The sequence below is a fragment of the Anoplophora glabripennis genome, unplaced genomic scaffold (assembly GCF_000390285.2).
Source record: "Anoplophora glabripennis isolate ALB-LARVAE unplaced genomic scaffold, Agla_2.0 scaffold476, whole genome shotgun sequence".
Classification (NCBI taxonomy): domain Eukaryota; kingdom Metazoa; phylum Arthropoda; class Insecta; order Coleoptera; family Cerambycidae; genus Anoplophora; species Anoplophora glabripennis.
The window spans coordinates 320,352-392,440 of record NW_019416653.1 but is presented as its reverse complement, the minus strand read 5'-3'; the positions used below and the strand labels follow the sequence as shown (position 1 = coordinate 392,440).

Sequence of the window (72,089 nt, the reverse complement as noted above, 5' to 3'; positions counted from 1 at the left end):
CACTCAGCCGGAAACATTGCAAGTGCTACGTCAGAGAATTGTAGAAGAATGCCGATTAATAACTGCGGATGTCTTTAATAATGTTCGAACAGAATTTGAAAACAGACTGTATTATTGTTTGGAAGTTAACGGGGGTCATTTTGAGCAATTCATCAAATAAATCTGATTTATTATTTGCTTCAGCTTTTTTATTTCATTTCTGACTTTTTTGTAAACTGATAGACACATCAATAACAATTAGGTAATGCGGTCATGTGTAGTAGATGAAAAACTTATTAGTGGTGGGCATTTGTGTAGAAATTACTACGCGTAAGTTGGTTTGTCATCTTTTCGTTTGTAACCAATAATTCTGTCAAATCTCAACCGATTTCTAAAAACGGTACGTCACTGTATTCGCAATGAAAAGGGCTTTAAAATGATGTGCCACTTGTGGAGTAGTTGCATTTGAAATTTTTAAGTTGGGGTTGCTAGGCATTAGGGGGATGAACATATCGAGTTGGCTTGACTGTCAAAAAAGCTATATTATTCGGTTTTCCAATCATAGGGGGGTCAAATTTTCGTTGGGATACCCTGTAGATATACCATCCGAAATAAATGGCACATAACAATTTTCATAAGAATTTGTGGAAATTGTGGTTTGATTTATTTATAAAACTTACTGTCTACTATTTTCGAACTCTTGTATAGTCGTAATACACACTACACTGGAATAACAGATGCACGCATATGACAAGAAAAGAAACGCCTAAGTTGATAGCTAGCACATCGTATTGCATATACTCTTAGCTAAATGATTAATAAAATTAATATAACGATATTTTTTTCTGAGAACGTAAATAAAATGTAACATTAATGTTAAAATTGGTGGTGTTTTAGAATTACGTAAATAAGTATCTATGTTAATTTATTATAATCTAAGTATTATTATTATTATTATGTATTTGTAAAATTTACTTTATTAAATTCATTACAAAGAAGAACGTTAGGCATCTTTAAATCTAGCTTCTTATTAATCGCCCTGAGAAATCCATCGATATCAGCAGACCTAAATTTCCTGTAAGTTTCGAAATGGTTTAGGTTAAAGGTCCTCTCTTTCTTTATCGCTTGTGACGGAGCATGACAGAAATGCTTGCGGTAATATTCCACCATGTCATTCCTTTTATTGTTCAACCGACTACCTCACCCGAAGCTGCTCCTCGACATGGAATTTCTATACTCCACCAATATTGCACTACATCCTCTGTTCTCTAGCGGAAACTTTTCTTCCGCGTCTAGTCTTTCTCTTGGAATACTTACCGTTAGATTTGATAAAATGAATCGAATACAAAAGTTTTTCAAAGTATCTACCATTCATTAGACAGAGAACTCAAAATGGTTTCAATTATTGACAATTTTATTATAAAGTAGCGAACTACAGAAATTAGAGAGAGATGACATGACTTCATAATTGGTTTTTAGTTATCTACTATATTTATGTTCTTAATGTTTATCATTCATCAACTTTCTAATTATAAGTCTGATCAGTTTGATAGGTGCATATTTATTATTATTTTATTTTTTTATTAAGAACATTATTATACTTTCAACAAAAAAATATAATAAAGCAAGTATTAGTTTTAAATAAAAGCAATATCTCAAATATTTACAAATCTAGATTCAAAGTGTAATAATATTAATATAAAAGCTACAAATGTTATTGGAAGAAGAACAGAGCTTTTGCAGTATCTGTTTTAAATTTTATGAAAATTAATTCGTTGCAAAAACAAGGTTCGTAGTGATTTAAATATATCATTCTCTTCATCTGTATGAATAACAAGAAAGAGGCACTAATGTGATAACCTGAATTAAATTTTCATAAACTCTTATTATTCTGATATGTCTTTAGAATCTGACGATATGCTTAAATGATAACAACATAGCATGTGTTGTTAATATTTGGTGTCCCAAATAGACCGTCAGTGTGTTAAGGTATCTGTTGGTGTTTTATTGAATTATTATTTAAAATAGCTACCAAGTGAATAAAAACCCACTAACAGCCTGTGCAATTATAGGTACTGTACCTCAGAATTATATAATTAGTGTATCAGATGGACAAAATCGAAATCTGAACTACATATTTGGTTTTCTAAAAAATATCAACGAGGATTTCTTATTTCTTCAATTCTTCTCCTCAATTTTCTGTTATATTGTATTGTAATTGCTTTCTCATTCTTACATAAAATCTTTATATTGTACCTAGTTGATGATAAAATGTTTTGAGAAAACCTTTGCAACTTATTTGGTACATTTTTATGAATGCAGTTGACACTTTTTGAATATGTATCTACAATAACATACGTAGGATTTTTTAAATAACATTTAAATACATTTATAACAAGGTTAGTCCATTTAGTATGTAACATCATAATCTCCTAAGCAGACAATTTGTACCAATTTCCTGATCTTCAATAGCATTAATTATATCTAACGTTTGCCGTTATTTAGAAAAATGAAGGTGATGGTTCATTTGCAGAACTGATTCTCAGTTTTATCTTAGATTTCTCTTTGGACAACTACATTCATTGATTTCATAAGCTGCGCTACATATCTACTAGTTTACGTAAATAATGCCAACTATTTTCAGTAGCAAAATATTTCTGGGTATTTGCTGGGTATTTGTAATAGATCTCTTTTGGCTTGTACACATGACGTTAAGCAAAAGTTGTGTAAACTATGAGATTAAAATGATTTGGGAACTGTAAAGTGTTAAGTGCACAAAAGCTTGAAATTAAGAAAAAATTACACTTACACATTGAAAGTTCCATGAAGATATGGGATATATTGACGGACAGGAAAAGCTTGCTTAAGCTTTCGCACACCATAAGAGTCCACAAAAACTAACCAACGACTTAATAGAACCTCATCCAAGACTCGAGTTATTTTGTTTAAGAAGAATGAAATCACACCGTGAAGAAGATCGACCAGTTGTTTGTATGGATAAGACGTACATTCATTCTTCGCACAAGCATAAAAATGTTTTGATGAAAGCAGCAAAAGGCTCGGAAGACCTGTATAAAAAGGATAACGTTGGTTATAGCTCATGCTGGATCGGAAAATGGTTTTATATCAAACGCGAAGTTTTATGCTAGAAACTAAGTCAGGGGACTAGTTTAATGACATGAACCATCAAAATTACAAAAAATGGTTACAAACGAAACCCAATTTGCGGTCATGTTCTTAAATACACCATATCATAGTGTGCCATCTGAAAAATGCCTTACCTTCGCGAAAGGATGAAATGGAGTTACGAGACCAAGGAACTCAATTTGTAGATAATAGATTAAAATTAGAGTTGTATATTATAAAAATACATAAGCCGAGATTTGAAATATATGAAGTCGATCATATTTTACAGAAAGAAGGTCATACTATTCTGAAACCCACTATACCACCCTGACCTAAACCCCAGCCAACGTGTTTTGGGCATCACATGTCACTTTCACTTTGACAAATATAGAAAAACTGTTCAAAGAATTTCTCGACAGATTTATACTATACCTACTACAATAATGGAATACTCGCTACCAACAAGCGAAAATAGTTTAAACAGATTTTTTATAAATCTTCAAGGTGATGATTCGGATGGTGACAATAACGTTTTTAGCTCTGATACTAATGACAATAAAGGTGAAGAAAAAGTTTTATTCTGATTTACTTACAATAAAAACTAATATACAAATATTAATACAAATTATATTATTTTCAAATTTACTACTAGGGCTATCCATTATCGGTATTTTGTAGAAATTTGTAATTTTAGATTGTAAATAAATAAATTTTATTGTCCATGGTCATGTGCTTGACCCTAGCACAGGTAATTCGCCTCATATATTAAAATATATAATATAAAACCCTAAATAACCTTATATTTACAAGACCTAAGTAAAATTTTTGCATAGAAGATCCTGTCCTTCTACTAAGACCTGCTGCTTTGTCACTTCTATTGCGGACTCTCTTCTTGATCTGCGCATGTTACACTTCTCAGCATTCATAGCAAGTCTATTCAATTTGCACCAGTTGTCAATTTGAATCAAATTATTTTGAAGACATATACAATCGTCGATGGTTTCAGTGGTTGAGTATATTTTCAAGTCATCAACCTAGAGAAAGTAATTAATATCTAAATTATTATAACGATTGCAAAATAAAACAAGAGTAAATGAAAAATGGAAAAACATGATTCCATGAAAAAAATAAGAAAGATACGAACATCTTAGACTTGAATAATATTCCTCACCTGCAACGGAATTAAGGAAAGCGTGACTATCAGTGACTATTGACAATAATATCTGATCTGTCATTAACGATATCAGAAAATATAATGTGAAAATATTTTAATAGAAATATTTCGTAACCCTAACTTGAACTTGGGTTATGTTAAATGGAGACCAAAGCAAAGTGTTAGTTCTCTCTCTTATAAACGTTGTAAATCAAAAGTGATTAATGATATTAAATGTCAAAATTGTGCTAAGTACAAAGTGTAAGTTGTACAAAACTGTATAACAATATAAAAATTGTGGAGGACAAATCAGTAATTATTTGCTGTGAAAGGGATAAAGAAGGCGCTGTTGACACCGATGCTACTTATTTTGATGTAATAGATGGACAGAATAATGATACCAAGGTAGATAATGTTATATTTTCATATATCATTAAACAAAAGGACATTATCATAAATGAACTACGAGACAAAATTAACCTTTTAAATAAGCATAGGTTTCATAATCGACAAAGATTATGTAGATATTTAGAGATCCAAATTGTTGACAGGCACTGTCAACTTTCGAGTTCTGATAAGGTAAAATTTTTAGGAGTTATAATGGACGAGTGCCTCACCTGGAATTCCTGGAAACCACACTGTGTATAATTAATACCAAAACTAAATTCAGTCTATTACTTAATGAGAAGTCTAAAACTAGTTATATCTAATTCTCAACTTCTGCAAATATATCATGCGCAAGTAGGGGCCAGGCTACAATATGAGAGGCCTGTTGGATATTAAGGGTACTTCGTCATATAGATGTGTTTTTAAAGATTTAAAAATTTTGACTGTTGTTTCTGTGTTGATTTATGAATTGTGTGTGTATGTTTTTAAAAATAAGACTAAGTTCTCTACAAATTTTGATAAGCATGGTAAAAATACGCGACAAAATAGTAGATATCACGTACAATATTGCAAATATATGATTTCAATAAATTCACCTAATTCTCTAGGACTTAAGGTATATAATTATTTAGCAGATAGGATTAAGAATTTCATTAACTTTGTAAAATTTAAATATGAACTGAAGTCTTATTTGACCGAAAAATGTTTTTATACGTTGGATGATTTTTTTGTATCCTAAATTTATTTTGTGACTATTCCTATACAGTATGTTACTGTCTCTGATGAAAATAAATGTATTATTATTATTATTAAATGAGCCATATGATCTAAGTGCCCATACGTTCAGATCCCTATTAACGACAAGAGTTTTAATAGAATGTAAATAAAGTCTCGCTCAATAACTGGATAGATCTTCCTACAGCTCTTTTCTCGACCATCCCGCTTTTCATTAGGCAAATCACTAAAATATTGTGAAGAGTCGGTATTTTTAAGTGTAACGGCATTTTATTGGAACGGCGTTTCGCGTTACTTTACTACTACAAGAAGAAACCGGTTACTCTGAAACGAGAAGGAGAATTCGCTGGAACTAGGAAATGTTCATTCCTCGGAGGAAAAATTACCTCAACTGGGTATTAGGAATGAGTGACTCAATAATTTAATTATACTACAATTTTCTAACAAGTATCGTGGGGTGAGAAACATAAAGAGACGAAACTGTATACAAGTATGCAATGCTTGGGCCGAAAACTGTGAGCCGCTGTGATCGTTTTTGGGGCGAGATTCTCGGCCCACGTAAAACCATTAAGCTTCAGTCTTGCTTGAACCGTTGTGGTGTATGTTTGGTTCATTTCCACTTAAGTGTTTAGAGAATTAACTTTGAGTGTGCGTTATTATTTGGTATTATTTATTGTTGTGCGTGTTTGTGTGAAAAAATGGATATTGTGCGTCATAAATGTGTATATAGGGGTTGTGAAAATGATGATACACATAGAAACAATATCAGTTTTTTTACATTTCCTGTGTCAGATGAAATTCGTACTAAACAGTGGCAGCAAAATTGTGGAAATATAAATATTGTGTCGATATGTGACACAAATAAACTAAAAAGAAACGTTATTTGTGAAATACACTTTTCGCCGAGTGTAATTAGAAAAAACAATATGAGGAAATTATTAGCAAAAACTGCAGTTCCAATTCCATATAGTAAAAAAGGTATGTATGTATGTACCTACTAACAATAAGTAATTGACAGATTTCTGATAAATTGATCCTAGAAATGTTTTCAATAAATTGGAGAAAATTTTTAAAAAAATATCGGAATTTTCACGGTGTTGACCACTCGCAATTTTGGTGTACAAGATAATATAAAACATATTGCCGTCACGACGATGGTATCTACTTGTGTAAATATAAAAGGCCCGTCATGGCGACGGACGACCATGTTTTTGTAAATAGTGGAGTGAAATACGGACTCTCAAATTGTTCCGTTCTTAAGAAAAAATGTTTTGATGTACGTACATCGTATACCCGTAAACGACCTCATAGTTTTTATAAGATATAAGTACCTTTCTCCATATGAGAGTATTGTGGTACAGACCTTTTTTATTTTAAAAAAACTTACACTTACAGATGCGTTGTTGAAAATAAGTATGACTACGCTGATAGTAAAGTAATGAGTTTGTGATTATTTAAATAAATAACTAAATATTGGGCAGAGATAATTATACGGTTAGAATTGCTTATGCATATCCTTTAATTAGAAAAAAATTAGGTCAATAGCACAATTAGGTTTTGAAATATGTAAATGTCAAACATAATTTTTATTAATTATACAAATATTGTTTAGTTATTTAATTAAATAATCACAAGCTCAGTGTATTGTATTATCAAAAAAGACGTATAAAAACATACTATAGCCTATATACTATATACTGCTTCGTTTTAGGACTGATAAACGCAGGGCATCAAAATATCATTTGTCGCGAATTTCTATTGGTCTCGTTTTCTTCCAGGATTAAGGCCCCCAGTTAGTTGCTTGGTTGTGCTAGGAGATAAATGAGTTGCTACGGTGGCGGTCTCACATTGGGCGCCGCTAGGGGGCTGGAGAGTTCCCTGACATTTCGTTCCTTTCCCTCTGGACGTACAGCCCTGCGACCATCAACGAGGGAATACGCTTTCGTTCTGATTTCGAAGAGATTCCACGATCTATTTGTTTGGGGATGTATTGCGACCTACACGGCCGTTGGAGCACTTCATTGACTTTTGTTTTCCAAGTTAGGATACTTGGAAATGTTTGGTTTGGGTTTCTGTGTCACCCTGTATAGCACTTGGTTCGGGTCTGAAACCCTTGTGTCTGAAGAACTGCAAAACTCTCACCAGGTACTAGGCCTTGGCTGAAGAAGTGCAAATGTCGCGGGTGCACGTTCGATCGCCGGCATTGTGGATTCCGGTAGAACGGCTACTGCAATGTTCAGTGACATCTCATTCTGATTCGCGACGTTGGCATCTTCGCCTAGTCTGGCTGTTTGATGGTAGTTTGTTATCTGAAACTAGACAGAGTTAATACAGACCCGGAGGTCTTGCAGGAAATGGCTTTTGTCATCGATCCATCTTCTTGAAAATTTCAAAAGTTGAGCAAAATTTATATTTTTCTCGTCTCTCGTCGGCGGTCTCAGGAAGGCTTTGGCATAGAACGTTGTCATCGTCCGATCACGCGGGGGCAGGCTACACCTGCTCGATTTTGTCCTGGTGGCACGACAGTAGAAATTTGGAAAGGTCGGTGATTTCTTTGGAAATATCGGTAATATCTTAATTTCGTCTCTGGATCCCGTTGATGGTTTCAACGCTCCTCCGTGGACTCATCGACATCGCTGTGGAGGTCCTCGGGGCGACTGTACGCTGATCGTACCTTTTGCGGAGCTTTATGCGGATATTTCAAAACATCCGTCTAGTGACATGACGCCTGGAAGGTGCAGCGCTCGTTTGCGTGTCTTCTTACGTTGTGTTGATCGTCTCTTGACATGCTAAAAGGCGATAGAAGACTGATCGTTTGGGGAGCTTCGAGTAGAAATTTAGAAACATCCGTGATTTTTTTAACTCTTTTACGGCTTCTAGTACTGCTTAGGAGTGTTGTAGTAGTCTGCCTTAGATACATTCATATAAAAAAAGATCGGTTTCGAGCGTTTTGGTTGGTGGCTTCGAAATATAGGCAAATTTTGAAGTAAAAATTTATAAGATACTTATTTGAAATTTGGATCATAGCATTCTTATTAAAAGGCTGGCTCATACGTTCCTGCTCATATCTTTTAAAGACCTTGTATAATTTTATTTTTCATTTTGCTCTTTCTGAATCGCTAATTCAGTCACTAAAAATTATTTCTGTTGTACAAATCTCCTATCTTACTACCGTTTTTGATATAATTTATGTGAGGGCACGAGTACAAATTTGTGAATTTTATAAAGGTGAAAAAAATAATACGAAACATTTTTACTCCAATTTTGGCTCCATTAACATGTAAAAAATTCTTATCGCATGGAATAAATGTGAACAGCTTTAGAAATATGTACCTACATTCTTTTTACATGAAAGCAAATTAATTCAAGATCAAAATAAATAAATTATTTCTCACTCAACGCTAGTATGAACATATGCGTTTTAGTTACTATTACCTGTATTCCCTGTTTCTGTTATTATTTGTGAATAAAATAATTTAGTGCCTTTAATTACAAAGCCTCACAAAAAAAAATTCTGCGCATCGGACTAGACCACTATATCCTTATGTTTTCGAGATCGCTGAGTCCGAATCCGAGGTCCGTTTGACCTTGTCAGGTCAGGTTAAAGGTCATTTCAAGGTCCAAACGGTAAAAATCCCCTATGGTGGAGGCAACCACAGTTATTACGTTTTTGGGGTCGGTGAGTCCAAATACGAGGTCCGTTTGATCTTGTCAGACCAGATTCAAAGTCATTTTAAGGTCAAATCGAGGAAAGTTCACTATAATTCTACTAATTAATCATTCTACACATCTCTTTTCGGAGCAGCTGTCATTGTTTCCAGTATCCTTCATGACAGCAGGATTGTAAAGGTTATATTAGAACCATCATAGAAATGAGGCTTTTACTTAGATGATATTCGGGCAGTCTACATTTAAAAATTTCATTACGTACGAGTTATAGACATATTTATCATTAATGGAATGTGGATATTCATCATTCACCATAGAATACGAAATAAATATTACTATATTGTTGATGTGTACCATATAACACACTCAACTGTCTACCAAAATTCTCCCTCAACTTCAAGCACGGCAGCTATCCAGAACCTTTTTTACCGCGAAGGATGAAAGTGTTAGTAACCAATAATTCTGTATAAAATTATAGTGTCGGATTTTCAAATGTGACTGAACAGGATCATGCTAATGTGATGACTCGTGAATGTTGAGTGTCTTTCGGTCCATTATAGATAAACGAGTCGAAAATTGCTTTGTAAGACAAGCCAACTAATAGGTATTAGAATTAAGTAGCTTTCAAATATCATTGACCCTGATGCAACAAAATCAAATGCAGTCCTAATAAAGCGACCACTAAACCCTACTTAGAAGTTATTAAGTTTAACCTCAAAATGGCATTGATCTTGATCGGAATAATGTAGTGAAAATGTGCAGAGACAATCAAATTAATGCGAAGCTATAAATATATGTATCAACATGATATAGGTAGCTCAGTTCTGTTAAATTTTTCATGTCTCCAACTCGCATGTTGTAAATCTTTCGGAAATAAAGTTTTTAAAAAAACAAGTTTTTGAAACGATTTTCAACATTCCCGGTAGAGACAAAAAGAATCCTAATTTGGACTCAGCCACCCGAAAAAACATTTAATTACTTTGGTTGCACCCGCTATAGTGGATTTCTCTCAGTTTGACCTTGGAATAGCCTTAAAATGACCTTGAACCTGACCTAACAAGGCCAAACAGACTCAGTGACCCCAAAAACATATAATTACCATGGTTGCCTCCGCCATAGGGGATTTTTCTGGGTTTGACCTTTAAGTGACCTTTAATCTGACTTGACAAGGTCAAACGGACCTCTAATTCAACCTCGAAAAGATAAGAATATAGTGATCTAGTCCGATGCACAGAATTTTTTTTTTATGAGGCTGTGTTATTTTATATAAAATTCTTTATAATAAATTTTAAGCAAGTACCTATATAAAAAAAGCAAGATTCAAGCTTTCTGATATAATTATGTATCATTCTAGAGGTACCTATTTAGCAATATCCAGACTAATTCAACGATGTGGTTACAAAGTTACGGTATTTTTCTGGAGCGGTATTACTTTCAACTTTCAACGTTACAAGTGTTTTGCTCATCATCATGTTCCTAGTGTAGTTGAAAAGAATTTCCAACAGTCAAACTCATGAGCATTCCGATATAGTTTCACTTTCCAAAGTTTGTCGCCGAGAAATTGTTGTAATTCGGTGCTTTCAATAAACAGTCGGTATCATTTATACTCACAATACTATTTATATGCACTACATAATTTTTTTATAGAACCTGGATATCTTTTTTGTTTTTCAAAATATCGGAACCGGAAATTTTAAATAAACCATACTCAAAGCTGTATTAACCTATGGTGGAGTCTGAGGGTCTGGGGGCCTGGGGCTGTAAGCTATATGGGGGCCGTTTTTCTTAAAAAACTTTTTCGTTTTGATTCTAAAAAAAAGTCACGCAATCAGCGACTTATAAGATTTAAAAAACTAGCCCCCCCCCACTAGACCCGGGCCTGACCATACTTAGGGCAGCGACACATTGTTCTGAGACTATGCCACGCTCATGCCATCGAATACTACGTTACGTTTTTTCTTTACATTATATTATTACAGTTAGAAAGCATGGCGAAAAGTAGTTCTGATAAGTTACATGAAAAAATTTAATGTGCAGTGAATCGACTCATAATCGGTTCATAATGAATTCTACTCTCATATTATGGTCTTTGTGATGATCAGTTTTTACGTTGCAGAGACACTCGTGGACCCTGACTTTTACAATTTCAGCAATTTTTAATGCCATATGCAATAGTGGAGATTCATAACTAAAGCTCGACACATTGGTGCGTAAATAAGGCGGAGAAGTAGAACCTTCATAGGACACGTATGGTCATTCGGTGGCTAGAATTTCGATAATGTATTTCACACATCGATACGAGGTGCTACGTCAAAAAGAATTGAAAATATCTCATTGTAGCTATGCCTATCAAATTAATTTATAAGTAATTAATAGAAGTAGTCAACAAAGCTTACGCTGTGATGGAACAGGAGTAATGTGTCGTCGTAAATTCTATCAGTCCAAAAGATAAAGCATAGAAGAAATCGATTCTTGCAGGTGCCATACAATTGTTGGACTTTCAGGTCATTATTGTCGATAATGCAGATGAAACTACAGGTAGATAGGGAAAAATAATAAAATAGGTCAAGTTTCGTCAAAAGTAAAAGTATATTTTTAAATAGTTGATATGGTAAAACTGGCATTACAAAATTTAAATGAGATGTCTCCGAAACTGAGGCTGTAGAGAAATTTAATAAAGAAAAATTCCAAGATATATCCATGGATATATAACATATTGAAAATATTTGTATTTGTTGAATTTTGTTATCTTCACTTAACTGAATATTAACAAATTGCAGTATGACTGTCTAAATCAGATGGGAATTTTGATAAAATTTTTAAACCCGATCTGAATTAGCTTTGAAGTAAAGTAAAACTACAGTAAATTAAAAAATGGGATTAGGAATGGTTTAGAACATGTGTATTTTTAGTACCTATATTAAGCACAATAATTCTAGACAACAACTCCATGTTACATATAAACAATAACCTCACTCCCTGTTCTTCTGCTACTGAAAATTGCTAGGCAACTACTATTCCCCCACTCCTTTTTTCCATCTAGCATAAAATCTGCAGTGACTTAAGAATATAACCGTTGGCAAGCGCTTTGTTAATTTGCCGCACTATAAAAAAATCCTTGTACAACTACATAATACACTGCAAAGGATATACGTCGATATTTTAAATATGAGCTTAGACAAATTCCTGAAGAAAAATAAAACATTTTTCAACCATAGTTAAACTGTTTGGTAACTATAAATTATGTAAATTTTGTCATGTTAACCCAATAAAATGCTTACTTGATTTTGCTGTTTTCAATTTCATCTAACTAGTGATGATATCTCTCAAAAGATGGTAGGGAGTAAAAAAATTCCACGATAAAATCAAATCCGGAGGAAAACTTGTTTCCAGATAGTATGCTATGTCAAGTCTAGATTAAACTACGCAGATTTATCATCGTGAGTAAATTACAGTACATTAACCTCTACTATTTCCAAGATAAAATAGAAAATAAAGATCGAACGTTCTGACGAGAGGGCTTACTAAATGATTTATAAAATAATGACTGATTACGAATACAAAATGGTTAACGTCCTTGTCATTTCCGGAATAAAGAAAAAAGTTTAAGGTTACATTGCCATAATATAGCTGCAACCAGTAAAACAGTTGTGTTCAATTAATTTATACGATTCTAATCGGGTCACGACTAAATTGTAGAGAAATTTTTTCCAGTTTACACAATAATTCGTCTATGTTTCAGATTTAGAGTTGCATGGTGCATGTAACGATGCAAGAGTATCATCTTACGCAACCCTACGATTTCGGTAAAATATTACTAACAATTCTCATGAAACAAAGAAAAGTTCAGAATGGGGATGAACTTTTCCGCGACGTCATAACCACGTAACCATGAAAATTAATTATTATTTTTTTTTATTTTAGCGTAACCATTACATACCTATTATTTTCCTATTTTTAGAGTAGTAATTTATTTAAACTTAGGAAATAATAGAACAACCATACTAGTTCCAGTTCAATTTCTTAATGGTACGCCACTGATGCTTTAATAAATATTAAGAAACTAAAGGTTTCGTATGTATCTCATCTTCAGATACAATACCTCTATTACACGCAGTCACAAAGTTTGAGGTTGAAAGCGCACGCGCGCAACCGTAAATATTGCCACTTGCTCAGGCCACGGTTCCCAAATAAGTAAAAGTAGAATACAGAGGTGTATCGTGCGGTCTATATTCTGAGCTGCCAAGAATATTTTGAAGAGAAAACGTAGCACTGGTTCCCTGTTGATGACCTGGTACGTAAACAATTTTCTAATCATAGATAATTAACACATATGTGGCAACTCCTCACTGCTACTGTTGGCTGTGTTGTCAAACTGCGTGCCGCAAAATGGCGTCGTTCTGTTGTTTGTATTACAAATTCATTGGATTTCTTATACATGATACTGCTGCTACGTTAATATTATTTTTACTAATTAATTAGCTGCTAAATAATTTGTGTTATGTATACCTACGTATTTATAAATGTATATGATTTTGTGACTGCCAGAAATTGATGTAGGTAGTCAGGTAGGTACTCCCCTGGTTTTCTGAAATGTATAAATTTTATCTTTGCCAGATATCCACCTACATCTCAGCTTTATAAAAACTGTCTAGTCAAGTCTAGTCAAATACAAATATTCGGATTTAGATCCGTTTGATTTTATTTTTAATATTTATAATTATTGTAAAATACAAAGCAAATAGAATATTTTCTGCAACGGTTAAAGTCCTTGGATCCATCTTATTGCGTTGATAATAAAAAGGAATGAAATAGAATTATTTTTTTTTAATGGTTTCTAGATCAATAAATTGTATGAGACGCCTATGGAATAAACATTTATGTAAACGGAAGGGTTTTCTTATCATTATTTTAAAAACTTCGTCATTCTGAAGATGGTTTACGAGTGCGAAACGTAGCAATAAACCCTCAGGTACCGCGGCGACACAGCTTACGTTTTTCCCCCTTTGAATCCGACGTTAACTTATCAAAATCTTATCAGCATATCACAATTTTGATAAAAATGGGAACATTGTCAGTTATTGTCCCAATTCAATGAACCATTGTCGTTCTCTTTCTCTCTTTCTTCAAGGTTAAATAAAGGTCAATTATAAATATCTCGGAAACGCGCAGCTGTTACAGCCTGGCAACGTCGCGGCACATAGAAGGTCGGGCCAATGCGGAGAATCGGGGGAGCGGATTCCATTGTACCGGCTACGCGGTAATCCTGGTTTGCTCCGCCAAACCGTTTCATAGCCCCCGGTGCAAAATGTAGGTATGGACATGCGCTGAATGGATATTTTGTGGGTTCTCTTGGTTTGGATCAATTCTATCCCATACTCATAATTCCAACTTCCCCAACTCTTCCACTCTTTTGATTATTACCTCACCATTAGTTTTTATAGAGTTTTCCTTTGTAGTAAATACTTTTTCTGAACCAAAACAAATTTTTTGGTGAAAATGGAAATGGCGAAGGGTCCGGTCATTAATCTTTGTGGGCAAAAAGACGTTTCGGGTTTCTTTGGAATGAAAATGCATTGTAATTTTAGTTGGCCCCATCCCAAAGTCACCGTTAAAAGTAGAAGTCTCGTGAATTTTAACCAGTATCTAACGCGATGTAAACACTATTAGATACATAAATTAAAATGTTTTATAGAAAATCCGTACATAATATAACATGATAGATATGTTGTGCAGCATATTGGACCGTCAATTCATAAAATTTTTATCACCACCAGTCCGCCATCATCTGTCAAAATATTCTACAACGTGTTTTATGCAAAATATAATGCTTTATTTAAATTATTCTGCAATCGTAGTCACCCATATCCAGGTTAAATGAGTAGGTAGCACATGCTCATACTATTTCTAAGCCGTAGGTTGTGTTTCATATACGTGGAAGGAAACAAACACATTTTTGTGTAGCTACATAAAGAACAATATTTTTTTCTACAATCACCCAGTAACTATATGTAAAAAATAATTGAATCCCAGGTAACAGTCTATAAGTGAGATCTATAGCATGTATTTAATATGCAATACTGTTGCTTGGAGTAAAAAACCAGGTTAAATAAATATGGTGGATGGAAAAGTATTAGTCTGGAATATAAAAAATAGCGAACAAAATTTTAAGCTAAAAGTCTGTGTACAATTGATATGGGATTGGCTACAACTTCCTGGATTGAAAAAGTGCGGTATTTGGTTAAAAAAAATATACTCACATTGTAGAATATTTTAACGGATAATGAAGGCAAGGTAATGATTCAGATAATGTAAATTGTGCATTGCATTTGCTTTGACTCGATATTGATTGAAAAAAAAGTTATTATGATTGATCTTCACGTAAAGTTATATCATGTTAATATAAACGCAAAAATATTTTCATATCTATGTAGACTCATGCTCTCATGCTACATATATCTACACTACGTAATAAACTGGAAAAATCGAGTTTTTGTATCGATTTAAGTGTCCAGTAAGTGTCCTGGTTCAAGAATAAACACCTAAATGTAATACACAAAAACAAGTTTTAAACTTAACTAAAATAATCAGATAATATCTAAATACACTTTTTAGAAATACCTAGTTTTGTTTTGATACTTCCAAAACCTACGTAAGTTGGTTTGTAAGATGATATTTAAAGACAACGCAGTATAAAAATTTCTTTAAAACTTAATTATTATTTGATTTAGAAAATGCACCACACCTATGGTAAATTTAAATAGTTATATCAAATCAGAATATGGAATTAGTTTGCTAAAATAATTCAAATATTATACTCTTTTACTGTGACGTCATATACTTAGGCAACCCTCAACAAATTGTCATAGTTGAAATTGTACAGACCGAATCTGGCCCTTGTGTACTATTTACATAGAGACTATAAAAATTAATAACTTCAAGTTAATTTATTTTTACAAGGATTTGGTAGTATTTAAGTACAACCAACACGTGTTTCATAAAATAGATACAGTAATGTGCTTAAAACGATATAAAAGAATATTCCTAAATTTAAATAAAGTAAAAATTTAACATTAGCCGTGTTATTCCTAATGCTCATGCCCGGAAAGAATAGCCTCATACGCAGGTGAGATCTTGTTGATATGTTATCGCTGTCATCATTAGCGTATTTTCTCTTGTTTTGTTTAATCTTGGCATTTTCTAGTTCTACTAAGTATTTTTATTGTTTTTCTTGGTGTTGTAGGTACTGTGTCAGCGTGTTTATCGAGTGTTTTTTTCTTCAAGTGGTTTATTATAGACGTAGATACTCTTAACCACAACCAAACATTTCTTGAAAGATATCCTGTTGCGAGGCTACTTCGTTTCAGTAACACTGACATAATTTTAATTTAGTAATTACTATAAAAGTCAATATTCTTCTATAAATTTAAATATGTACATTCTATAATTCTATTGGTTTATCACTGGGGTTTGAAACTTCTTAAATATTTCTAATATTGCCAGAATATCGCGATATTTAAGGTCATGACAAAGAAGCCATTTCTTTGGCACTTAGGTCCAAAGTATATAAGGTCGAAAATCGATCTAGTAAAAATATTGAGTAATTATGACAATGTGCACTCTATTTGGCGTATGTGAGGTCACTACTAAAAAGGTATATTAGGTACATATTAACAAGACCAACAAGATTAAAATTTTGGACGAAGATAGGAACAATAAACTATAGCTTTAGAGATTTGTGATAGAATGTATCCAGTTATTTTCAGTATAATGTTCATCTGAAAAACGTAATATCATCTAAAATCATTATATGATCATGGAAACGATTTAATTTTGTTTAAAGCTTTTCTAACTTAATTAGTTCTGGAAAATTTTGTGTCGGTTTTATCTACGTATCGTCCTATAAAGAGTTTTTCAATTTTCAACTGCGTTACTTTATTTTCTTTCTATTATTGGTAATTTTTAAGATCTGATTTGAAAAAATTGAATAGAAAAATGAAATTATATAATTACACATTTTCATTTTTCTTCATGATTTGAAAAAATAAGATATCTGCAGGTACATATTTAACGTACTGCTTTCGTCTAATGCAGATATGGAATATGTACGCGTGATAGACGTTGAACCATAAAGATAGAACCACTTATCTCATGCAATAGGCAGCTACAATAAGGGGATAAACTGTAATGAAACTTATCCTGTTCTTACACCACATATTTGTTCTTTTTTTACATTTGGTATTTGCTTTGGTAATTTATTTGTCCTAAAATATTTCTGTATCTACTTATTATTTCCGCAGTCACATTTTCCATTTTTGCACCACAAACGATTGTTAGTTTTTGGGCATATCATATAATCATTATTTACACATACATATATTTAATTATTAATACCTAGTAACAAAATAAATAAAAAATTGCTTCTCGAGAAAAATTCGCAGATTGTTACTACAGACATCATCATTTTTTCAATTAGTATTTTTTACCAAAACAATTTTTAACGCCAATTTTTGTTCATTGATCTAGAATTAATTTGAAGACCATTTGGTTATTAATTATTCAGTTTTAAAATAAGGAAATGAAGCTTTCTATAACTCGGTCATTATTTTCCATATCTTCCAAAAGTTTTGCCGGCTACTTTTTTCTTTTTGGCATGCATATTGTATGCTTATTCTATGTCGGTAGTATTCAAAATGCAATATCATGAAAATCGGATAAGATCTGACATGACCCATGCTACACTACGTAATATGGTGTCGTGTATACATTTTTTTGGATAACTTATAATCCTTATAATGATTTTATCTGATTGTTTGAGAATACACTAAAACCTTGACCAAACGTGTTGATGTAGCAATTGTAGGAGAGTTCCCTAAATTGTTAAATATTTTCATTAAAACATGTGTGTATATTCATACAAAAGTATTTTTATGTTTATATTTTGGTATTTTTATTAATACGTACAAAAATACATTAAGCTTTTCCCAGAATAAACCTTTTTAAACTTTCAAAATTTGAAGATTTACAAAACCCGAAGTGGTTGTATGGCATGTATGAAAAGTAAGTAATTTAAACTGCTATGATTACTTAACTATCTTCCTCGATATTCTAAACCTGTTGTAGATTCTGTTTCTTTTTCCTTATTTACTTTTATTATCTGTCAAACCAAATATTACTCAATAGGTACATTATCTCTTTGAAAGTAAACAAAAAATTATTCAAAACTAGCATGGCAACTTCAAATGGGTCGTGTTATTGTGGCACTATTGCCCTCAACGAGAAAAGAAAAATGAATTTTCGCAAATTGCACTGCTGTAGGTAACTACACCTTGTAGGTATTTTAAAAAATATGAAAATGATCATTTAATTTTTTAAGGTGACAATTCTTCTTTCTCGCGAACTTTGGTAAAGTAGTAATTAAATATTTGTGCAAAAAAAAACGTTTATCTAATTTCGAAAATAATTTGATCCGAGTTGGTCATGGTTAACAACCTGGTGCTCCATTCCGTTGTCAAACAGCTTGCAGTCGTCAACAACGCATTGTCAAATCAAAAATTAACATACGATACTGACGATGTTAAATGTGCTGACAAAAACGGGTACTGGGAAAGTCTGATTGTGCGCGGCAAACACTGAGCGACCTGGCAACACCGCTGGACTAGGTTGAACTCACGCTCTCTCGGCTGTTTTCCATGCACGTTCAACAACACAACAGTGGCGGTCCGTAATTTCTCTAAAAAAATCTGCATCAAACAACAATAGTGCCCCGAAAAAGTGCCCATCAATGAGAAAATAGATCTGTAATAGTGTTTCGCTTGGTTTAAGGTAAGCCACTCCTTTTTATCTTTACCGTCAGTTCAGATAACGCATCATAACCTAATTTTAAGTGGCAACCTTGTACGTTTTAATAGAAATAATTACACAAATTTAATTGTTGGAATATTATAGATGTGACGTTTGTAAAACGGGGTTTGACAGCTTCGAATGTGTCAAACGAAACCATATTTTAAATTGTGGTTTATGTGGTAGAGGGGGATCTATGTGGTGGGGGCATTAATGGTTGTTAATTGGTTTATGATAGTACTGCAGGAAGTAGATTATGCAATTAACTACACGCAATATGGAGCGTGATTTTCATGTTCATTCCATCGGATAAATAATAAATAGGTACCTGGGTGATCTGAAACTTATAACTTATTTAAAAACATATACCTAGGTTACTAAACTTAACACAATAGTGAGTACAACAGTACAACAGTACATACATACAAGTAGATTTCTATACAGGGTGTTAAAAATAAAATATATATAGTTATGTTAAATATACCAGGGGACTAAAAATATATGTTCTGCCAAGAATAATCGTAATCCACCAGTAGGTGTATCTGTATTTTATATTGATATGTTGTAAGTATATGTTTTACAATTTGTTTACGTATGTGGTAAAGATTTTTATCTACAAAATATTATACCTATCTAACTACTTTGCAAATTGATTTTTTGAAGATGTATCTCAAAATGTGCAGTTCTTATATTATGTTTTTCTTTAATATTCATTGTATTGTTTCTGTAGTTACACGATTTTGTCAAATCAAAATTGAAATAGGTTCTCTTAGAAAAATATTAAAAAGCGCTGAATTTTAGAACAAATAAAACATTATACATACATATTTAAAGTTTTTAAGGAAATTAGATACATGTGAGAACATTTTAACCTTGGTTTTGATTAATTGTTTTATATATACTTTTTATATACCTATTTTTATCATGGTTATGCAAACAAAACAAAAACTAGGTATTTCGATTTTGAAAATTATAATTAAAAGTCTACAAGTTTTATTTTTCCAATCATCCTTTGTTTTTTTAATCTGCAACTTTCTTATCTTTGTGACTGATTTCGAACAATCGATTTTTATATCGTTCTGGTTACGCATTAAAATTTCTACCAATCCACCTATTCGTTATTGGTGTCCAGAAGCAGCGGGGAACAGGTATAAGGTACGATATGATAATAATTTTCGGGCAGCTACCGAAGACCAAGAGGTAGAGAGAGGCCTCTTCTTATTCGAGTTTTTATCGCTTGGAAAAGTACGCTGGGAGAGTCCAAACTGTAACGTGGCAGGGGAGTAAGCGAAATGTAAGAGACGGAAATAGCGTAGTGTCGTAAGCCTGGAGTAGCCGTAGAAGCGCCGAATAAAACGAAAACAACGTTGAAAACTCCAAGAGTAGGAAAAAGATGATCAAGTTTACATCGAAAAATTATCTTGTCGGGAGAACCAAGATAATCTTTAATTTTATACATTAGTTGAAGTTATTTTTTCACAGTTACTCCATTGCAAGTTGAAATATGGATGAAAAAGAACATGAATGGAAAAAATTATTGTTTTTTGTCCCCACCACATCAGAATTATCAAGCAAAAAATTTAGTTTTCGTTGTTTCTACCTTAAATTATTAATCTATGGACTTCAAAATTGTAGAATGCTTTGATTTTCTCGTAAGTTGCAGTCTACAATTTTTTTTTGTTTAGATTTGAAAAAACTTTTTTCTTTCGGACGATATAGACCTTACGTCTAAGGCTTATTTGACACTAAAATTCCTTGCAGATGATATACGAAAAGTTACTTACATCTTACATATATTATTGTTCAACCTGGTATATTTATTCCTAATTAATTCATTTTCTGGTTTTGCAAACAAATAACACAAATAAATAAACAGAAACGTGAGGGATTATTGAAGCATTTTCTTTTTTTTGTTTTATTTTTCTTAAATCATCGGGTCAGTCACCGCAGTAAGAGAAGGAAGTCCTCAACTAATTACATGCATCTGGAATTCCACTGGGTTTCAGTTAATTATTTTGCTAGCGTTGGTTGTTTATGAGCTTTCCAAAACGGAAGCAACCACGATTGCTTACCCAAATGATGAATTGGCTTTGCAACATTTGAAAAGTAAATACCCAAAATGGAAAAATCCATACAGAAGAGCGAAGGTCAAAGAAATATCCGAGTCTGGCACATGCGCATTCACGTGACCTCTTTAGCTGTGGGCGAGCGGGCTGCAATGTGGTTGGGAGCTCACAGCGGCAACACTGCGAAGCGGTTCCGTGATCATTTCCCGTTGCCCTGCTCCCCGCCTGCTTCTAACTCGTCTAACCGTTCTGGCTGCAACTTGGCTGGTGTGGAACGAAGTCCAAATACTGTCGGGGCCATTAGCAAGTTTTTCAATGGCCTTTTTAAGGAAAACCTCCGGGAAAACGCTTGTAGAGAATATGGCTCCTCTCGCTCAAATCTATTTTAAGATGCGGTATCATCGTTGATGATGATATTAATTTCACTGCACAAGTATAATGGCAGCGTATGGCCTTGAAGAGACTTTAGTAGTGATTATAATAAATATTTATATACTGGGTGTTAATCGAAATAAAAAATATCTAATGATGCACGCAACCAACAATTGGAATATCCGATTAAGCCGGATGTTGATAACTACGCATTTCCTGTTTCAAATAGAACGCCCTGTATATTGTATTTTTAATTCTAACTTCATTATAAATCTGAATTAAAAAATATTTTATATTCTCTAATATTATAGCCGGCCGATTATTAGCCAAAATTTATACATTCAGTCAGTTCAAAAGCAGTCAGTTATGTACAGTTACAAACTTTGTTTCTGCAGAAAATTTGTGATAGGTTGTAAATTATTTTATTACGCATGTGCTGTGGTGAACTAAGTATTTGCTAACAGTTGTAGATTTTGCGCTGCCAAAATGATTATTTAGTTTGACGTTTTAACATTGAAATAAGGATAATAAACCTACAACAGAAATAAAATAGAGATCTGTTAATCTTAAATCTGTCACATATTACTTGGAGCAAATTGTATTTGTTTTTGTTTCCTGTGATTACAGCATTATACAATTTTAATAGGCTTATTCAACAATTTTTTTTATTTGCTTAACGGAAAGATATTGCAATATTAAGGTCCTCTGCAAAAAATTACTTTTATATCGCCTACAAGTCATCCAAAAAAAAAAAATAATAAACTGGCGCGCTGAGTATCCGCTAAACCGGAGAGTGACGTCACTGCATGTGAAACTGACGCCGCATGCTTGCGTGTGTTGTCAGTCATTCGGGTAGTCGCGTTTTAGTTGCCTGCTAAGTTTAAATTGAGTATATTAAGATACCGAATGTTGTAGCAGTATGGAAGACACAGAACAGAAAAAAATTACAAATATTGTACCTACTGTTCCCGAGTGTGAAAGCACTAGTGTGAAGACACCTAAGAAAATAATAATGTCTCCGTAATTCTGTCGTGCGGATCTAAAATCAATAGTCTCTACTTTGATTTGTTTTTTTAATATCTTTTATTTGACAAATACCTTATTTTGAAAGCAACAAAACTATCCTGCGAAATTTAGGTATGTAATAAACACGTTTGTATCCTCTAGAAACACTACAGTTGTGTTCGTGTTTTTCTATTGTTGATTTTTTTGTGACTATTATACAAATACCTATAGGTACTAAGTATTTAAATAAAAATACATAATAAATATTAATATATTTATAAGATATTAGGTAGATTTTATGTAGTTTCCATGGGAATAAAAATAATAATAAGAATTTTGTATTTGATTAGGTAAATCTTTGAAACCTGTGACAGAAACGGTTTCGTCCAATTAAACACAAAATCCTTATTCTTATTGTACAAAAACATCAAAACTTTCGAACTAACGTACTTTATAGAAGCTTTACACGTTATTGAAACGATCTTTTGCATTTTCGCTCCTCTCATCTCAGCACTGATATAGTCGTGGTTTTTATTAAAAAATTTCATACCTCATTCTTTTTTAAATTTCATATGCACAAACGCTAAAACATTCTGCAGATGCACTCTTATCTAGAAGTAGCGTACGCGCGCCTAGCTGCTAGGCAACACGTCAAGCCGACTGACCGTCCCATGCGGTGACGTCATTGCATTGCCACGGCTGAGACTAATATTCGCATTTTAAAAATCATATAGTTTGAAAACCTCTCAAGGGATTGAGTTCAAATTTTCAAGATCGCCTAATCATGAACAATACTTTGTGTATACAAAATAAGAATGTTTTTGAAAATTTGCTGAATGACCTCATTTACAATAGCAGCAACGATAATCCTAATAATCATTGTTTTTTTACTTAATTTTGTACATAATATCGCTTCCAAATGCTTTCCCTAATAAATATGCCGAATTAGTCATGATTAAAAAAAACGCGAGTAACGTAAATACTAAGGAAAAATATTCAGAATTAACTTAAATGTTACAAAAAATAATTAAGGGACCAGTATTAGGTAACTTGATTTATCGAAATTAACGCGCATGTTTTGGATTGGCAGTCCACATACAAATCTATAAACAGTATTACCCCAGTAAAAGGGTTATGACTGTTTGAAAATTCTGCACGAACACCAGTCAGACTTTAAGGTTCTGCAGAATTGGTAATTTATTAATACGCATGCTCTAAACCATTGGAAACCGTTGTAGATTCCTGCAAAATAAGGAGCCACTGACTTAATACTCTCATACTGGTTGCCTAGAAACTACTAATCTCTCTAACGCATCGATCTTCTGACGCAGATGTCATTTTTTACTATATCTTTCTCAATATTAGAGATAAATCCCATGAGCGTTCACACCCAATGCGCAATGGTGTCATCAAATTTTATTGCTTTTGATTATAATTACACACAATTACAATACACCTGCAATCGTGACCTATTTTGTTATTAATTAAAGAAAGAAAAAACGTATTTTACTAGTTGTACCAAATACGTCAATCTTTATATACTTGTGATTTAAAAAAAATAACATGTCGAAATGTGAAAAATTTTCAAGGTGGACCTTTTTCTAATTTCCCGCCATTGGCATTTTTATAAATCATAAGCTGTAGTCGGTTAAAAGAGAAAAAGTAGGATTATTTGAAAATCGCGTGAAAATAAAATAAACAGATCTCAAATGAAAATTTCTATTAAACAAATATTACGCAAGAGAAATTTAAAATTTGGTACCGCGGAATAAAAAAGCATGCTGAATTCAAATTCAAATACCTATAGTAAAAAAAGTTCCTATAAACAATAAACATTGGTCCTCTGGAGCATCATTTGGATATTTTTAAAATAACTTTCTTTCTAATTAACCTTTTCATTTCATTCGATTTTTTTTACAACCAAGAACCATCATGCTTTTACTGACCGTGAATATGCCGATATGCATTTTATTTATGGTTTCTGTAATGGAAATAGTCTGGCAGCTCAAAAAGTATCCACAACGTTTCCCTGATAGAGGGCAACCTTCTGCAAGATTATTTGGGAAAATTCATGCAAGAACGATGGAATCAGGAGCCCTAACTCCAAGATATCGTGAATTTGGCCGTCCAAGGAGGCGTAGACATGATTTAGACGAAGTAATTTTAGGATTTTTTAACGTAATCCTACTGCGAGTGTAAGAAAAGCGTCTGCTCATGATGGTTCATGATTGTAAACATTTTTCTTCAAAAAAGTCTAATTCATTAAATATATTTGTTTGATAATTCGAAGGATTAAAAAAAATCGAAAAATTTCTGTTAATGGTAGTTAGAAAACTATCCTTATTTATAACCGGTTTTGATGAAACTTATGATAGTTAAAGACCCTTATGGTATGATTATTACCTGCAATATTTTATATATTTTTTCAGTCAGCACATAATATCCAATCAAATAAAGAGTAATAGGTTATTTGTTTCTACACAGAGAAACACAATATGTAGAAATTATTTTTGCTGGCAAGAATATACCCATTTTTTTTCTTAATTTAATCTTGGTCAATTTGGACAGAATGCATCTACTCAGCAATCATACCGTTTGTGGCGCACAAGTCCCAATTTTGCAAATCCCCAATTTGTTTTCCTTTGTCCTTTTACCCTACCGGCGCGAACTCCAAAGCTCATAACCGCGACGAGACCATTAAGGCGCCTTCCGAAGGGCATGGAATAGATGAATATATTCGTTCGTAAATCAAATTACAAGCTGTCTTTATTCTACACGCGAAGGAGAATTAGGGCAGCTCCAGCGCCGGGAAAATTGATTTATGAACGATTATACTTGCCGAACCTCGCGTCGTGGTAAGACGGCTTTATTCTCACGACGTGTTTCATGGCAAGTCAAGCACGAAGCTCGTCAAGCCACACGCCGTTGGAACACGCTTTTAAACAGGTCTCTGCATAGACCTCAGTCACGACATTCGTACCCGTCTTCTATCTGCACCGTGCCCAAGGGTATTAGAGATGCCAATGGGCCTGCCTGTGGAGGGTGTTCTGTTGAAAAAAAAGAGTTTCCTGCAACTTTTATTCGTAGACTTTTTGTTGTAGAGGCGTCCCCATTCCGTACACATTTTGAAGGTGGTTGTCACAAATATAGGGTAAACTACATTCTGTGGTTTGATGTAATTGTCATATTTAAGCTATAACCACTTTTGAAGGTCACCTTCTTATTTTTAATCTTCTTTCGCAAGAATATATTGAAATATAGTGATGGTGAATGATGAGTATAGGCAACCGTAGCAAAAATTGTTAACGCCTCGTGTTGTATCCAAGTAATAATGATTTATTAATTGTGTAAGAGTGATGTTTAAAAAGGCACGCAAGAACGATTTTGCATTGGAGCGATTTGTTGGTCGTTGAATCTAACCACGATTGCAAACTATGACATGGTCCCGCGCATGTGTGGTCCTAATTAGGTCATCGTGAAACATGTTTTGAATCGACCGATTGTTCAAATACATCTTCGCAGAGATGTAGTTGACATTTCTTCCCCTAGGATACAAGTATTACAACATGCTTTCTGTGTCGCCCTAGGCAATTTGGAATTTGGAGCCTTACATACAAAATAAAAACGATTTCTTTATCGATTAGTCTCATTAAAATTGTGTAGTCTTCATTCTGGAGAACTTTTGGCCCACTTTTAAAAGGTGATTGGCATGCGTCCTCAACGAGGAAAGGTCACATTTCACACAGTCCCCCACAAGCTTTTCATTAACATATTTTTGTGAGGGGGAGAATTTTTAGGTAATAGTTTCAAACACGGATAAAAAGTATTGCTCTTGATAGATTAAAATATTTTAGTTTTCACAGTTTGCTCCTAACACAGATTATTTTTAAATTTGGGGCACTTATTAAGTAATGGCAACAAATTTCACCTAGGAAAAAATCATCAAAATTCTGAATCGATTAATTTTGGTGTCGAATTGTAGGAGAAAATTGGAAAGAAAACAATTGGGTGCAGTGTTCCAGAAATACGTATACCAACTCTTTATTTTTATCAAATAACTTACGGGAGAAGTGGTCAAAATAATATACTGTAGTGTGAACTTTCAGACGTAGACTACTGTTGACCAAAGTAGGCGGTCAAATCAAAACGCCTAGCAATAAAATTTAATGAGTTTCATAGTCGTCCCTAAAAAAGTTTTCTGCTAAAGGTAAAACAAAAATAAATATGGGAACAAGTTTTTCAAATATTTCAATGCCGAGCGACCGAACCTAGTACATACTGTCTAGCTCTTTGGTCTTCAATTGAGATCGGAAAGACTGTACACAATGTGAGGTATTAGCACATGACTAATATCTCCCCAAATATTTACAAAAATAGCTTTGGCAAATGCTTAGCAGTGGCTTTTGAATGTGTCGATATGCACCATCCACACGATACTGCGTTTGTTTACATTCGGCAAATGACCACCTCGTTTACAACCAGATTTACAAATGTATTGGAAATTTTCTTTCAGTTAAGATCGTGTCATTTTAAGATGACCATGCTAAAATGTTTGGAGATTTTACAGTACCTAATATATAATGACGAACGACTTAACATACAATAGAACACACACAAAAAACAGTGTCTTTTAATAACATCTTTTCCAAGAAGGAATCTCGGAAGGAATATAACCACATATCGCTATTAAAAGATTTGGTGGATAATTGTCCTGATGATTTAATCTTTAAACTCATATTTAAGTGTAAATTGACTTTTATGATAGTCTTTTGCATAATTTAAAGTAATTTTGAATATATCGGAGTCTTGATTTACTGACGATTAAATACTGAATATTTGGTAACGAATACGAATTTTTCATCCACACATGCTTCAAGTTATCCAAATATAAAATGTGAACAACTCATATCGGGAACCTAGGGTTAAACATTTGCTCACCATACCACTGTCATCCTTATAAAGGGTTTTAACAGTTGTAAGAATATTCAGGGTGTTTGGTAAGAATAGACAGGGTTGGTATCTATATTTATGTCTGGAATGAATGCTCAACTTTTTGACATTGAACATTGTCGTCAAAATTCTCACAAGTGTTCCAGAATTCGTGACGGGGGCAAATTGGCTCAAACTTTCATAGAATGTTGTTCTTAAATTTGAGAAAATCTACAATTTGTTAGTAATAATTTTACAATTTGTAAAAATAATCAGTGTAAACGTCGAAATTTCACACAATTTTTTCCGTATGCTAATCGAATAAATAGATATACCTTTTCTGGAGAACTGACCCACATGAGGGGAAAAATATTTTCTGATCTCCAAAGACAAGGAACTTGCGATGTTTATATGGAAAAAAAAATTAAAAGCATCTAAATCTAAAATTAAATGGTGTAGACGTAAATTTATTGAATTTAAGACTGAAACTATTCTGCCATTCATCAAAGTAGTTATTTTATCCAGTAGGCCATGTCTTAACTTTTTCATCGGTTTCATTTATTTACTATTGCATATAGGTGTTGATGTTCTAATAGAAAAAAAAATAAAAGTAAAACGAAAATATCCGGTCTATAAAGAAATATCTGGTCTATATACTAATAAAATACAAAATCAAATACCAAATAGTAGACACAATATTTAAGTTCTAATTATTTTTAGTCGCAATATCACTGAAAACAAACTAAATGCAACATTTTGATATAGATGCTGCCTAGGTATATTATATAACCAATCACCATACGAATCCTTGGATTGAAATCCACTATACCAAGATATTAAAGTCAAAACAGGTTCTTTATTGTCAAGGTGTGTATACATAGGTACCTACAGTTGTCCACTGGATATTTTTGTAAATTGATTAACTTCATTTTGAATAAGTATGATTTTTAAGAAATTAAGATGCCCATTTATTGTTCATGGTATTTGTTATACCTATATTTACTTAATAATTTTGCAATACACCAATTAAGACCTAAAAACGTTTAACCTAACTAAAAGATCATGACGATACCATTTGGTAAGACGTCTTGTAATTTTGATGTACGTAGGTGCAATAGCGCCAATTCAGGTAATTTACTTTCTGTGTTGGGACAACGTTTGACGCCTGTTTGGAGCGGACTCCCCTACGTTCAGGAGTAATGGACTGATCCGCTTAGCAATCGTAAAATATTTGCGGGTCATAGCAGTTTGCGTTTCGAAACATTCCGTTCCGTTACGTAAATCCATTCGACTTGGTGGCTTGGAGGTGTCATATTTTCCATATTTGTATCTAATTGAGGGACGTAATCTTAACGTTGGGACAATGGGTGCATATCTACGGCCTTGACCAAATTAATTTTGGTTTTATCCATGAAGGTTTTAATGGAAAACTGGCGTTAGTAGAAGCGCAATAAAATATTTTGTTGTTTTCTTGCATTTAGTCTATTAAAATTATATTTAAGTTCCTTATTTTAATGGGTAAAGTCACAGTTAGTCCCCAATTATTTTTGAATCCTTCTAAATGCAAACTAATGCAACATGGTTGCCAAGCTAGTTTGGCAGCTGTAAGAGTGTATTAAGATGGTATTTAGATTTGATGTTTCTGACGGGTGTCAAAGCAATATATATAATAATTTAACTAATTATTAACACTATAGTGTCTTGGTAATGCCTAAATGTATCGTTATTTAATTGACCATATATGACAAGTTCAAACAAAGTTGTGAATTTTGTCAATTATTGCGAAATATACACAAAGTTTTATCCGCGAATGTGTTGAACTGTAGAAAAACCTTCGGTTTTGACCCGTCAGTATCCAGACCTATTTTTTCTCTTCACACTAACACACCTTGCTAATAGAAACTCAAGTGTGGAGTTACTAAAACTGAAGACAAAAATACCTACTCGTATAAAATAGAATAGTTATGCAAAATAACAACACGAAAAAGACATGCCTTGTGCATGCCAGCAATATTAACGCCAATTGTCGTTAACTGGAAGAAATCTGAATGGATTAAAAATAGATTATCATCGCTTTCAGATCAGACGGTCAATTGCCAAATGTTTGTCAAATGTAAACAAATGTCATATTGTGTGCATGTTGCATATTGATACATTCGAAAACACGTCTTCACTTGCCAAATATTTACCACAATTATATTTGTATTTGAGGAGATATTTGCCATGTGTGCGATACAGCCTGGCATTATGGATTTTGACTTGATAATCTGCAACTATTTGACAAATGTTTGACGAGTGATCGCATCGAGTGGAGTCGGTATTAGAAGGAATATAAACGCATGTCACTGTTAAAAGAATTAGTGGATATATCCAGATGATTTCATGTTAGGATTAATAAACTTTTTTGATATACGGGTAAGGTTGAAAATGTACTATTTTAAAATTTAAAATGTTTACTTAAATCGATTCTTATGATAATAATTTTTAAACCAGTTTTGAATTTCATTACGAAATTATCCTTTGGAGATGTAGATTATATATGAGTAAACTCTTTCAATTTAAAGTTTATTATAACGTTTATACTGGCAAAGAAATTCTGTCGATGTTAATAATACCTAATTTTTGTACTTGGTCGGTGAGAAAAAAAAACTTTCATTCTTGGCACTAGGTCAAAGGTAATGGTTTAGAGAAAGACAAATAGGATGTTAAATCTTAACTTTCTCGTTTGTAAGGATTTGGCGATCAAATTTTCACTTTACTTCAACCACATAATTATTTACATATGTAACTTAGAAAGAAAGACCATTTCTATAATTTTATATAAAATAGGTGCACAGTATACAAACCCTTTATCAGGTCCTTAAAAGGAGAGGGAACCAGAAAGTTGAAAATACCCGAGTTTCAGAAGAAAATGAAAGAAGGAAACGAAAAAGATAAGCCCGTTGAGAATAAAACGAGTTCCTCTGCCCATTCCGTTTAGCTGATGGAAGTATGGAAGAGAAATGTTGCGCTTGCGCGTATTCGTCATTCGCCTCGAACAGAACAGAACAGTACCCTCCTAGTTATCTGATCAGCACTGTTGTTGCGGATTCGTGTTTCTTATAATATTAGCATGTCTAGTAGTTATTTTTTCCGTATAATTTCATTTCTTTGTAATTTGTAAACTCACAGCTCGTATTCATTTCTTTAACTAACATGTTTAATTGGTTAAAGATTAAACTAATCCATTACTGTTGTCCGTGGTCAGGCCCGGGTGATCGGGTACTGAACTGTGAAAAGATTAGGTGAGTGTTTTTTTATTATCTGATCTGTCAATCCATTATATCGGCGTTCAGTGCACCATAGTGAAGTAGCGGCACATCTTTCTCGTGTAAGGTGTGGGTATATATTTATTTTAAAGTCAAAATATGCAACGAAAAAACTAAAACTAACGAAATAATGAAAAAAATAGTTATTAGTTCAAACAAAATTATTAATGTGAATGAAAGAAGGAATTTGCGTATGATCATTCTTTATTCTCTTACGTCAAGAAAATTATTTATTTTAGAAATTTTACCCAGTTCAAGATTGTATTATACTATATATACATACAAGGTGTTTTTTTAATGGCGCACCCCATATGTCTTTCTTACGAGTTGATTATAGGCCAGGAACCTGAAAAAGTAGCCAAAATACTAAAAGTGCTCAAGTTGCTATGAAATGTAGTACCCCAAGATTTTTGGCGTACTCGAATTTAAGAAATTCAAAATGGCGGATTCAATATGGCGTACGAAAGTGCTGAAGATGCTCTGATTGTGCTGGAATTTGGTATTGTCAAGTTTTCGGGGTCGCTGATTTCGAATCCGTAGTCAAAACTTAGAAATTCAAAATGGCGGATACAATATGGCGGACAAAAAATGCTAAAGATGCTCCGATTTGGCTGAAATTTGGTACTGAAAGGTTTTTTGAATTCAGAAATTCAAAATGGCGGATCCAATACAGTGATAGACAATTACAAAATGAGTTTTTGAACTTAATTGCGTGTACAGTTTCGCATTACTGTACTGCCACTATAATGGCATAAAAAACAAACTCTCTTTGATTGAAGTGGACTGTATATTTACCAATTAAAAATGTTACTTTTAACAAAATATGCGAGACATATTGCCTCAACAGGCCTTCGTACACATCTGCCTTTTACATGACCGTGCAGGGTGCAGAGGGTATAGAAAATAGACATTTTATTTATGTTGCAGGCCCCTTAAAAAAGGTATGATGATGAAGTGCAAGATGTGCACGCCAGGACCGTCTTATGCTCTAACATTGCGTTTACATATGGAAAATTACATTATTTGTAAAATATCGTTGAATGAGTTCAAAGTAGACATTATCTTGACACCTTAATTTATTTATTAGAATATGCAGTTGCGGGGAACTGGGAAACTGTAATTTGTACAAAACCGGAAAAAAATAAAAATGGTTTTGCAAGAAAGCACAATACTCAAGTCAGGTTAATCTGCGCATATCGTATTACCTTTTTCGAATTCAAATATCAGTAATACTGATATTACATAGAACATTAACTTCAGAATTCATATGCTCAATTTTTCAAATGTTCAAAATCTGTGCTCTTTATGAGAGACATACAATTTCCACTAAAGTATTGTCAATATCGGAACGCCGATTTAGACACTTATTTAGGACACCCTAAAGTATTTTTTAGAATTTTTTCTGATTTTTTCGCAGCGTTGTTTTTTATTATAAATTGATAGATATTACTTCAAATCATTAGAAAAAATAAATTAAAAAAAAAAAAACGTTTTTCAGCTGTAAATCCAAATAAGTAGTTGAAATATTTCTTATAATAGTGTCATCAGGGTTTTTTATTCGTAATCAGCGACCCGAAAACCCCCTGATTACTGATTTTCATGAAAACTAAAAATTTTTCTGAAGTATTAGTCGCCATATTGGATCAGCCAATTTGAATTTTACAATTTTGACTTCTGATTCGTAATCAGCGACTCGAAAAAACCCCGGGAACTGATTATCATGAAAATTAAAAACTTTTTTTGAATTATTAGTCGACCATATTGGATCGACCATTTTGAATTTTACAATTCTGACTTCTAATTCGTAATCAGCGACCCCGAAAATACATGGATGCCACATTAAAAAAATGTTCCATTAAGAAATAAAATGTATGGCTCAATGAAAGAGTTAACCTCTTTCACGCGCGCTGTCACGGTTTATTATAAAATTATTCTTCGAATTATGTGAATATTCGCAAAAGTCCGCCGGTTTTTCTTAAAAAAACACGCTCTAAGGAATCCAATCATACATCGCTCCTTTTGGTAAGTAGTGGAGTTTAGGGGAGTTCTGTTTCCAAAGTATGGTCAAAGCATCGAAGTTCACTAATACATGAGTATAACGTTCCTCCATTTTCTCTGTTTTCCATTTTTGTACTTTGCACCCTATTACAATGATTTATCGAAGTAAAATGATGGATGAGATGCTATAGCAGACTTTTGATTTGTTGAAATACAACAGCACCAATGAAATATTTGAAAAGTAAAATCGCTGGTTTCATACATGATTTTAAAAGTTTAAGTCGTTGCCACATTGAGAGTAGCCGGTGACATTCAATGAAACTTTAAAAATAACTAGTTTAGCTAATCTAGATAACGATAAGACATTTGTTTGAACTTGCTGATGCCAAATATGACAACTAGGAATGAAAATTTAACATCTAGGACTAAGAGAACATAGTATTTTTGCAAGATCGCTAAAGAAGTAGGTTGCCTACAAAGTTTGACCTTGAATCGTCCAATGACATTGCAGCATTTCTTGCGTCATCGGTATGGTAATTTGATCCCCATAATCTCACCCAATATTATTTGACTAATTTTTGGATAAGTAATTCCTAAACATTACGACTACAACATTTTTAAAAGAACTATAAAAATACAATTTAGTCTGGACTTTGTGATTAAGTAAGTGATAAACCAAGTGTTTTATGCTGCTACAAAACAATGAGATAAAATTTCGGTTCAAATGTATTCACTTTAGTAACTTCATGATTAAGCTACTTCCAGTATGAGCAGGAACCTGCTATTGTTTAACGTACAAAGTGGTACATATTTAATATGTGTAAAATTTAATTTGAAAATCATCAAGTGCATGCATAAGCACAATTAGCAATATACCCATACCCATATATTTTCGTCAACTTAGCTACAAAACGCTCATCAAAATTCTTGATCTTTTTTCAAATTATAGGACCATTCCTCAATTTTGTTTTTATTTAGGTTGAACTTTACGATTCAGCATATCTTGTTATAAGAAAATGTCTAAAAAGCTTAATGGTTATATAAGCTACCTTGGTTATATAAATTAAGTATGCTCAAAGATCATGGTGCTTGGTTTTGAAAAATTCCAAGACTTTTGGGGGTTTGAATGTAGATACACCGTTGTACGAATTCTCGTACATCTGTGCACATTCATATCGAATCAGTAACGGAAAGGAAGATGCACCAAATTGGAACAAATTTTTTTTTCTGGTACTCGTAATTATTATTTATATACTTTAGGAATATTATGCAATACGAAAATACAGAACACACTAATTATTACAAATAGTAACTAGTACAACGCAGAGCCAGTGTTTTTCATTTTGACATAATTCAACATTTTCTTTTTAATTATCAAACACTCTAATTGTGACTTAATTTAAAAGTACCTGTTCCAGGATTTTTTTATAATCATATGTGTAGCTCTCTCATTGGGTTTTTCGACTCAAATTTTACTAATTGTAAGAGCGTTTTATTCGTGTGGCTCTTTCTGTGTATATAAAACATGACATGATAAAAATTTAGGTATACCTGTTGATTTTAATTGCTTTGCAGCTAGTTCATATCCTCGAAATTTTTTATTAAAATGTGTATTGCAAATTCTTTTGTTGGTAGGATTAAAAACATACTTTCGGTAGCATCTTCCAATCTACTCTTTTAAATGAGGATCTTTTGAAAACTTGTGGAAATTAATGGATTCGCCAGTTTCTTTTTTCTACTTTACGTTACTTCACAAGCATTCACACTTCAATTTGTGCCCCCAAAATTATAACCCGACATAGATAGAATAGAAGAAGATAGATGTTTGTGAGTTCAATAATACTTAAATAACAATCTAACAATAAACAAAAAACTATGAATAACAATTTCTATGAAACAGGACAAAAATTCGCTGTTCGTTTCGTAATACCAATGACGTCACTGATTAGTCGAACAACCTCTCACTTTAGGAGTCTCGGTCTATTTAGTGGCACATTGCCACTTTTCAGGCATAATATGAAAGTGATTTATTTATTTGTGTTTAATGAAATATCCTGTATTTTTACTTATTTTGGTAAAATACTACCATATGGTTACAGTAATATACTTCCATATCTATGTAGTTGATACCGCGGCTGATGCACAGTGGGCAGCAAATAAAGTATATTCATAGATTGAAGAGACTGATTACCTGCGCGAATTCAGTTTCTCCGCATCATAAAATTGAATTGTCAAGAGATTATATAGGGAATAAGTGGTATCGATGCGACTTGGAATAATCTCTTTCTGAGAACCAATTTATTTTAATTCATTTCTGCAGTTCCTGTGAACCAGGGACATAGTTTTGATTACATAAATTCGTGGTTTCTAGTGGTGAACTAAGTGAAGAAAGGCTAGAAATTGAGCGCGAAAAGTTCAGTAAAACAGAATGTGTTGAAGAAATGGCCAAATTAAGAAAAGTTCCACTGAAAGCTGATGAAAAATAATGAATTGTTAAAACAGTTGACCATTAATATTGCACGTACCATAGAGATATATATTATTAACATGGTCATAGTGATGGTGATAATGAAAAAGGAATTAAGTGAATAAACTTACATATTTATTATATCTACTAATTAAGATTATTTTATTAAAAAATTATTGTAATGTGTAAGAATGTACTATGTATTTTTATTTCATTAATAGTGTATTATTTTTTAAATAAACTTGGGTTTATAATTATTTGTACATATAGATATGATGCACATAATATAAGTATAGTTTCCTGTGTCAGTTGCAAATGTCATCTCGATATAATAAGCTTTTGAAATACAGATCGGTGTGAGCTTTTTAGACCTTTTTCATGACCTGTAGGTAACTCGACGCAGTGATTCTCTTAAATCCATGAATGTTCTTTAAATACGCGTGGTGGCAGACGTGGGCTTTCCCACTGTCTAATGCAGTCTGGGTTCGATCCCAGTTTCGGCTGTACGGCACAGGCAATATCAACGGGTAAGAAGAAAGACGTGTTGGTCTGCGTTTTTGTCAAATGTACAGGGTCACCCGAATTGATGATTGGCCATTATTACAGGAAAATAGAAAGAACAAATCTTAGGGCATAATGATTAAGTATTTGACTTACATTGAATCTTGTGAGTTTACCGTCTCAAGGACTGTCAGGTTATCGAAATTATTTTTCCCATTTATATAAATATCGTGAGAATACTCTTTTTTACAACTTTTATTAAAAAGTTTGTCGATACCTCTTTTTTTTTCAAAAGATATATATAATGATACTGGAAAATTACCACCAGCAGATCAAGTTAGTATTACTTTTGTCAGCATTACTTTCAATCTTTACATTCAGTACTGACATATTTTAATTAATTTTGTGGAAGTTTACTACATTTAATAAAAAAAAAATTAATATTTACTGAAAAGGTAGGTATGCTTACGATTTTTGGGTAAGTTTCGAAATTAGCAGTAGGACCTGATAGAAACAAACGATTTGGCAGTAATGACTATAAACATTGAAAGTATCTTGTTTTCACGGTAACACTGATAAAATCAATAACAAACTTGATGGAAACAGCGTTTCCTCTATACATATAATTTTATATCTTTTAAATGGTAAGATACATTGAAAAACTTTGTTAATAAAAGTTGTTGAGAAAACTGAAAATTTTTGTCTGATATGAAAAATATCTGTGAAATTAGGAAAAATAATTTTGATGACATCTCTGTCCTTAGGTAAACTTACCAAAATAGAATTTTAAATCGATTTTTTTCACCATCTCATAAAGATCTTCTCTTGCGGTTTCCTATTTGCTCTTTTCGGTTTCATGTAATGACGACCGACCATCAGTTTTGGATCACCCTGAACATTCCCTTCCAGGTGGTCTTTGATTTTCGATTTGAAGGATATTTCATTTGTGACATGTACTTTAAAAGGATTTTTCCTACGAATAGTAAAAGAAGTGTGACCAACTTGACAAAGCTCCCTTTACTATCGAAATTAAAATTATCTTCTATATAAACTTCGGTCTCAGAAAATGACTTCCATCTCCTTGTATCTTGATTGTTATAAGGTCAGCACCAGCATTGTGATTGCAGACCGGCGGAAACATTGGCCGGTATACATTTCTGAAATGGCGTCAATTAAAAAAATCGTACACTTTTTCAGTCGATTGTTGATAAAGAACTTCTGGTGCGGCACGTTTTTAGGACTCGAAGCGACGTATTTTCTGACAAAACATTCAGTTCACATTTTTTTGTCGGTTTTACAAAACGACTATTAGTTTTGATGTCAATAAAAAAAAAGATAGTGGCCGATTTTCGAGCATCAACATAGTTTCTAACTGGTATAGAACTCATTGGATCCACACAAACCAATTATTGCACCAACGTGTAATGTAAAATCAGAATTACCAAAATTGTTGAAAAAAATATTGATAAAAATTTCGCCTTTATATACATATAGTCGTTGTCTGAAACATCTGGTTCCAAGTCCTGATTTTTTTTATGGTTTGTTGTAACCATAACTTAATTTTAGTTAGCAATATAATCGGGTTTTGTTTATCGGAAAATATTACTAAACGTTATTTGATGAAGTGTACTCGTGAACCGTATTATTTTAAATGTCACAGTTTATCGGCAGCGACTTTAGCATCGAATAATGGAGACCATCATAGCTTTACTTTCATTGACTTCTCCAAAAAGTATGGTAGAAGTACCTTTTCACCCATACCATTGATATTGTTTGCGCTTTTCCACTTTTGAAAGCGCATACGAGTAAATTCTTTTTTGTATACCAGTCGCGATTTTTGGGGCAATAGCTTCCCTGCAGTCTCTAATGCGCCTTTTTCCTCTTCTCAAAGTTTTTCTTCTTCAAATCCGTTTTAGCGCATTTCTACTTTTACTTTGTGCATAACAGACAAGGCTACGCAAAGCCGGACTGGCAGAGCAGAATAAAACAATAGTTGTTTATTCCATTGCCATGCATTCTCCCTAGAAACTGACATTTTAAAGCGTAAATCAATTAGTAATTGATTTTTTTGCTCGCTCAGGTTTTGACACCTTTACTGAATGTGACGTTTAGAAATTAGCGATCGATAAGTGCTTACTTATTGATCAGGAGGCGGTAAGTAATCTAATAAATGTAAAATTTTAAAAATTAGTCTATTAAGGAGGTATATCGGGTTTACTAAAATACACAGATGTACTTGAAATTTATATAGCGTATTACCCAGTGCTCCCTCTGTGCGTCATATTTTTTTGAATTTTTTTTTAAATATAGATTTTGAGATATTGTTGTTGAAAGTTGTTCATTTTAACATAGGTTATTTATGTGGCGAAGATGGACGGTGCGCTCTTTTTGCCCATAACTGAGAAAAAAATTGTAGACATTGTGAAACAAAACTTTTCCATAGATAGTATACAGTATTATCTTATTTGTATTAATTAGAAACAGAAACCAATAATTGCATTTCTGTCTGACTTGAGGATTAATGTGGCAACGTCGCAATCAGCTGACAGCAAGGAGGGAATATATTTGAAAGACTTGATAAAAACGAAATTGATTTCAAACATATACGTGTCTCCTAAATCCCATGTACATTGTTATCAACAATAAATTGTCCACAACAGATTATTTTTTGTAATGTTTTTAAAAAACTAAATTAATTAAAAAAGGCTAGGAAGCTGTGATATATTTATTGGAATAAAAAATACAGTTGATAAATTTTAAATATATTTAATGATTTATAAAAACTTCGCAATCCGCACCCAGCAATATTTAAGGGTTACATAAAGTTTTCTTTACTTGCTTAATATAATTAGTAATAGGTACTTGAGAAAAAAGCATTTGTACAGAGTACCTACCTAACAAAGGAACATAAATATTTCTCAGCAAACTTTATATCTAAAAAATTAGTTATAGTTGCAAAACTTTTGTAACATTACTAAAATAGAGATGAAAAACGCGAGCAGTGAGTAATAATGTAATTTCTATCACAGAACCTTCAAAATTGCATTCAACATTTTCTTTGACTTATTGGACGAGAGATGGGCGCGAGTGTCATTTCATTTCTTTAGAACTAAATTATAATTATTTTCTCGTTGTTTTACCAGTGCATATGATTTACGGATTTTAAATAAAGGATACAAATCTTCGCGAGGATAATACGATATATTTGCTACATATCATAATTATATTTTACATAGTTTACACACATTTTTAAACGCGTACGCATCTTTACCCGAATTTGACGTGCAATATCTCCGATGTCCGAGGTCTGTAGGTTCGCAGTGTGTACAACTGCACTCGATTATTAGCGCTGTTGTCACATCTACATAGTGTTTAAGCGTTCTTTAAATATAGTTTAAAACTACTTAAATATGATATTTTTATGTTGTTAATTTTCAATATGTATGTTATGTGCATATTGAATAGATTTCTTTGCTATATAGATAATGTTTATCGCAAATAATTTCAATAGAATTTTTCAAGTTGGTAGCGGGTTTTAGTCCCATAAGAAAAGCATAGGACCCCCCTAAGATCCTCACTTCCCTCGGACCCCGCTATACCTCCTTAAGGAAAAGATTCAACGTTCTCTTCTGGTGATGGTATAGTTGCTGCACATTTTCTAATAACACTATGCAGAATGTGTTTTGGTCGTGGTGCTAGATATTTTTTATAAAATTCCAAATAATTCTCGTTCTCATTTCTTTGATTTGTTATTATAAATGCACCTTTATCTTCAACGTCATTTATTTTTATATTATATAGTTCGTCCCTAGTATTTTAAATATCATTCCTACTTTTATATTTGAATAGACTTCATCAGAAAAGTTATTTAAATACTGGTACATATATTCTATGGTAGGTATGTCAATATTTCTCCTAAAAACATTTTTTTGGCACTTATGTCCAACATCCATAAGGTCGAAAATCGATTTAGTAAAAATGCTGAGAAATTCTTGATGACAATGTGTACTACGGGGTTGCCTATTATTTGCCTGTTATTTGGTATGTGACGTCACTACTAAAAAAGTCTATTACGGCTGAGCATCTTCCTTACAGCAATTTCTAAGTCTGTATAACTTTCTTGTATCATAATTTACAAGAAGTTTAAGTTGTGGTAAAAATATTATTCAAGATATTTTTTTCTCTTTAAAAAGAATTTTCAAGTTCAATACATTTTCGTTGAAATGACGCATTATTTAGCAACCTAAATGCTATTTGCATCATTACCCACAAGGTTTTATTAGATCTTAAGTAGGTTACTACAACGATATTGAGATAATATGATAAAATTCCGTTTCAAAAGTTTTCGATTTAGAAATCTCGAGTTTTCTTTAACATATACGGTCAGTATGATAGTCATTATAAATATTAATTAAAGTACAGTGTTAGTGCCGAATAAGTTTTAGCCGAAAACACAATTACAAGTAATGACTATTCAGTGGACTTATAAAATGGACTTCTATAAAAGAGACAATTGAGCAGTAGTGAGGCAACAACATTGCTGGCCTATTTGGAATTTCGGTACTTTACAATGTGTGTTCCCAATGAAGGCACAGTACAGCAAAAAATTGAGGAAATAGGTAAATTTTTTATTTATATTGAAGAGGGCAACATAATAGATATGTGATCTCGGTGGAGACTTTCCATCGTTAAAATATTAAATTATGGGAAGATGAATTAGATGATATTTTGTTTCAAACGTCATTTCACTATAAATTCTTTAATCCGCATCATTTTTTGACACTTGCGTTGTTTAAAATAATCCACTCCAGCTTGCGAGTACAGAAATCTTTGATATCACGTACTTTGAACTGTAATAATATTTTGTGAGCTTCCTAGAGAAATCTGATGAACACCGAAAAAGCTGAGTGCCCCAAAAGGGTTGGGACAACGTGCCAAGGCAGACTCCTGGGATATACGCCTACTGAGTTAGGTATAGCCCTCTGAACAGGGTTGCATAAACAGTTTATGTTAATCCTAGAACTGTTTTATTTAGAGTTCCTATTTGATGGTGTTATTTTTTTTTAGGATCTTCACCGTTTTAATCATTGCATAACTTCTTTATACGTACACTAAGAAATTGGTTAAAATTTTGATATTCCTTAATAACTCTTATTAAAATGTATACTCTCAGTATTGAATGCACAAAAAATCCGAGGTTTTAGAGAATTTAGTTTTCACGTTTGAAGGGCCAATTCAGTGCATAAAAATAAAAAAGTAAATATAAATATAGATTCTAAAATGTTTTAGATATTGGCTTCGATGTTTTTTATACCCTTGGAACACCACTTAGTTTCAACATCGTACCGAAGATATATGTTTTACTCACAATCCGTAGGATATGGAGAAAATGTAAATTAGATAGTCATTGGCGTACGCAACAAGAAGTAGTAAGGTGACCAAGAGGATAGAGACTTCAAAAAAAGTATTTTATTTTCTTACTCAAGTAATATATTAAACTAGAATAGACAGACATCCCAATAAGAAGTCTCTACCTAAAACAATCCTACAATTTAAAGTAAGAAATGTTTCGTAATACTAGGTTCAGCGGGTTATATCTTAGTAGGTTAATTTTCGTATATAAGTAAGTCAATCGTCTTGTTCTGATCTCAGGAATGGTTGGTTGAAATATTGATATACTATATATCAAGTTACACGTGTATTTACAACAATTAAAAATCTACTTATATACGCGTTTTTGTTTTGCGTTTTGACATTTCGTAAGTAAACGTTACTTATTGAAGTGCGTTAGAAGGTGTTGTCATATTTTCGTCGATATTTTAGTATTCTCACTTGTTAAATAATTATAATTAATCAGTTTTGTTGTACCTGACATGGAAATGAGTGACAGAAGCACAATCGAAGAATAATACAGGATATACAGGTAGGTATATACATTTAGATTATTTTGACATCTGAGATCCGTTCAGTTTTAAAAGTTTTATCCCGTTTAAAATATAGAATAATTTTATTGTATAATGTATTCGTTCGAAAACAAAGAGGGTTCCTTAAGTAAATAGATACGCAATATAAGGGAAAAGGTTAAAAATAGTTTTTCAGCGTTTAGTTCTAAACTTTTTCTACCTAACAAAAGTGACGATACTAGAATTGAACCGTAAGAAATGATTTGTGGCATATCCTGGTACAGAAGGGGCATTATGTATTCCTTTATTTTTAATGTGACGTGGATATAGCATGGTGTGGTCGTCAGCCGGCTGAATTGCGTCCTGTCTGCGATGACGTCAGCAAGGAACTACAGGCTTTCGTTTCTGAAGATGTTTAGGCTGCAATGTTTAGGCTGGATTATTAGAAAAACTACAAAACCTTGCATATTTATGCCAATATATACCATGATTTCGTCAGTCTTGTTTCTTAGTGACGTCACCAGGTGGCGTAAGCACGTTTATTAAACAGTTTGACATATCCTAAAGCACAAAGAAAAAAGTATAGAGGAAGCAGGCTTTGTGCGTAACACTTACTTACTGATCATACTTTGATTAAATTTAAATCATTTCAATTTGAAGCTTTTGTGACAGTAGTGACATGTGTGAAATAAATGAGCATCAAGCATATAATATATTCCATAAATCTAATATAGTATATACTAAAGGTTACATTTTTTGATAAATATAGAAATATTTATATAAAACGTGAGCAAATTATTCAAGTCAAAAAATTTTTGCTTACTTTAACATACCTACCTACTTATTTTTCCCACAAATTGCAGAAATGTAAATTTTATTAGGATGACAAATTTCGACAAATAATTCAGACAGTCTGATATTTTTAGTTTTGTGCCACGTTTCCAGGGGCTTGTTTATTGACAACTTGACTACGTTAAATTTACCCAAATCGTGTAAATCTGTTATGTTTTTTGTAAGTTACAAAATGAATACCGAATCTATTTCAGAAAGAACGAATAAAATCAAATTGAATTTATTTCCAAATATCAAGTGAAAAATGTTTCAAGGAATATACAGTGTTTAATGGTTGGGACATGAAAAATGGAGTTGATGTAGAGTAGTTTCAATATCTCATGAGCCGCGAAACGCGCGAAAGCCGTGGCGTACCCGCATAATTCTTCTAATAAGCACGTTGTGAAAACATTGACTGAGAATTAAACCACATGCCTCATTACTACCAGAAAAGAACTAAGGCTCTTGGGCATCAATAAAGTCAACTGGCGAACGTTCATTATATATTTTTATTGCTTAAATTAAAATAAAGAATAGATCATTTTATTATGATATTTGTAATCGGATCAAAGGCTTGTTTACGCTACGAGAGCTCGAGATATACTGTGAATAATAGATGTAATGTTTTTAGGACGTAGAATAATTTAGGCGACTGTCGGAATTATGTTTCTGCGCATATGAAGGTCAAAGCTCATAAGATTTTGAAACAACTCTACCGATAGAGAATGTAATATTGACGTATTTACATAAAATGTTACAGACTGAGGAAGCATCGTCCCTATGGTCGAAATATCCCATACTTAAAGCAACTCTAGCGCTTCAGAAGATAATAGACATCAGTAACTCATTCCTATTACCTTTGTCGACACAAAGACAACCACAAGCGGGTATGTTCTGTGATTGCACATTGTGATAGTGGAAATTTATATCGGGAATATACTGGTATTTTTTTTTAAATCGAGACCATATCCAGAGTATAACATGTTCCACACCTACAACTGTTCCAGAATTAAAAAACAAAACTGCACAATCGTCAACTACCTATTATGGACATTTCTTTAGATGGACATCTGCTGTAATAATTGTTGTTTATGGTGGTGATGGAATCGAATTGATAACTTTAAAGACTTGGTGTATGGCGCCCATCGTCTGTTGAAAGTTATACACTAGAGGAATCGTTACAGTAGAAAAAGAAAGTCATCAAACTAATTTTGGAAGAGAATATTGCATGTTTATCAACTCTACAATGATGTCATCACATAAAACTCGGAGATTATCGCCTGAAATGGTTCAAATCAACATCCTGTTGAAGAAACCTACTAATGATGAGAACATTCCTTTACTGGCGATTATTTTAAGTATAGGACAAACGGTATTCATTTTTGTTGCAACAAAAGGTATCGAATCACTTGATTAAAAATATTGTGATATTAATTTTCTGCATAAATACAAACTAAGAACGAACCATAATCAGTGTTTCTATGTTACCGGCCTAGTCTAGAAACGTGACATTTTGCGGACATTAATGTTTAGGAGAGTGTACAGTTACCCTTAGGTTTTAGTTCGGCAAAGACATGATTTTTTTTGTTTAAGCCATGTAAATGAATACGAGGTTTCATAAAAAAATAACGGGAATTTTCATATTGCGCGTGTTGTATCTTGTTCCTGTCAATTTTGAGGCAACTGCCTGAGGTTGTGTTTGGTGAGCGAATGATTTAGACCTACCTCACAATCAGTGATTTTGATAATTTTTTGTGTGGCGAAATGTCGAATCGTTTTGTGTTAAAATTAGAATTAGTGCAGGGAAGCGTTCAGAATTTTAAAGAAGGCCTTTGGCGACGATACTATGTCACGATCACGAGTTTAACAATGGTACAAAGTTTTCAGCAAGGCCAAAAAGACATCGAAGGTGAGGCGAGATTTAACCAAATGTGAAGGCCCTTCTAATTGATTTCTTCGACTACAATGGAATAATTCATCACCAATTTTTACAGTTAGCAATTTGCGCGAGGCAGTCAAGAGAAAGCGACAAGAATGCACCAGCGCATACCGCTTTGTTTTTCCAACAGTTCTTAGCGAAACACAACACCGTTGTGATGCCGCTACCACCCTATTCTCCGGACATGACTCCTGTGACTTTTTCCTATTTCTCAAACTCAAAAGGATACTCAAAGGACGTTTATCAACAATTGCAAACCATGCTCAAAACGATAACGGCAGAGGGGTTACACCAGTGTTTCTCAAACTAGAAACTAAGTTGACATAAGTGTATAATATCACAAGGGGGCTATTTTGAAGGGGTTGGGATAAAAATTGAGAATTAGATAAATACTTTATGAGAAAATTTACAATTCCCGTTACTGTTTGATCAAATCCCGTATTAAGAGTACTGCAAAATTTTATTTACACACAAGTATTTTTTTAGTTATTGATCTTATGTTGCGGTTATGTTGCGGCATATCTAATTATTTATTAAATATATTAAATTATAAAATTAAATAATTAATAATAGATGTAACCAGAAGTGTGAACAAATGGGCTAATTTTTTTTTAATTTGTGGATGGTATTCGGGGTTGAGTCTTACTTGTTTTTTTTGTTAATTACGTCCATTCTGAGGTACACAGTATATTTCTTAAAGTACTTTTATGGCAGTTAATTATAGGTATTATTACAACTAACTAGCAATCTCTATTTTTACTTTGTCTATGTCAGGTCTTTATGTCTGTATATCTATAAAGACGTATTATACGTATCGAATTAGATAATGCATCTGCCTACTCAAATTCTATTCTTAAAGTTAATAAAATTAAATTTCTATTAAATACTGGGAAAAATGTGTTTCTTTACTATAAACAAAGAGAACGTTATTCAATTAACTTTTAATAAATCATTGTTACTTGAATTATTTCAAAATTCCCGCGTTTCAGAAATAGTTCTCGTTGCAATTCAAGCAATTGTCGTTACAATTTCTGCGTTTAGTGATTAGCATGGAGATCTTAATCCATGGTGTCCTTTATCTATATTTTGGAAGTTTTTGTCAGGAACCTTTCCTAACAGTATGCAGCGTATTCCCAAACATATGTCCCTTGTAATAAACAAAAAAATGCCTTCTGGTATTCACCCCTGCTTGTTTCTGAAACAAAAACTGCTATCAGCAAAGTGTCATTTCTATAAGAGATAAAACAAAACGTTATTGAAACACTTCCTTAGAATAAAAAACTGAATAATGCTCCAAAATATCAATGTTAAGACACTGAAAGTTTGTAATATTATTCTGTTTTGATTTTCACGTTTATTTTTGCTTGATTTTATCTTTTTCACTACTTAATTTTTTTTGCCCAATGAGATACCACAAAATATTGTTAAGTTTCTCAGAATGAGAAACTGAACTGCTAGTCCACTTTGACATTTGCTTGATTTTAGATTTTCTGCCGCTACAAAACTCATAATTTACTTTGTTTTCTTACGGCTTGCGTACTGTGTGTGTTATCTAGGTCCAGATCATTATATTTTAATACATATTAGTATTGCTGTTGAATGATAAGTACACAGAAAGGAGCACAACCTTGTCATTTTGATGACCTTTTGATGATGAGATCATCGTCACCTACTACATAAATAAATTTAATTATATACGAAAACTATAACAAAAATATCTGCAGATTCGTGAAAAATCATTGTTACATTTTTATTTGCTAGCAGCTTTTTACTGGTTGCTAACAATGATTTCAACAGATTGAACGCTAAAATATCAAAGCTATTAAAAAAGAGTTAATAACACCTTTTAAAACTTCTGGAAATACCTACCTATGATAAATAATTACTCATGTTGTAGTGGATTAGAAGTTGCAAGGTGAGGCAATTGCATTGCACTAAAATAGATATAAAATAAAAAAAGAACAATAAAAAAATGAATTTAACTAAAATAGGTATAAAATAATAAAAAAAACAATAAACAGTGTTTATTCGGATAATTAATTAGGCATCTAGGTAGGTACCGTAGCTTATGTACTTTATTAGGTTTAGGAACTTTATGGTATGGCTATTGTAAATTTAAAATCAACTGGAAGAACGAATAGAATAAACACAATCCATACAACAGGGCTAGATAATGACGTGTCAGCAGCAAAAGCAAGTCAAGTCTATGTACAGTTAATCTAAAAGGAATTTCATGCGCTTGTTTGACCTCGAACGGCCCTAGCTTAAATTCAAAGTGACACGTGATGCTTCGACTGCTTTGACTAAGGACATACTACAGTGATTCTAACAAAATACTTTTACCTAGTACCTCCATATTTAGGTACATTTCTGGTGCTTGATATTTATTTATACTCTTGAAAAATTGAAGGATTAAAACAATATTTGCTAGAGCAATATGTGCAGAACTAAAAAAAAGTTGTGGGTTAATTAAAATGTAGCTATCTCAAGCTACTAACATATCCCAAGCGATTACTAAGAGAAGAAAATCCTGGAAAAACCTGATCTTTTATTTCAGTAAGGTGAAGGTTGGGTTTGCTTCTATCACCTATTCTCTGTTGGAAGGAACAATGGGGGAATTGAATTGGAGGACGCATTACGTAGTGCGCCTGCGCACCTTTCCAGTGTGTGTTGTAACAGCAATATTGGATTCCTTGCTTCCCGTTCGGCGTTGGCGTTAGTAAAGGAACCAGTTTATTTTGCTCTACCCTGCAGTTGTTACAAGTGCGTCATCTTGCCGGGGGCACATAATAGAATTCGGACGTTCATCTTTTCGTTTTATTTATGTTTTGACTGCAGAGTATATTCATTCACAAATTCCGCAATACCTAGTATGTTTCACTTATTATACTTAGCTATACGGGGTGTGTTGTATAAGTAATCGAAACTGCGTTTAAGGTTATGTTACATGTACAATTCACATATTATGTAAATAAGTATATTTATATCATACATGCGTACATTTTGTCCCATTTATTTACACTTTGGCATAAATGCCTGTGATTGCTAAAATTTTAGAAACTAAATAAATACAAGGTCTAGGTTATGTTCGTTAATATTGTAGAATTTTTTTATAAATATTTGAATTGAAATACTTAAATGCGAGTATATTATTTCAAATATACATTTATATACTTCAAAAAGATATTGTAACTTTTTCTGCAGATGTAGACATCTATATTTTTTATTTCTAGAAAACTTTTTTTTCTAAATTAAATTGATATAAAATGTATGTACATTTAGAAATATGGCAGTATCTAAATGTACCTAACTCTTATTTTATTTTTGTTACAGACATGGCCGCTGTTGAACAGTGCGAGACCCAGTCATCGGGACTTCCAAGTATCTCAAAAACTTTATATGATGATACTTTTAAACCTTCTCAAGAAGAAGAAAAAGATTCTGATGAAGAGAGTTTTCATCTTCCAATGTTAGACTGTGATGATGATCTAGATAGCAACAGTAAGCGTATATTTTGTGTCGCACATATGATATTAATTAATTAAATTTTCAGCTAAGGAAGTACTGATAAGTGACTCCGGTAAAGATCTACATAATGGTGAAACGGAGGATGAAATTTTAAACAAATTTGAAACGAATGGTACTCCAGATATAGATCCAAAACTGGAGGAGAGTATATTAAATGAAATTGATAATTTATTTGAAAAAAAACTAGACAAACCTATTAACAAAAATATGGATTGTGATAGTGAAATCAAAAATGCTTCTCCTGTGGATAAACAAGAATTAAATATGGATGATATAAGTGATATTAGAGCTACTATTTCAGAAATATTGAAAGTTGATGAACACAATTTCAACTCTGTGTCAGATGAACATGAAAATAAAACTAATGAAAAAATAAATGATGATAAAGCAAATGAGGAAAGTACTGACATTATTAAAAATATAGATGCAGTTTTAGAAGATGAGAAAAACGTTAATGAGGGCACTGAGATAATTGATGGGAGAGTTGCAAAAGACACCAGTGAAAAGAAAGAAGCTACAGAAGAAAATGACACTAATGGAATGGACATAGATGAACAGTTAGTTGATAAAAAAATATCTGATGATAAAATCACTAATACCAGCACTGAGGCTGAGACTAATGCTGAGGCCATGGCTGAGACCAATGTTGAGACTAATGCAACAACAAATAATTCTAATGAGACTGAACTTTCTGAAGTAAATACAACTGTCCAAGAAATGGTTAATTCAGAAGCAGTGAGTGAAGAAAAACAAGAAAAAAATGAACTTGAAAAATGTATTGAAACCAATTCAAAAATCGATACACCAAACAATGAATTGAATAAAACAGAATTTAAAAGTAGTAATGATGACGCTAGTTCACAAATCGATAGTTGTGAAGAAGCTATGGAAGTAGATAGTAAAGCAGAGGAAGGTACTAATGATGGTAATCCTCTAGAAGTTGTTGATGTTTCAAATGAAATTCCTCCTAAAGATGATATTGTATGTGAGGATTCTAATAAAAGTAGTGCTTCAAATATAACTGATAATCTGACTGAAGATCAAAAAAGTAGTGACAAAGATATAGAAAAACAATCTCAAAAGTCTACTGCAGAACATGGGGAACCAGGGGATACCACTGCAGCAGACAGTGGTAATTTGCAGAGCAATGTTGAACCAGAAAAATGTGAAAACTCAAATGATTCCAGCAAAAGCCAAAATCTTGAATGTGAAGATTTATTGGATATTTCCATTATTCGAGATGCGGATGAAGATAATGCTTCAGCTATTGCGGAGAATGCTAATGATGCTCACACCAGTGAAAAATCAGATAATGATAATGATGATCAAGATGAAGGGAGTGATAAGGCCGAAAATGACCTCGATGAAAGTGAAATGGACCAAGACGATACTTTGCTTGCTAACGACAAAGAAGATAATATGGATTTTGAGGATGGAAGTAGTAATTTATTATGCGATCAAGATAGTGCTATTGATGGAAATATAAGTGATAGTGAGAATAAAAGCAGTGAAACAAGAGATTCTGAAAATGATTCTAGTAATAGTGTGTTAAAACAAAAAAGTGATATTAATGACATTGAATTAAGTAGTGAAAAAAATGGGACTGAAGAAATTAGTAATAATACAGAAGCTGAGGGAAATGAAGGTAAATAAATCTAAAATAATACCTACCTACTTTAATATCCTATTGGTGATTTTTTAAAACATTTCGTATTTATAAAATTTAATATTTCTTAAAACACTTAAGTATATCTTTTTTGTAACACTAGGTATAATTATTCTTCTGAACATTTTATCAAAAATCTAGTTGACTTTAAGACAATATGTTTAAATTTAATTCACAATGACTACCTAGGTGTAGGTATTTGCTTTTTTTTAATATGGGACAATCAGTTGAAAAATTTGTGCAAAATATAAAGGGTGAGTTTAATTAATACCTAGTTATACTTATTACTGATAGCAAATTGTTCACTTTTAAACAAAAAAATTTTAGTAAATAAATATTTATGATACGACATTAGGTTATTTTGTGCTGTCTTAAATTTTTATTAAAAACTGATTACAAATACAAATATAAGTACTTACAATTAATGAATACTTTTAGTGGATTATTATAACTAGGTTACCTTTTTGTCAAGTTCATTTATAATACTTCTTAACTGCTAGAACTTATTCCATTATTTGACAGATTGTCTAGCTGTAAAGAGAGGTTATGTCATGTAAGAGTAACTGGAAACTAGAGATGATCATTTTGTCAAATCTAGATCATAGTTTCAATCTGATTAGGTATAATTTTGCAGTTAGGTATTTTAGTATTATGTAGATACTTCTTTAGTCTTTGTTATAATAGAAAATAAATAATATGACATTTAGAGGTAATTTATGATATTCGTAAAATTTAAAAAATAGATATTTTGTTATGTACCTATTTGTTAAGTAACTCCTTTTTTTATTCAAATTTTTGATTATTTGGATGTGATATAATATCGAATAATCAATTTTCAGATTCAACCGAGGAAAACTCAACAAAACCTAGTACTAAAAGATCGTTAAGTGAAACGGACATTACAGAGATCCCCAATAAAAAAATTAAATTAACAGAACGATCTAAAACAGAGGATAAAATTTCATTTCGTAAAAATGATAAAGTAAAAACACTAATAAATTTCGAAAAATATATGCAAAATAAAAAATTAGAAAACAAATTAACAAGATCGGATCTGGAACAGTTTTGTTTACAGAAAATTTGTGAAGCTATTATGCATAAAACCGATGTTGGTGAACTACACCAAACTATAAAGAAGCAGGAACAAATCATAGAAAATTTACGGAAAGACTTGCAGCAACTGACAAAGCAAACGAGAGATTTAGACATTGTAAATAAAAAACTTATGAACGAACTTCGCGCACAAAACGGCCCTAAGAAACCTCTTGTCCCTTTAAAAATTACAAGATCAGTTGGTTTGCAAGTCAAACTGAATTCTTCGACTGAAACTAATAATAGAAGAAAAGTTCCAATACCTACTACACCAAGAACGCCTACTGCTAATAATACTGCAGCTCGTCCTAGAACAATCACTCCTGCAAATGCTCCCGTTGTCAGACAAGTATGTATATCTTTAATCATTTTGTGGTATTATACACATTTCTTCATTACGTTGAACCTGCAGTGTTTAATTATTTGAAATTTGTTTTAGGTGGCGGCATCTCCTCGTAAAGCACCAACCTCAGCCCCGTTATTATCGCAGGCTCTCCAAAATCGTTCGGTAACTCCTGTCAATAACGTTGCAAAACGCACCCCAGTTCGATCCAAAGCGGCAGAACCTCAGAGGCCCGCAAACGCCAGCGTTATCGATTTAACAGATGAGGACGATAGAGCTTCCAAAGGTGTAGGAAACTCGGTAAAGATCCTCAATAAAACAATTCCATTATCTCAAGGAAAAACTATAAATATAATTCCTGCCAAAACAGTTCCTAATAAAATGTTAAATTCTAATCAGAACAAAACCGTTGCTGTCGGTCAAGTAAAGACTAATGGCGCAAAAGTGGGAACTCCGACGAGAACCGTCACTACTTTGCCCCAGGGAGTTAGATTGACCCCGACACAAGTCAAAAACGGTAGCATAACGATACCTGCCAGCGTAGTGACCTCTAGTTCCGGTACGACTCAGTTTATGTACGTCGTCCAGCCAGGTTCAGTTGTTACGTCGACAGCTGGCGGAACCCAAAAAGCTGTGCTTCTGAACTTCCAGCCCACCAACGGAGTTTTGAGTAAGTCTTTCAATCATTTCTGATTAAACTACAGATTACTACAGTACGTCACTCTCTTATTAATTAGAGCAGTACAAACCTCTTTCAGGGTGTGAGTGGAAAAGATTTTATTTCATAAATATTCCTGGGTATGTTCTAGTCAGTCTTGTCACTAACTGTGGAAAACATTTTTATACTGTTAATATAGTCATTGAATAGTTACAAAATACTAATTTTATAAATTGATCAGGAATATCTCTTAACACTTCCAAATTACTGACAAATATTTTTAACCTGTTTTTAAATTAACATAATTTTACTTTTAAAATTTTTGTTGCCTGCCACTTGAACAAGTCGAAACACTTAAGCACAAATCAATGCTAGCAAAAAATTTTAAAAGCATTCCATAAAACATTTGTATCTTGGTTGTTTCTTTAATCTTAGGCAGCTCATTGGCATTACTTTAATGGATACAAAATACCAGATAAAAATGTGAATTTTCAAATTTTTTACATTAAAGTTATTGCTTTTGATAAATACATGGTTTAAATTATGGGACTTATTCATACGTCCTGTACCTATATAATGAGCCAATGAAAACAATGAATAAAAAAGACAAAATTAACAAACAAAAAAATTGAAATTCCTCTTTTTTCTTTATTGATGATAATTTGCATATTTCAAATATAATATGTTTTGATTGATCATTTTATAAACACCCTTTCAAAAAAAGTTGGCGTTATCCTTTTTTTAGTTTATTCTGCTTCTGTCACACAGTATGGCACAATAAGTAACAGTTTTAGAGTAAATTGAATCATTTTAACGAGTTTATCGTTCACTCCCAAATCTTCTAATGCTTATGCAGCTGTTTCCTTTTAATTGGCTCTAATTATTTGCTCTCTTGGCTCTCTAATGTGGCTCTCTTTTACATTCATAATTCTCTACATCGATTTCCCCAATTGCAAAAATTTGGTCTGCCACTGTCTTGTTTTTCTAAATCTGCACTGATATTCCTTCTATTTCTTTTTCCATTACTTCTCTTAATTTTTTCTTTATATGCGAAGGCAGAATTTTATAAGCAACATTTAACAGGGTTATTCCACGGTAACTAGAGCATTGCATTTTATCACCTTTCTTGTAAAGTAGTTGGAGTATAGCTTCATTCTAGTTCTTTAGCATTTTCCCCCTGTATCCAAAGTTGTTGCAATAATTTATGAATCCATTTGGCCAATTCTTCTTCGCCATGTTTAAACCATTCTGCTGCTATTTGATTTTCTTCAGTACTTTTGTTGTTTTTCAATTTATGCATAATGTCCTTTACTTTAGTCCTTGTTCCTGTGTGTTGCTTCTCTGAACTTCCCTATTTACTTCTCCTTCTCAGTTCTTGTCTTCATCTCCATTCAATAAATTTTGGAAATGTTCTTCCCAGTGTTTCAATATGGCATACTCGTCTGCTATTAACTCCTCTTTATTGGCTTGCAAATGTCCTGGTTTTGGTTCAGATCCTTCTCTTTTGTGCTTTATTCCCTGATATAATCTTTTTATTTCCTTATTTTTATAATTTACTTCGATTTCCTCTAGTAGTTCTGCTGTATAAGTTCCTTTTTCCTCGCAGCTGTTTTTTAAACTTATCTCGTTGCTTCTTATATGCTCTTTTTGACTCAACCATTCCATTTCTTAACATCACTAACCTTAGTTACCATCTTTTTTTCTAATTGTTCACATTCTCTATTAAACCATTTTGCACTTCCTTTATTCGTTCTATTATGTTCCACAGCTTCTTTCATTTCTTCTCTTAAATTTTGCCAAAGAGTGTCTACATCATTGGAGCCTGGAATCTTGACATTGTTATACATAAACTATTCTATATTTCTATTCCTTAAACATAGGNTTGACTCAACCATTCCATTTCTTAACATCACTAACCTAGTTACCATCTTTTTTTCTAATTCTTCACATTCTCTATTAAACCATTTTGCACTTCCTTTATTTGTTCTATTATGTTCCACAGCTTCTTTAATTTCTTCTCTTAAATTTTGCCAAAGAGTGTCTACATCATTGGAGCCTGGAATCTTGACGTTGTTATTCATAAACTATTCTATATTTCTATTCCTTAAACATAGGTTCTGAAGAAACCTCAGCAAGTAGCAGAACATCAAATTTTTGACAAAAAGTTTTGTATGAGCACAAGATGTCGAATGTTTCATTATTAAGATACAGGGTGATGAAATAAAAAATATGTACAAAGTGTCTCATAACTAGTGTCCAATAATTTGCCACTTGATTCTATTGCCAAAAATAGGAATATTTTTTTTATATAAACATTGGTCGAGGAAAGGAAGCTATGCCCTCTAAATGGGTACACAAAAAATTAATTTTTTTTAATATTTCCGAAACAGGTTACAGGAAAATTATGAATTTTGACACCAAGAACACTCATTAAAAGTTAAAATAAATCATTTTTTCAAAAATTTTGGTCAGGGGTGTCTCAATTGAAGTGGTCATCGGCTAACAATTGCCACTATTTTTTTGTTTGTCGCAATTTGCAAATTCAGATGCTATTGCATGATAGACCTTCATTTCCTTTACAAAAAAAAGGTACTCTTTATTTCTTTCGATAAAATGCTATTTCGAGAAGAACGGATTTAAGCATTTCAATATATCTTGATAAAATTAAAAAAAAAAATTTCTTGAATAGGCAGTTGAAATGGGTACATGTACCATTATAAATTTTGATGTCATCACATTGTAATAAACAGCGTGAAAAGTACTTAGCAAAGTTTATTATGAGCACCTATAACAAACTTTTCTAAGCACTTTGTTTATTACAATGTACAATGATATGACGAAGATATCAAAATTCATAATGGTACATGTATGGTATACATAAAGCATATCTTTTTTTGGTAGAGGAAAATGAGGGTCTATCATATATTGGCATCTGAATTTGAAAATTTCGATAAGCAAAATAAAAGGAGTAGATTTTGGCCAACGACCCTCCCCCCCAAATTGAGACGCTCCTGACAAAAATGTTTTAAAAATTTTATGATCAACTTTTAATGAGCATTGATGGTGTCAAAATTCATAATCTTCGTTCAACCAGTAAAAATATTTAAAAAAAAAAAGAATTTTTTATATATGTTTATATGAAAAAATATTCTTATTTTTGGCAATAGAATCAAATGGTAAATTATTGGACATTAATTATGATTTTCACAAATAAATGTTTCTAACAATTAGGGACATAGAATTTGGGCAGGTTGTTTATTTATTATTGCAGGTAAAAATTCACTAAGTGGTTTAGAAACACATTAACTAGTGGTGGAGGCACAGAGGGTTAGTACCAGTAGGCATGATTTCCATGCCACTATTTTAGTAACTAAATCGGTGCTTTTAATTCTTAGTAAAGTAAAAAATTCTTTAACCATTGCCTGATGTGTTTTCAAGCCAACTCGCTACAAATTTGTTCCTCTAATTAAATAAATCATTGACATTTCATCGAGTCTATTTGTTCAATCACATTTTAATTTCTCAATCAATTTAGAACTGAACAAATTTCACTTGAGCCCCGTAGAATGTACTTGATGTAGTAACATATCCATAGTTTGCATTACTTTGCCACTGCGCATCCTACCCACAAGGCTCAAACAAATTCGATTTACCTGAATGTTTGTCCGTATCAGAAGTATGAGAATATCCTTTTGTTTTCAGCTTCTACAATAAATGGTTCAGCTGTATCAGTTCTACCTTCAAAGACCTCGAACACCGTTCAACTAAAGACTGTCACTGCCCCTCGTAAACATCCCGCCCCCTTACCTAGTCCCCCTCCTGTAACCATTAACGCCTCTCTAAAGCCATTATTACCCAAACCTCACTTAAGCATAAGGAAGACAGACACTGGCATAATTCTTCAGTGGAGGATGCCTTACAATTTGGATGTCTACGAAGCGATTGCCAGTTACCAACTGTTTGCCTACCAAGAAACGAACGCCCCTCCGAGTACGGAAATGTGGCGGAAGGTGGGCGACGTTAAGGCTCTGGCACTGCCAATGGCGTGCACGTTAACTCAGTTTGCTGATAAGAATAAGTATTACTTTGCGGTACGGTCCATCGATGTCCATAAGAGGATAGGAGCGTTTAGTGATCCTGAAGAAATTTCGTTGTAGATATGTTCTGTGTATATTAATTTAATGAGAAACTTAGCTGTAAGGGTAATAACTTTTTTATTTATGTTTTATTGTAAGTTAGAAAATAAAATTGTATCAGTTTTTTATAAAAGCTGCTTTTCCTTTTTTGATTATTGTTTATTTTATTGAAATATCCAACGGAATAGAATCATAATTGCAGGATAAGGTGAGAACAAAAGCGAAAACTGAGATAAAAAATAATAAATGCAAATACAGCAATACAGAACAAATATAAGAACGAGATACAGCGAATGTTTAATACAAAAAAAAAAAAAAACATTAAATATTAAACACCTATATGTTACAGCATAAAGTGAGCACAAATGAGAAATGTAAAATAAACTATAAAAATATCTACAGTCCATACGATATTTGTTGAAATAGAATTTCAGGAAGATCCCCTGCATCACTTTCTTGGAATTAACCGCATTGGACATCCGAAGTAGAAATACATTGGCACAAAATTTCAAGGCACCCTGCTGCGGTAAATTGTTACAGTAGTTCCGCTGACAGAACTTTATTGGCTTATTCGTTCCTTGGAATTCTATCTCAACAAATATTGTATGGATTGTAATAAGTGCAAATTACAAGTAATGCAAAACAAAATGGAAACAATAATAAGAATGAGATGCAGAAAATACTTTTGATACAAAAAAAATACATTAAGTAGTAAACGTGTACATGTTACAGTATAAGGTGAGCACAAATGAGAAATGTAAAATCTTAAAAAATATTGTATGGACTATAATAAGTGCAAATTACAAAGACTGAGAGGCAGAAAATACTTTTGATACAAAAAAAATACATTAGTAAACATGTACATGCTACAGTACTTATAAGGTGAGCACAAAAGAGAAATTTAAAATAAATAATATAAATGTCTACAGTCCATAAGATATTTGTTGAAATATAATTTCAAGAAGACCCCTGCGTCACTTTCTTGGAATTATCTGCATTGGACACCCGAAGTAGAAAGACATTGACGGAAAATTTCAGGGCACGCCCCTTTCGCGGTGAATTGTTACAGTAGTTTCGATAACAGAACTTTATTAGATTATTCTTTTCTTGATGGAATTCTATCAAATATTGTACGGACTGTAACAGTGCAAATTACAATAAGTAATACAAAACGAAATAGAAACAATATGCAGGAAATACTTTTAAAACATAAAAAAAATTAGTAAACACGTATACATGTGCACAAGGTGAACAGATAAAAGAGATGTAAAATAAATAATAAAAAAATATGTCTAAAATAAGTGCAAATTACAAGCAATACAAAACAAATTGGAAACAATAATAATGAGACGCAGGAAACACCAAAGTAAATAACAAAAAAAAAACATTAAATAGTAAACATATACAAGAAAATTTGAATAACAGTTCCTAAATAATTTTTTAAAGGTAATATCTAAGGAAGCATGTCACCATTAAATAATCAGCAATCAGTATCAATTATTTGAGTACTTAATGAGACATAATCGGATAATATTGAAAATCATATTATATTCGTATGTAGTTATGTACAGAATCTTCAAATAAGAAAGGGTGTTCTTTTATATTACAGGAACCACTGACAAATTGCAAAAATTAAAAGTAAACGTAATCTTATGATGAAGTATGGGATCTATACCGTTTATTGTTAGGGGTGGTCCACAGAGAACTCTGTTGAAAATATTTCAACTGAAACTTGCAAAATTAATATAAGGGTGAATGACAACGAGATCTCGAAAAGGGTTGCACCGGTAAATATTTGCAAGTTACCTGACTGCTCAGCTTATGTAACCAACTACATTACAGGCCTGGCACTAGAAACAAAAATCCCCAAATCTTGGAGTCACCATCAATGTTAATGATTCGTTTACAATGAACATGAACAAACCATTACGTCTATGCTCGAGATAATGTGATCGCTGATTGGTTAAATAGAATTTTGTGAAAAATTGCACCAATTACAGCCGATGAAACAGAATGTTGTGTACCGAAGTTTAATTGCCAACCTGAAGGAAACAAAATTACTGGTCACGTGGCTTGTAATTCATTCATCATTTATAAAGGCTCTGCATTTTTAATAATAAAATCTCTACTCCTCATTCTAACTACGAGAATTAGCCCAGAAGTCGGAGACTTGTGCGGGAGAGGAGGCGGCATATTANTTTCAACTGAAACTTGCAAAATTAATATAAGGGTGAATGACAACGAGATCTCGAAAAGGGTTGCACCGGTAAATATTTGCAAGTTACCTGACTGCTCAGCTTATGTAACCAACTACATTACAGGCCTGGTACTAGAAACAAAAATCCCCAAATCTTAGAGTCACCATCAATGTTAATGATTCGTTTACGATGAACATTAACAAATCATTACGTTTATGCTCGAGATAATGTAATCGCTGATTGGTTAAATAGAATTTTGTGAAAAATTGCACCAATTACAGCCGATGAAACAGAATGTTATGTTTTAATGGAATTTTGATCTTATTGTTTCAATAACTTTTAATTTTACCGAAGTTTAATTGCCAACCTGAAGGAAACAAAATTACTGGTCACGTGGCTTGTAATAATCATTTATAAAGGCTCTGCATTTTTAATAATAAAATCTCTACTCCTCATTCTAACTACGAGAATTAGCCCAGAAGTCGGAGACTTGTGCGGGAGAGGAGGCGGCATATTATTATTACGCAGGCCGCATTTGCGCCCAGGAACGATTTATGTTGGTACGCTCTAACCACCATTCAGTGCAGGAATGAGGGAAACCTGGAAAACCTCATTAATTAAGGGGTGGTCAAATGCCAACTGGTGTAAATCTCTCACATTGACCCAAGCCAACATTCTTCCACCCTACCATACCTGTACAGAGGGTGCCAATCCTCCGTACAAGCATAGCTAATCTACGGTCTACCGGCCGCGGGATTCGAAACCCGGGCAGATCGACACATCGATTTAAGTACTGACGCCTTAAACCGTGCGGCTATGTCAACTGATAAATGCAGTCAGACGTCTCTTTTTTATTTTTTGTAAAATCAATTATTTACATTCTAATTTTATATTAACATTAATTTTATAAACTTCATAATGCTGTAACCTCGGCCCTAACTTAGAAAATGGAACATTTAAATCGCATTTATCTATCAGTTGATTGAGAAACAAAATATTTTTCAAATATACACGATGTACGTGGCATTGAACACTCCCGCTGCCAATATCTGAAATGAAGAAATTTATTTTAGTTGCGGAAACTGGGGTTAGGTCTCTTGTATAGCTTCAAATTGTAGTTAGAACTGTTAGTTCAACTCTTTCTGTTAGATGGCGTGGCGATACTAAAAATTTTTTTGCTCCCTGAAACGTCCCACTAAACACGAAACGTAAATGAAACGTTGCAAATGAGATGTTTTACTAAACATTTGAAACATTAACTNTTGTTATAATGACTTTATTCACACCACATACTAACTATAACTAACAATAAATTATAAAAAATTATCAACTGCAGAAAAAAATTGTACAATGGTAAAAATCTTATAACTAGTATATAGTTAAATTGAAAGACGCAAGCTGATAAAACTGTAATTATTGGAAAACTAATATGTGTCATCTCTGTCATGTTTTGTTTTAAAAAAATGACATGCACCACCTATGACTGCATGTATTTTTTAATAACATTTGTTAAAATACGGTTTGTTTCTGCCCTTTCTGCGGGAGTGTTAAATGGCGCACCCTGTTATATGTAATTATTTTCAACAACAAAAGGTTGACCACCCCTACCCCTATTTTATTTTTTTTCTTTCTCAAATCTCATTCGAAAGTTTTTTGTATGAGGCTAGATATCATTCCCTAAAAAACAATATCAAAATACTACAACCGCAGCAAAATAAATCTACAACTCTCAATTAATCTCTTAACTTGCACCAGTGGATTCAACCAGGGATACGCGCACTTCTTAAGGGGTAGGTACGCAAAGGAATGTCTTAGAATAGAGACGAAACATTAAGTTAATTAATAATTAAACAATTCGCTTTAAGTATTCGACAATTTTATGATTTTTTTATTCATTCGTTTGAAAAATAAAAACCGCGGCTAGCTTGATTCAGAACCCTTATTATAATGTTCAGCCATGTACCTACCTACTAACAGGAAAACGCAAAATTTTCATTTACTATTAACTAACTGAATTCCAATGTATTATTGTATGTAATGTAGCCACTTGGGCATACAAATAAATAATTTAATAACAATGGGTATTTACCTAACATCTAACCCTAATCCCTGGCCCTCTACTAGAGATGTACGGTACTGTCCATTTTTCCATTCCCATACTCGATAGTTTCTATCGGTATTACAGCTTACGATACATTATGATCCGGTACATTTTCTGGCAATAAGTATCCTATCGGCAACGGATTGAGCCTTAAAGCTTGTGATAAAATTCATTTATTACTAGCAACTTTCCAAAATACTAACATGCAATCCTTCATGCAATCTATCGGTACATAGCTAAAATATGTGAAACTTGTTATTTCGATACAGTCAGTTGTATGAAATTATGAGTGTCGCCCTCTTTGATGTATTAATGGTGTGACTATACTATTTTTTTATGGTAAAAAAACTAAAATGTAGTGTATGCAGGCAGGTCAGAAATCTGTTGCGATTTAATTTGTCCTTTTTATATGCCATATTTTGTTTCCGCGTTTTTTCAAGTGTAGCCCCTTTCCGCACAGCCTTTGACTTTGGATTTGAGATTTGGATCTCATTTCTGTGGTGTTTTTATGTTTTTTTTTTTATATAATATGCTTTGTTTAAAAAGTAGTAGCAGTATGTACAAGATTTATATTGTATTTTATATTTATTAAAAAAAATTGCATAGATAAACACGTTACATAAAAGTTCTTTGAATAAATGCCGAATCGTTGTAATGTATATACGGTTTTTTGTGTACCGATACTTTTTAAACAATACAATACGATACCTCAGTACCGGTACTTTTTCAAGTACCTATCATGCGTCTCTACCCTCTACTAACTTTAACCTAAATTCATATACAGGGTGTTTCAGTTTGGGTGAATCAAACTTTAACCACAAATAGAACTCAATAAATAATTCAGAATTGCCTTATAAAGCAAAGGTCTAAGTCTCACCGTTTTCACTGTACAGGGCCGTATTGGTCGGTTTTAAAAATCATATTATTTATGAAATCTTTGGTGAGTATGCTTATAACAAATTGATTCAAATTTGGTGTGGTGTTAACATTTACACGTATGCATAATTGACTGTAAAATTTACAAATTTTTGTAGGTTATAATGGCGTAGGAAATGGGTAGGAAAGCGGTTTTTTTACCGCAACTTTTACGCCGACGACCTAATAATTATTTGGGGTTCATTTTTAGATTCCGTGGACAATTCTACATAAAAAAGGGTGTTGAAAATCGGTATATGGTATCGTTTTACCAAAAATCTCAGTTGAATAATATTCATCATTTTTTTACAAACACTAATATTTCAAATTTTAAAAATGAAATGACAGTTCCTGATAGATAAGTATATTATAGCCTGGTTGGTTTTTTCATAACAATCGTGTACGGATACTGTAAAGTTTGATTCACTCCTGTATATTTACTGAATGTCCAAGGGGTAAGGGGTTCACGAAAGAAAAAGGTTGAATATCACTGACTTATTCTAAGTCTTTCTGTCAAGAGAAATCGCTACACATTATTTTTGAGTCATAAAGTTCGCCGAGAAATGGCGCCATGCATAGACAGGTCAATTACAAAATGTGTTTTAGTGTATTTAGGGTGACCAAAAATATTTTTATTATAACTCTCCGTAAATTTTGTACCAATTTATAATCTTTTTGATGCATTGGTCAAAAAAGAGCATGAGGAGAAGGGGACATTTGCTTGAAAGAAATACTTTTAAGTTTGGTTTTGGTCCCGCGGTACAAAGAAAATTTTTGTGATAGTCAGTCATCGTTGCTAGATGGCGGTTTTTGAAAATTTAATGACCTGTCATTTCTTAAACATTTAAAATAAGCATAAATTTCAAAATACAAAAATCGTTTTTATATTTAGCCCAGTCTTTAGATATATTGATAAAATACCGCAAACAACATTCGTTTTCGAGCAAAAGGCAAAATCCCTGTCAACTTTGAAATATGTTTCAATTTATATAATACCTATACTACACCAATTAAATTTTAAAAGTTTATTCTTTAGGGCGTGTGCGGCTTAGCGGCATTCATGTTATTGATATGATTTAAGCAACCTTGATCGCGGTTAGTACTTGGATCGGTGACCATCCGAGGAAAGCTCGCGATGCTCGTCCACTTTCTAGTGGCCTGTATATGTCGCCCGAGGTTTGTATAGGAAGACATATACTTGTCTAAACAGTAAAATATCCCTATCTCAGGACAAAGTGGGGGTTCAGCAAATTTTCTAGGTTGGGAGTTGCTCGTCTCCTCTGGCGTCGATGTTTAGCTATGTAGCACAAATAGGTAGATATAAAATAACCAAAAAGAGAAGTTAAATGTTTCTTTTTATAAATAGCACAAATTGATATATGTCAAACCTTAGAGCATATACTACTGGAGTGTAGCGAAGGTTGTAGAGAGAGTTATAAGAGGGTATTTGCTATCTCTCTCTAGTAGCATGCAATCACATACTTCTATACATATACAAAGCATTTTGAAAGGGAATTGAAACCAAAAAGTGGGGGTGTTGCACTTTGTGTATTATACGCACGCGCTATGATTCATTTTCCCATTGGTCGGTTTGTCGGTTAACGTCATTGTCATTTCCGAAGATAGGTTATGAATTTGAATAGAAAGACGGCTGAAAACGATTTGGCAAACAAAAAAAAGGAAAGGAAACGAAGCAGACCCATAAAAAACGTAGGACCAAAGACCAAGTAGTGACAGAAGACTTAAAGAAAAGAGGAATAAACTGGCATGAAGCGATGAATCTAGCAAAAAATAAAAAAGAAGACAACATTGTTTATAAATAAAAATGTATATCTTTACACCCTATGGATACTTAAGGTTTTATTGATTGAATTAAGGGTAATGTATTGATGAAATAGGCTAAAGCAAATTTGTACGTGTCCAATCAGTAGCTAGAAATTCCACATTTTGCTAATGCATGAGACTTCGTGTTTCATAGTGAACTCTTACTGTTATATATTAAAAGGAGGCGAGTATTTCCCTTTATATAAATTTTTTTAAATGTCACAAGAAATTATTTTTATAACCTGTGAAGATACAAAGCCCGCTATATATGATACCATATCTTCTACATACGGCGAAAGGTCAAACATGGTTTTTACGTGATCATGTTCAAATAGAGAAACAACACTAAATGTACCTACTTGTGTTTGGATCACAAACTGGATCAGCTATTTTATTTGAAAAATAATACCTAGGGACAATTTATATCTAAAATCGGCACTGTTTCAATGTGTTCTAAGATCTTGACTAGGTTTGCATTGTATATTTAATAAAATAAGACTTGATATTTAGCATATATTAGAAAATCAAATTGAATCTGGTACCGTGAATCACGAAACACTTGGGTTCCCACTAAACATTTTTCAGTTTCTGACATGTTCCAGAAACGTTTCCATTTTTCTTGAAACGTTTCATAAAAAACCCATGCAACTTTCTGGTAACCCAATAGAAACCGAAGATGTCTTCCCCAAAATACGTTTCCAATGAAACGTTTCAAAAAATTGGATTCAGTAACATTTTTTTGATGTTCCATTTATGCACTCGATATTTTTGTTTTACGTTTCAGTATATTTTCAGAAATGTTTGAGTAACATAATAATTTTTTTACCATATTGTTCTCATAATGCTCTCAACTTTAGATAATTTCCATTTCAGAAGCGTTTTTAAAACAGTATAAACAGTGTNAATGTGCAGTAAAACAGCTCATTTGCAACGTTTCATTTACGTTTCGTGTTTAGTGGGACTACATAAAAAAGGGTGTTGAAAATCGGTATATGGTATCATTTTACCAAAAATCTCAGTTAAATAATATTCATAATTTTTTTTACAAACACTAATATTTCAAATTTTAAAAATGAAATGACAGTTCCTGATGACAGATAAGTATATTATAGCCTGGTTGGTTTTTTTCATAACAATCGTGTACGGATACTGTAAAGTTTGATTCACTCGAACTGAAACACCCTGTATATTTACTGAATGTCCAAGGGGTAAGGGGTTCACGAAAGAAAAAGGTTGAATATCACTGACTTATTCTAAGTCTTTCTGTCAAGAGAAATCGCTACACATTATTTTTGAGTCATAAAGTTCGCCGAGAAATGGCGCCATGCATAGACAGGTCAATTACAAAATGTGTTTTAGTGTATTTAGGGTGACCAAAAATATTTTTATTATAACTCTCCGTAAATTTTGTACCAATTTATAATCTTTTTGATGCATTGGTCAAAAAAGAGCATGAGGAGAAGGGGACATTTGCTTGAAAGAAATACTTTTAAGTTTGGTTTTGGTCCCGCGGTACAAAGAAAATTTTTGTGATAGTCAGTCATCGTTGCTAGATGGCGGTTTTTGAAAATTTAATGACCTGTCATTTCTTAAACATTTAAAATAAGCATAAATTTCAAAATACAAAAATCGTTTTTATATTTAGCCCAGTCTTTAGATATATTGATAAAATACCGCAAACAACATTCGTTTTCGAGCAAAAGGCAAAATCCCTGTCAACTTTGAAATATGTTTCAATTTATATAATACCTATACTACACCAATTAAATTTTAAAAGTTTATTCTTTAGGGCGTGTGCGGCTTAGCGGCATTCATGTTATTGATATGAAGTCAAGCAACCCTGATCGCGGTTAGTACTTGGATCGGTGACCATCCGAGGAAAGCTCGCGATGCTCGTCCACTTTCTAGTGGCCTGTATATGTCGCCCGAGGTTTGTATAGGAAGACATATACCATCCCTTGTCTACACAGTAAAATATCCCTATCTCAGGACAAAGTGGGGGTTCAGCAAATTTTCTAGGTTGGGAGTTGCTCGTCGCCTCTGGCGTCGATGTTTAGCTATGTAGCACAAATAGGTCGATATAAAATAACCAAAAAGCGAAGTTAAACATTTCTTTATAAATAGCACAAATTGATATATGTCAAACCTTAGAGCATATACTACTGGAGACAGCGTCCCAGTGGCCGAGTGTAGCGAAGGTTGTAGAGAGAGTTATAAGAGGGTATTTGCTATCTCTTTCTAGTAGCATGCAATCACATGCTTCTATACACATACAAAGCATTTTGAAAGGGAATTGAAGCCAAAAAGTGGGGGTGTTGCACTTTGTGTATTATACGCTCGCGCTATGATTAATTTTCCCATTGGTCGGTTTGTCGGTTAACGTCATTGTCATTTCCGAAGACAGGTTATGAATTTGAATAGAAAGACTGCTGAAAATGATTTGGCAAACAAAAAAAAAGGAAAGGAAACGAGGCAGACCCATAAAAAACATGGGACCAAGGACCAAGTAGTGACAGAAGACTTAAAGAAAAGAGGAACAAACTGGCATGAAGCGATGAATCTAGCAAAAAATAAAAAAGAAGACAACATTGTTTATAAGTAAAAATGTATATCTTTACACCCTATGGATACTTAAGGTTTTATTGATTGAGGATTTTTATTAATTAAGGGTAATGTATTAATGAAATTGGCTAAAGCAAATTTTTACGTGTCCAATCAGTAGCTAGAAATTCCAAATTTTGCTAATGCATGAGACTTCGTGTTTCATAGTGAACTCTTACCGTTATATATTAAAAGGAGGCGAGTAGTTCCCTTTATATAAAATTTTTTAAATGCCACAAGAAATTATTTTTATAACCTGTGAAGATACAAAGCCCGCTATATATGATACCATATCTCCTACATACGGCGAAAGGTCAAACATGGTTTTTACGTGATCATGTTCAAATAAAGAAACAACACTTAATGTACCTACTTGTGTTTGGATCACAAACTGGATCAGCTATTTTATTTGAAAAATAATACCTAGGGACAATTTGTATCTAAAATCGGCACTGTTTCAATGTGTTCTAAGATCTTGACTAGGTTTGCATTGTATATTTAATAAAATAAGACTTGATATTTAGCATATATTAGAAAATCAAATTGAATCTGGTACCGTGAATCACGAAACACTTAGGTTAATATGACTGATATGATTTATTTTTATTATTATTTATATGTTAGTTAAGGTAGATAACTCGTATCATTTTTATGTATATTTGTACATAATGTGTATTTTTATATGAATTCTTGTGTAGATATATTGAATTTAAATTTCAAAAAATATTTGCTATTTTATATAAATAAACCACTTTTACTCTCCTCGATTCGGTTTTATTGTACCCATTTTATTTTATATTCACTATCTAATATTCTCATAAATTACAATTAACAAGTTGTACAATTAGTTATACGAAATAATAATTGGTAATTTTGCTCTGTTAATAGTACATCAGTTATTAAATTTCATTTGAAATAATCCGCTAAATTTCGGGCTTGCGCAAAATTGACAAAGTATATACACTTTTTATCCCCTCTTTTTGGGAACAAGGTCATTATGTAAAAGATATGCAGCGCTTGGTATATGTATAGAAGTATGTGCATGCAATAAGGGGGATTGGGCGATGGTTATAGGACCGCAGCCAATGGCGTGCTGTTAGAGAGAAATAGAACTTACCCTCCTATACCTTTCTCTCTCTACAACATCCGCTACTCGGGCACTGGGACGCTGCTCGCTGCCTCCAGTAGTATATGCTCTAAGCGTCAAACCGCCATATTTGGATGAACAAGAGCCTACTATACTTCAAGGCACTTTTAATTACCTATGTCTGCTGCGCCATCTAGCCACGAACTATGAAATTAGTAAATAATTTCCACATTCAAGCCTTCTATGGGCAATTACCCATAGATTTCTAAGAGATATATTATGGGTTGCATCAAGGATATAAATAAAGGTAGGTTTCATCTCCAAAGTGTAATGAACGAATTTATTTGCTGGATGTGTGAGTTGGAATAAACAAATCGATATTTATCTGCACTGGAAGAGTCGCGATGAGTAAAATTTTACAAAATTTTCTGGTGATCATAAAGAAATACCTACATAAAAAACAAATGTGCTCAAATGCGCTTCGGAGACATAAAATAAACTTGCTTTTAAAGTGCGACACCATATAAATTTGTTTTATATATTTAATTTGACAGTTTACAAAATAAATCGGTTTGTTTATTGATCCTGCACAACAAATAAAATCAGGATTGCCATTGTTGCTATACCATTTTTTTTCTTGATACAAAGGCAAAAGACGAGATTTATACCGATTTCCGATCAGCGTCTTCTGCTTTACAAGGATGATCGGCTAGATGCTCTCGGCCATTCTACTACTTTTTTGTTAGGTTTTCCGAGCGTAAGGACTCTGCAAACGGCTTCGTAGATTAGCTTAGAAAGTTGAGTGAAATTCGGAATACATTCGAGACTTCGAAGTATTAAATTTTATACTACTTTATCCAAGCTTCTCTGAAGATATCCATCGATGGAGTTCGTGGTATATGTACGGTTAAAGTGTTTACTTGGTTAGTTTGTATCCTAGCCAAGTAAACACTTTAACCGTACACACATATATTTTTTAATAGCTATAATTCATTAATGATTAAAATATTGTTTTTGGGAAGAAGAAAACGCCAACATAGATATTGGGTTGGATCACTTAAATAGAAAACCCAACACGACCGTTTCCACTAAACAGACTTGAGTTTCAAAATACGTCGAAACCTTTTGATGTGACCGCTTTCGAGCGGGACCCGAAAAACAAAACTCCAACTGTCGCAAAACACGCCAGTCTTCAAAAAGTTTGCGAAAAGTTATAGTTCCGTTTTATTCGACACAAGTTTGTGTTTTGTTTTTGTTTTGTCAGTTTAGTAGAAAACCGCCTTAAGGTAAGGGTAAGGAAAAAATCTAATTAAAAAATTTTTTAAAACTGTTTTGGAACTGCTAAAATATATACAGTAAGTACTTACAAAAAATTCTGTAACACCTTTTACGAGTCAGTTGTAGTGATTGCCGTGCTGTTTTCCAAGTATCCGTATTTCCAAGTTTTCTTTTGAAAATGACGCATATATTTAGCAATTGCGAATATTATGCTCTCATAATTTATGGCGAGGCAATAAAAAATGTCTACAGAGCTTGTCAAGTGTACTGTGCAAGATATCCTGAACGACGTGCCCTCGCACCGCGAACATTTGTTGCTGTAAAGAGTTTTGGACACCGGTGAAGTAGAACCGCGTCGAGATCGCGATGGTGGCCCTGGGCGACAACTAAGAATCTTAAATGTCGAGATGATTTTAGATCTCGTCGAAGAAGATCCGCATCGTAGCACCAGAAATATCGCACAGCAAGTAAATATTTCGCATCCTGGTGTGTGGCGAACATTACGAGAAGCTCATTTCTACCCTTTTCATATTCAACGTGTTCAATTGTTTACTCCTGAGTATTTTCCACTACGTCGAGGTTTTTGCGAATGGTTGCTTCAGGAACATGCAAGAAATCCTTAATTTACAGCGCAAATACTTGATACAGATGAAGCATGTTTTAGTCGAAATGGTGTAAGTACCTTTCAGCAACACTTTTCCGCGAACATGTTGGTCGGTATCGTTAATGACACTTTAATAAAACATTTTCAATTGCCTAGACGCTCAGACGGTGCTTCATATCTACATTTTCTGTAAAATCGCTTGCCGGAGTTATTGGAAGACGTGCCATTAAATATTCGCCAAAATAGTGGTTACTGCAAGACGGAGCCCCCGCTCACTTTTTTCGGAGAGTGCGCCACTTTCTAAGCATTGCTTTTCCCGATCGCTGGATAGGCCGCGGCAACCTAGTTAGATAGACTTCTTTTTGTGGGGATATGTGGAAACTATTATGTATTCCACGGAAATTCGTGACATCGATCAACTGTGACATCGTATTGACGAAGATTGTAATGCGATTCGAGAGGACGTGGCAATGTTGCAATGCGTGCGAGCGAATTGGATACGTCGCGCTGAAGCTTTTGTGCAAGCAAATGGTGAGTGCATCGAACATCTTCTATGAAAATCAGCAGTTCTCAAAAGGTGGCTCCTTGCAATGTTGAGGTAGGTACTTACCGTAAGTCAGATTTTAAAATTACATTTTACACAAATCCGTGTATTTACCTCATTTTGACATAACGGATATGTGGCAAAAATATTTGACATAAGTTCATCAACACCCTGTATATATCCTGTTTTCTTATCACAAACCATAACGGAAATAAAATAAAAAAGAACATTTTTATACGAGAATTTATTGAGCATTTAATTAGATCTGTACAAAATTTTTATATAGGTACCGATGGTAATACATAGATTAAATCACAGTATGATTATCAATTCATCTAGACTAAAAAAAGTTTACGTTTATATAAATAAATACCTATATTTAAATTTTATCTTTGGCCATTAAAAACCCCCACATAAATATAATTTAAAGCTGTTTTAAACAGTCAATAGTTTCTTTTCTCGGCATTCGCTAATTGCTTCACAAATGAAGTTACTAAAACAAGAATAATTAGAAAATGAAAATAATTCCATTTGTTTGCTACCTACCTGATAATATCATGAAGTTCTGGAGCTCTACATATAAATTTGTGATTATAATTATGACCTTCATCGAATTTAACAAATAACAGTTTACCTTGCGCGCCTTGTCTGCATCTTAATGCATTCTGATAAAGCTGAAAAATATTTATAAACAACGTAACAAACAATCGGAAACTGTTTTTGTTTTTTTTTTTTTCATTCAAATTTAATGATATATACCAATGGGTGATATAAAATTATATAGAAATATATACAAATACAAGAGAGTGGACAGCTTGATATTTCATATTTTATTTTGGTTCTTTTTTGTGGGAATTAACTCTATTTATTAATGAACAAATTATTATCTCTAAGTGAAAGCTTTACCAGTAATTAATTTTTCAGTCAAACTAAAATGAAATGTAAACAATAAGCAATTTTAAAAGATAAAAGACTTTTTTAAAAATTGCTACTCTATAAATTAGAAAATAACCTCATCTGAAACTTTAATATACGAGGTCTGTTCAGAAAATAATCGAACTTTTTGAATTACGTGTTAATGGAGATATTTAGTGATATGCAGTTGGAAGCATAGACAATAGACTGAATTGTAGAGGCAAGCCGGCGAAGTCAACCGTCGCGTCAGCCCAACTTCAGCCCAGCCAGCCTCGCGCTTTCACTCGCTGTTCACTGTGTTAATATTGTTGCTATTTTATTAGTACATTGTTTTTATTTGTGCAATCATGGGGAAGTGTATCGTTGACGATTGTAATAGCAGATCCGATCTCAATAGTGCTGAAATTTCATTCTTTAGGTAAGTAATAATATAAAAATATTTTATGGCATTTCGACAGTTTCGCGCAGCATTCTTCGTCTCACATGCACTTATTTCCAGTGTTGGCTTCATGTTTCTTAGTACCCACGTTATTAACTGATATAAATATACACTCATATGATTTACTATTTACAATTAGTTTTTTTTTGTCACAATTGGTGTTTATTTTCATGATGGCTATTAAAAATAATTATTTTTATTTATATAAATATGGAACCCTCAACATATAATTTCAATAACAAACATACATTAATGTTAAATTACAAGTGATTACCTACCTACTGAATAAAATTGTATTACACATTTTCTTGTTTTTATTCTCAGGTTTCCTAAAGATGGTGGAAATAAAATCGGAATGGGGCAGTCGTTAAGAAAAAGGATTGGGTGCCCTCAAAATCGTCTGTAATATGTTCTTTGCATTTTCAAGAGAAGTTTATTATTATTAATAAAAACGGCGTTAGAAATTTACCCAAAAATGCAGTGCCAACTTTAAACTTGCCAAGAGTGGTAAGTAAACCTGTCGTTTAAAAAAGAAAAATCACAACTTAAGAAATAGAAATAATATTTTTTTATAACTCCTATAAAAACAGTACACCCAAGCCACAGAAAAATAAAATTGTGTATCATGTATTGAAAAACTTTTGAATGTGAACATATTTAAAAATATGCATAAGAACTTGTGAGGACTGTATGTGAAAAGTATATCTTCGTGAGAATAAATCATGAATATTAAATCATAAATATTTTAAATATTTAATGTAAAAGACAAATATTAAATAAACTAACATTACTTAAAGGACAATAAATATACAGGGTGTTCATTAACAATGAGAAAATCGAAAGCTGAACACGTAAAATGGTGATCATTAGTCAAGCGACGAATAAGATGGGTGTTGCAATTTCAGCGTTGGTCATAGAGGGCGCCACTTACGACCAATTTTACCGAAAATTTAGTTAATAATTATTTACCCTGTATGTCTAATATGAAACTTGATCCAAAACCTGAAAGAGCAATAATTTTTCCATTAATTATGTACTCTTGTTTCATTTCGGTATCTCGATCCGTTTTCGAGAAAAATCGATTTAACGAACACTGTTTTGATGATACGAGAAATTAAAAGCGAAACAAACTAAGTGTTTCTTAATGTTATTACAAGAATTAATGATAAAACAAATGAAATACGTAATAATGATTTAAAGTAATAATTGTTCGAAGAATCCACCGTTGACACTGATACAACGTTTTCTGAGATATCTTCAGGTTTGAAACAACATATTGGGATTGCGTCCGACTTCGCTGGCAGCGATTCGTATTCTTTGGCACAACTCTTCACACGAACCACATGTCTCTTCTTAAATAAATTAGAACTTCTTCAAGCCATGGAAGCATTTTTGCTTGGCCACCTAGAAAACCAGACTTTATCCTCTTGATTTTTCTATTTGGCCTCGAATGAAAGATATCGTTTACAAAGAATCTATTGGTTCGTATGAAGACTTGTGGCAAAGAATACAAATCGCTGCCAACGAAGTCAGACGCAATCCCAATATGTTGTTTCAAACTCGAAGATCTCTCGGAAAACGTTGTGTAAAGTGTATCAGTGTCAAGGGTGGATTCTTCGAACAATTATTACTTTAAATCATTACTACGTATTTCATTTGTTTTATTATTAATTGTTGTAATAACATGAAGAAACATTTAGTTTGTTTCGCTATTACTTTCTCGTATTATCAAAACATAGTGTTCGTTAAATCTATTTTTTTCAAAAACGCATCGAGATACCGAAATGAAACAATAGTACGTAATTAATGGAAAAATGATTGCTTTTTCAGGTTTTGAACCAAGTTTCATGTTAGACATATAGGGTAAAAAGTTATTAACTAAATTTTCGGTAAAATTAGTCGTAAGTGGCGCCCTCTATGAGCAACGCTGAATTTACAATACGCATCTT

General features: G+C 32.9%; 2 protein-coding genes across 6 annotated transcripts in view; one reads left to right on the top strand and one right to left on the bottom strand.

The window, feature by feature from the left end:
- The first annotated feature begins 13,314 nt into the window (after positions 1-13,314).
- Positions 13,315-55,764, top strand: LOC108909504 (activating transcription factor 7-interacting protein 1). Of its 3 annotated transcripts, none has more exons than XM_018713870.2 (6): positions 13,315-13,343; positions 47,545-47,712; positions 47,765-49,384; positions 50,245-50,846; positions 50,937-51,510; positions 55,201-55,764. In XM_018713870.2, the coding sequence occupies exons 2-6, from the start codon at positions 47,547-47,549 to the stop codon at positions 55,653-55,655; spliced, it is 3,417 nt and encodes a 1,138-aa protein (XP_018569386.1). In that variant the 5' UTR covers positions 13,315-13,343; positions 47,545-47,546; the 3' UTR covers positions 55,656-55,764. The 3 variants fall into 3 exon arrangements, with proteins under 3 accessions (XP_018569386.1, XP_018569383.1, XP_018569384.1); XM_018713867.2 differs by lacking the exon at positions 13,315-13,343 and adding an exon at positions 18,718-18,874; XM_018713868.2 differs by lacking the exon at positions 13,315-13,343 and adding an exon at positions 30,342-30,548.
- A 13,257-nt stretch (positions 55,765-69,021) lies between these two features.
- Positions 69,022-72,089, bottom strand: part of LOC108909506 (monoacylglycerol lipase ABHD12) — a 59,475-nt gene continuing 56,407 nt past the window's right edge. For all 3 annotated transcript variants that reach the window (XM_018713874.2, XM_018713875.1, XM_018713873.2), the window contains 2 exons: positions 69,333-69,460; positions 69,022-69,279 (listed from right to left, as the gene is read on the bottom strand). In XM_018713874.2, coding sequence (XP_018569390.1) covers positions 69,222-69,279; positions 69,333-69,460 — 186 coding nt within the window. In that variant the 3' untranslated portion in view covers positions 69,022-69,221. The remainder of the gene's footprint in view (positions 69,280-69,332; positions 69,461-72,089) is intronic.

Excerpts from the sequence above, each read along its gene's own strand:
- LOC108909504 (XM_018713870.2), top strand. The coding sequence starts at position 47,547 with ATGGCCGCTGTTGAACAGTGCGAGACCCAGTCATCGGGACTTCCAAGT. Across the intron at positions 49,385-50,244 it reads AGAAGCTGAGGGAAATGAAG|ATTCAACCGAGGAAAACTCA; the intron begins GTAAATAAATCT and ends ATCAATTTTCAG. Across the intron at positions 51,511-55,200 it reads GCCCACCAACGGAGTTTTGA|CTTCTACAATAAATGGTTCA; the intron begins GTAAGTCTTTCA and ends TTTTGTTTTCAG.